Source organism: Rutidosis leptorrhynchoides, chromosome 2 (assembly GCF_046630445.1).
Source record: "Rutidosis leptorrhynchoides isolate AG116_Rl617_1_P2 chromosome 2, CSIRO_AGI_Rlap_v1, whole genome shotgun sequence".
In the NCBI taxonomy this organism is placed as follows: Eukaryota; Viridiplantae; Streptophyta; class Magnoliopsida; order Asterales; family Asteraceae; genus Rutidosis; species Rutidosis leptorrhynchoides.
The window spans coordinates 446,872,757-446,944,845 of record NC_092334.1 but is presented as its reverse complement, the minus strand read 5'-3'; the positions used below and the strand labels follow the sequence as shown (position 1 = coordinate 446,944,845).

General features: G+C 33.6%; 3 protein-coding genes across 3 annotated transcripts; 1 reads left to right on the top strand and 2 right to left on the bottom strand.

Moving 5' to 3' along the window:
* The first annotated feature begins 35,236 nt into the window (after positions 1–35,236).
* Positions 35,237–38,097, top strand: LOC139892466 (rac-like GTP-binding protein 3). Its single transcript, XM_071875567.1, has 8 exons — positions 35,237–35,495; positions 36,691–36,778; positions 36,889–36,998; positions 37,111–37,174; positions 37,296–37,360; positions 37,431–37,496; positions 37,586–37,680; positions 37,757–38,097. The coding sequence occupies exons 1-8, from the start codon at positions 35,391–35,393 to the stop codon at positions 37,794–37,796; spliced, it is 633 nt and encodes a 210-aa protein (XP_071731668.1). The 5' UTR covers positions 35,237–35,390; the 3' UTR covers positions 37,797–38,097.
* A 758-nt stretch (positions 38,098–38,855) lies between these two features.
* LOC139892465 (pentatricopeptide repeat-containing protein At2g20540-like) lies at positions 38,856–40,928 on the bottom strand. Its single transcript, XM_071875566.1, has one exon. The coding sequence runs from the start codon at positions 40,730–40,732 to the stop codon at positions 39,041–39,043; it is 1,692 nt and encodes a 563-aa protein (XP_071731667.1). The 5' UTR covers positions 40,733–40,928; the 3' UTR covers positions 38,856–39,040.
* Positions 40,929–41,832: 904 nt separating this feature from the next.
* On the bottom strand, positions 41,833–44,476 carry LOC139889265 (succinate dehydrogenase subunit 7A, mitochondrial-like). The gene is made up of 4 exons (XM_071872227.1): positions 44,417–44,476; positions 44,210–44,278; positions 42,429–42,531; positions 41,833–42,175 (listed from the first exon to the last, which is right to left on the bottom strand). The coding sequence occupies exons 1-4, from the start codon at positions 44,474–44,476 to the stop codon at positions 42,105–42,107; spliced, it is 303 nt and encodes a 100-aa protein (XP_071728328.1). The 3' UTR covers positions 41,833–42,104.
* Between the last annotated feature and the right edge of the window lie 27,613 nt (positions 44,477–72,089).

The window sequence follows — 72,089 nt, the reverse complement described above, 5'->3', positions numbered from 1 at the left end:
ACAAATGAAAGAGGTCTTTGGTGAAAGGGAACCCTAAGCCAATAAATCCAAGTTTGACGTGTTTGCTAAAAGAGAACTCTGGGTAAACCGACTCTGTAGTTGCATGTATTGATAAATTGAACTAGAGCTTAATAACAAATCATCCGACACTGCAAATAGGAGATCTAGGCGAACATTCTTTTATCTATTGAATTTAAATATCTTTACTTTACGTTGAGTCTGCATTTATTTCTTATAAACTTAAAAACACAAAAATATTGTCTTTTACTTTTAATCAATCTTTGATTTGGCTAATCGTTAAATAGCCACAAAACAAATTATCTCGTACTTTCGATTTTCATAGATTAACTTAGTTTATTTTATTAGTTGCAATCTTAATTCTCACGTTTAAAACAGTCCTTGGAATGATTTCGGAATTACCAACTTTATACTATTGCACGATCGGGTACACTGCCCGTTAGTGTGTAGTAATCTTTAAACCTGCATTTTTCAAGATAAATTATATACTAGATTTTACACATCACTAACAAACCTGGATAAATGATCACAAGGATGATAATAATCACTCCTTAAAGTCTAGTGATTCAATTTCTAGCTTAGATTCAATTAGGGTTTGTGAAGAGATGAAGTTTAGGTACGGTTTAGTTTTAAGAAATGTCTAGAAATGGGAAGAAAGAAGCAGATATTACACACTTATGTGGGTTATAAACCCATACCCTATAACACACGGGTATTTACCAGTTATCTAATATCTTTCGTACTTAATTTAGCAACCCTAACGGAGTCCAAATCTAACAAACGAACCATTTATGTGACCCTTGTCACAAACTGGTCTTAACCAAACAATCAGATAATCAAAACATACAACTATTAAAATTACTTTAAATAACACTTAAGGGCAAAATAGTCTATTTCAACTAGGCCCAAAACGCGGGTGTTACAAATCTACCCTCCTTAAAAGAGATTCCGTCCTCGGAATCAGGTCAACTATGGTCAACAAACCCAAAATTGTTACTCAAACCACCAAAACACACGGTTAACTTTATCGATCTTATCCCTGATACTAACCTTATCCACCACAATTTCATAGGGAAACGAGATTCTTGACGTCAATACACTTCCGATACAAAATAATTTGTCACAATTTTCATCGATCAACGTCCGTTAATCCACTTAAGCCCACAAATTACACGATCAAGTCAAATAATAAGAGTCAAATTCATGTTCCTACGCCATTCTGTATCATAAATTTATCGATCTGTCATCCAATTCAACTTTTTATACAGTTCACTTTTCACAATTATCCCAAGCTTAGGTAATTGAATTAGTCATCATGCTAAAATCTATACCTATGTCCACAAAATTGTCTCTTAAGTCAACAGAAATTCACAGGTTATTCGTCTCATGTCCAGTCACATCACAATCCAATATAGCACATGCCTCCTAATTTTCCTTCAGCTTTCCATAAATTCCGTATGATTTATCATAATATACTTCTGTTGGCCAGACACAAGCATATTATCCTAAATTATACCTTCATTCTGAGTTGCTCGAAACGGAAAAATTCTACTTGTTTCATTCACTAACTTATGTCCAATCAATCTCCTCAATAAGCATCGGTAATTAATTTAACTACTTTATGACTAATCAATCATAACATCTGTCCAATCACAGTTACTCAAACCTTGTCTATCAATCATCCAAATATAATCTATCAACCAGATCATACATCCAACAAGCATAGGAAATATGTGGTCAATATAGTTCACTACCGTCATAACAATCATACTCATGCCACTATCCAACAACTTCATGTCGTCCAAAAGTCCACTATATAAATATACTCAAAGCATCTCTATCCAAGTCACGGTTCTCAATCTCAAAAAGTCAACCTAAAGGTCACCCTTACCCCACAAAGCATACAAGGGTCGCAACCAATATATAAACAACATAATGCAACAAATAAATCTAACACTACTATCAAGATCTGCCAATCTAACACATACACACACACACACACACACACACACACACACACATATATATATATATATATATATATATATATATATATATATATATATATATATATATATATATATATATATATATATATATATATATAACTAAACAGTATGAGGATTTTTAAACATACCTGTATTCACATCATATTCAACATCTGCATCTGTAACTATCTGATAAGCTCTTGCTATTGCCGTAGGTGGATTCTTTATTTTCTGCCCAACTGGAGAACCAGAAGATCCACCTACTGATCTCGACTGCGCTCCTGGCCCCACCCCAGAACCTGATCCTCTTACATACGGACACTGAGCTGACCTATGCCCCACTTGATGACATTTCCAACATACATCCTCTTAAAACAAACACATCCGAATCTCGTGCCCCACAATACTACATCTCAAATATCTTTTGGTTGAATCTGAACAAGGAACACTATGAGATGATCTTCAACTATAACACCAAGAATTCTGACTTGATGCTGTCCCAATCTGTTCTGACCCACTTTTCTGTTTCAGCTTAACAGACTTCTTTGACCTAGAGTCCGAATGACTCATCACCTGATATTGTTGTGGTACCACATAACCTACCATTCTATTTCTTGCTGCTTTAACGTCATCTTCTACCATCTTGGCCATAACAAACACTTGCAATAGCGTCATCCCCATCCTAACCATTGTTCTGTACTCTGGTAAAATTATATTAACAAAATGTTGAATTCTGGACTGTTCGTCTGGTACCTACTGTTGCACGAACCTTATTTTATCCATATACTATTCAATCACCTCATCTATCATCATCTGAGGTGTCATTTTCATTGCCAGAAATTCAGTCTTAATTCGATTGAGGTCATAGGACGAACAATACTACTCACAAACTTTACTTTAAAATTGATCCCAAGTAATCATGTTCAGTTGCTCTTTCGATATACTAGAAATTACTGTATCCCACCAAACCATTGTCCTATTTTTCAACATACGACTAGCATAAATAACCTGTAATTCTGGTTCGCACTGACATGCCTCAAAAACCCTTTCTATCTCTCTTAACCAGTTAAGGGTTACCGTTGGGTCAGAACTTCCTGAGTACTCTGGTGGATTACAATTCAGAAACTATTTGAAGGTACATTTCTTTGGTCGTTGAAACGTCAACATCTGATACGGACCCCACATCTGATTTAGGAACTGTTGATTAAACTGAGGTGGCATCTGATATTGTTGAGGAAACTGATACTGAGGTGGTAACCATTGGTGTTGTTGGAAAGCACCTCCAGTTTGCTGATACATATTTGATTGCACCGGATACCCACTAAACATCTTATTCGGTACACTACCACTTGGATTCACTGTTACCTAACTTTGTTCTAATTCTCTTATTCGATCATTTGCTTCCTTTAATCGACTTTCCAAATCTAGAATTTGTTATTGCGGATTTTATTCTGACACATACCCGTCTTCATCTGGGGCTCTGAATGTTCCGGGGGCTGACGGACCAGTTGCGTTTCCTGTATTATCTGCCATATCTGCACTACCACAACATCTCACACAAACGCTTAGTGGAAAACAGGTTAGTACTATCAACTAACGCATGTAATCCCTACATTCACTTAACCCGTCCCCTCAGATATGTTTGACACAACACAAGGTTTGGGAACATGACATTCAACACAATGTACATGCGGCCAAACCTATGCTCTGATACCAAGTTGTAACACCCTGATATTTTTTTTTAAATCACAGCGGAAGACTTAATTTACATAAATACCCTTAGTAAATTACAAACATGATTACCACAAATCATTACTTAATTACTTAATTACAAATCATCGGTTTTACGTTAAGCGACTAGTTATATATTTACCAAAGTTAAGACACTAGAGTTCATCTTGTCAAACATATCTTCAACCCGACTCTCGTTCCTACCTGCACTAAGATCCAAAACCTGCAAGGGAGGAGGTGAGGGGGTTAGCACAAGGCTAAGTGAATGGAATCATCTAACAGATCTAGCATACAGTACCAACTTGTACAACTACATCAGCTACATCAATCAATAACAGGCAACCGGCAACTAACAACTAACAACTAATCATCTGGCAACTAACAACTAGCAACTATCAACTGGCAACTGGCATCTAGCAACTAGAAACTATGCTCCAACTAGAGACTCGACGGCTTGTACGGGCACACGATCACTAGCTGATCAGTCTAGCGTCTACCGAAAGTCCTTACTACTGAACAACAATCAGTAGCCAACTGGACCCAACCTCAACTAGGTTGACCTCTCTGAGCTGAGCCTAACAACTATAGGTCCCAACTGGCAACTACAACTTGTGCACACAACTGTTAAGCAACTACCACTATGGACAACTGTCTCTACGACTAGCATGGAAACTCTACAGTGATCATTATTACAACATATCTACTAAACATAGTAACTATAACAGTATAACATAGTAGCACAACTTGCTACTCTATACTACACCCAGAGATAATCCCACTCACCGATTACCAGCAACAAAAGGAACTAGAATTCTAATCTTACTTAGCCTTCTCTTCGTCTTTATCACCTGAGAATAGACATAACACAGTCATTAATCATGTCTTGATAACAACCCGACAACAAGACAACAACACCAATACCAACACTTAATCACTTTACAACTGGTCTGCCAACCGTACGAGTAACACTATTACACGCATATTTTATAACACTCAACCGTGTGGTTGACAACTCACTCGTACGTTTGGTCTATGACCAAACATCCTACAGTGACTCACCTGATCCGTACGGTTCATCACACGAGTGACCTGTGACTCGTACGAGTCACGTCTCAACCGTACGTATCATTACAATCAAAACAATAGTTCTCTTTAACCACTCATTCGCACGGTTGAACACACGGTTGAGTACCTCAACCGTACGAGTGAATGCTCACTCGTGCAAGTGATGAAGAACAGTAGCAACAACTATTTAGACGGGTTTTGACCCAATATGAACAACATAAAACATCAATTCATATACTAAATCAACACATACAAACATGTAATCACTATATGATAAGTCTACATTATAATTTCAATCAATAACGTCACTCAAATGCGTGCAAAACAAGACACACACGCCAAAACCCCTTTTTGACCAAAATAAAGTTTGATCTAGCTTTTTAAAAGTTTACCATTGAAAATTACTCTTCAATACGATTCCAACGATATTTGATTCATCAAAAACGGAGTTACGGTTTGAAAGTTATGCCCTTTTCAATTTTACCAAAAGTTGACCAGTGCTCACTCGCGTGGATGAGACCTCACTCGTGCGAGTCAGTCCTCAACTGCATGGTTGAGCCTCAAATGTGTGGTCACTCGTATGAGTGACCTGTCACTCGTGTGGGAGCTGAAGAACAGCTCCTGCACGCTGATTTTTGCCATTTTGGCCCAAAAACTCGATTTTTGCAAGTTCTAACACCAAAACCACTTCAAAAACATCATATAAACTATATAACAACTATTTATAACATCAATTAACACATACAAACACATAATATGAAGATTCAAGCTCAAAATTCATCAAAACTCATTTACACCCAAAACCCAATTTCTATGAATTAAAGCACGAATTCAAGCTAACAAACCTGAATAAATGATCACAAGGATGATAATAATCACTCCTTAAAGTCTCTTGATCCAATTTCTAGCTTAGATTCAACTAGGGTTTGTGAAGAGATGAAGTTTAGGTATGGTTTAGTTTTGAGAAATGTCTAGAAATGGGAAGAAAGAAGCAGATATTACACACTTATGTGGGTTATAAACCCATACCCCATAACACACGGATATTTACCAGTTATCTAATATCTTTCGTACTTAATTTAGCAACCCTAACAGAGTCCAAATCTAACAAACGAACCTGATGTCAAAGCAGAGGGGTATAAAATACTATTAAATTTTTGCAGGAAATACTATTAAATATGATACAATTTTACACAAGATATTTATTTATTTATAGAATGGATATACTTAAACCTTTCTACAACACTTATAGGCAGTGTACCTAATCGTACAGTAGTGTAGTTTTTAGTAAGTCCGGTTCGTTCCACAGGGAAATCTTTAAACAAAGCTCAACGCTATATTAGTTTACTTTTATAAAAATACAAATATATATTTAAGTAATATTATTATTATAAAGGGGGGTTTTTACCGTTTAATGACCGGTTTGTCGATTTTAAAACTTTAGTCGCAGTTAAAACCTAATGTAAAATATAAAATAAATACAAGACTTAAATTAAAGCGTAAAGTAAATAACGATAATGAAATTTCGAATAATAAAAGTGCGATAAAATAAAATTGTGATAATTAAAAAAGTACGATAATTAAAAGTGCGATTAAATAACAATAAATAAAAGTGCGATAATTAGAAGTGCAATTAAATATAAAATAAAGGAAATTAAATATGAAATAAAAGAATTATGCTTATTTAAACTTCCGTAATCATGATGTTTGACGTGTTGATTTTAGTTTTATGCCCATGGGTTAATTGTCCTTTGTCCTGGATTATTTAATATGTCCGTCTGGTTTTTGTCCATAACAGTCCATCAGTCATAAATATAAATTGCAAGTGTCCTTGTCAAATTATTATTATACCCGAAGATAAATATTCCAACTAATTGGGGATTCGAATTGTAACAAGGTTTTAATACTTTGTTTAATGAATACACCAGGTTATCGACTGCGTGTAAACCAAGGTTTTACTACTTTGTTAACAATTACACCAATTACCCTTGAATGTAATTTCACCCCTGTTTTAATTATTCTAGTGGCTATTAATCCATTCCCGTGTCCGGTTAAATGAACGATTATTCGTACATATAAATACCCCGCCCATCGTGTCCGATCGAGTGTATATGGTAATTTATAGGGACGCCCAATTGTAAATCTTTATATTAACATTAACAAACTTTCATTTAGTTAAACAAATATAAAGCCCATTAATAGCCCATAGTCTAATTTCCACAAGTGTCGTTCTTTTATCCAAACCCCAATTATGGTACAAAGCCCAATTACCCAATTTTAGTAATTAGCCCAACATCATGATTACTTCGTTTTAAATAAGCATAATAATAACTTAGTTACGAGACATTAATGTAAAAAGGTTGAACATAACTTACAATGATTAAAAATAGCGTAGCGTTACACGGACAGAATTTCGACTTACACCCTTACAACATTCGCTAACATACCCTTATTATTAGGATTTAAAATTAAAATTAAAATTAAAATATAAATTATATATATATTACGTATATATTGAGAGAGAGATTGAAAAATGAATATGAAATTTGATCAGAATTCGGTTTGCTTTATAGCCAGAGTAGAATTTTGGGGCTCCGCGACTCGCGGCAAAAACCCCTTCAAACTCCACGAGTCGCGGAGGATGTATTTACAGCTCACACCCTTGGAGTTTCTCTGTCGACGGTTTTATATATATAAATATAATATATATATAATTAATATAATTAATTATATATTATATTATATTTATATACATAGTTAACTTGTAATTTTTAGTCCGTTGCGTCGAGCGTTAAGAGTTGACTCTGGTCCCGGTTCCAGATTTTCGAACGTCCTTGCGTACAATTTTATATTTTGTACTTTGCGTTTTGAATCTTATACTCTTGTAATTTCGAGACGTTTCTTATCAATAATTGGAACCTTTTTGATTGTCTTTTGTACTTTTGAGCTTTTTGGTCGTTTGCGTCTTCAATTCGTCGAATCTGTCTTTTGTCTTCACCTTTTATTATTTAAACGAATATCACTTGTAAATAGAACAATTGCAACTAAAAGCTTGTCTTTCTTGAGGAATAATGCTATGAAATATATGTTCGTTTTTAGCATTATCAAATATTCCCACACTTGAGCGTTGCTTGTCCTCAAGCAATATCGTCTTGAAATACTAGAATCACTTCTTTATTCTTCACACTTTGTACATCAGTGATTTCTATACGGCAGTATAAACAATGGTAGTAACGATATGGTTTACAGTCCCACATGACTTTAAAAATTTAGATCCATTAAGGAAATTGGATCTTTATGAAAACATTTGATCTTTTGAAATCTAGTTTTTACCCTAGATAAGTTTTCCGGAATAACCCTTTACCGGTGTTTGCAAAATATTTTTGTGGGTTTGGTGGGTTTCAGATTTGAAAATTTTAGCTCAAAACTTGCGGTTTTGTGTCACCCACTTGCTAACCTTGTATTTGGAAAGCAACACGTCCAGTTTACTTGTCCCGTATATTACCTTTCGGTAAACTACCGTCCGGTTGTAAAGGAAAGCGTTGAACAAGCAACTGTTAAGGCAATGTCCCGTGACATGCTTTTGATTATGGTCTATAACGTGTCGGACGCAATTACTATCCTTGGTAGGAGCAATAGTAAAGCTCATCCTTATAATTTTTCGGTATGGCACAAGGTCCTGTCTTTGACCACTATGCAACCACCGTTCTTACGGTTGACACCCGATTTAGTTCAGGTGACCTAATGAATTCCAGGTGAATTCTTAGGATTTTACGTTCAATGGTAATGAACGCATTGAAAATAGGGTTTTCAGAAAACAAATCGGTTTATAATTTTGATCAAAATATTTTCTCGTTCAATCTCGAGTTTAGATATCATTGAATTCCATGAGTCTGTAATTCTCAATCTTTAAGGTCAATCTCTAGGATTGAGTAATATCAGTCTTAAAAGCTGATTTTTAATCTTTAAGGAGATTATCCTTTCTGGGGATCTGATTCATTAGTCTTATCAAGCTAATTTGCACGGTGCCTCCCCATTGTACGAGATAAATCCTTCTCATGGTTAGGATAAATCTGACCACTTGGCGACCCTGTTTAATGCTGAGGTCCGTGGATTTCCTGCTGATTTTAGTGATGACTTTTCTAGATTTTTCGTCAACCTACAGCTGGTCTGGACGACAACTTCATGACCTAAATCAAGAAGCGCGTTTCTTTTTCGGAAGACTTTACTTCCTTTTAATGATGGAATTGATTCATCATGTAGATCCATCTCTTCTTTTCTTTCATCGGGTAAAACAGTTTAGTTTAGTCCAAAGCAAAAGTATTTTCAGTTATTTGTTATAGATATATGTGACATATGTTTAAAATAATTTGGTAAATTTTCCCACACTTGGCTTTTTATTTTTCTTTTTATCGTCCTCTATTCCATTTTAAATGAATTTTAACATTTTAGTTTGTTTCTCAATTTATGTCCTTTCCGAGGTAACAATAATTTCGGTGTTAAAACCTAGTTTTATCGTTCATAAATATGTATAAACATGATTTTAAATTCATTTAATTGAAAAATTTTACTAGAATTGGGTAGTCAGTATATAAGACTAGGGCTGTTATTTTTTATCAGAGAGCACTAGATTCTAATACAACTACTGCTTTACTAGTATTTTTAATGGTAACCAAGTGTTTAATATAAAAATTTTAAAATCCGAAAGAATTTAACCCTTTCCCACACTTAAGATCTTGCAATGCCCTCATTTGCAAGAAATCAGTAACAATTTAAATTATTGAGGGTGATTTGTGTGAAAATGATTAAATTTTTACCAAAGTTTCCAAATATATTGGCGTTTGTTTGCTAAATGATAAATGGTGCACATCATTTGTTCATTCCGTCTTGTTGTTATTTCACATATATTTTGCATCTTGTCGTCAAAATTAGTTGCTTTTGCTGAACTTAATGCCAGTCTTTGAAAATGCGTTGTTTTACCCTGTTGTGTACATAAGATAAACTGCAAACATATATACATATTTTTGAAGTTTGGTATATTACCCCACGTTCAAAAATTATTAAAATCTAAGAATAAAAGTTAGATAATTATAAAAATGATTACAATATTAACAAAAATATTAAATGTATCAATAAATACAAATTACAAAATAATAAAAAAAATAATAAGTAAACTAAGGATGATATTGGTACCAATAGGGGTTCCAGGCATAACCATACGTGCTATAGAATGCTTCGGCAGGATCATACGTAGGATATGGTGGCTGCATCTCTATCGACCAAGGAGGGAAGACGGGTTTCGGTGTAGGAATATAGTTTCTACCTATATGTTGGCAATGCGCTATGATCTGGTTCTGATGAACTTGCCAATCTTCAAATGCTCTCTGTCTAGCATTTTCGTATTCCTGAGAAGCTATAAACCTATGCATTTCTTGCATCTCATTCCCCCCTCCTACATTACCTTGTTCCTGGTTTCTCTCCACCTGTGGATGTCTACCATGGTATCGTACTGCGGCGTTATTTCGCCGCTTCAAAACTTTTGCACCATGGTATACATTTAAACCTATAGTGTCGCGGGGTTCCGGCTCTTCTAGTAATAATCCCCCCCGACTTATATCCACACCGAGATATTCACCAATCAAAGTAATAAAAATACCACCTCCTATTATGCTATGTGGACGCATCCCCCGAACCATAGCTGATAAATAATAACCCACACAATATGGTATACTTACAGCGCTCTGTGGGTCTCGAATACACATATGGTAAAACAAATCTTGTTCATTTACCTTTTCTTTGTTCTTACCCCTTTGTGTAATCGAATTAGCTAAAAACCTATGTATCACTCTTAATTCGGCTCTATCTATATCCAAATAAGAGTAGTTTCCCCCTTTGAAACGGTGATGGCTTGTCATTTGACTCCACACACCGTGTGTATCAAAATTCTCATCTATCTTTCTACCGTTTAGTATCAATCCTCTACAATCGGCAGACGCTAACTCCTCAGGCGTATATATACGTAAAGCCTGAGCCAAGTCCAGTAAAGACATGTGGCGCATCGAACCGCCTAACAAAAATCTAATAAAAGAACGATCGGTTAAACTAGCTACCCGATCATTCAACTCTATACTACATAACAACTCTTCACACCATACTTTATATACAGGTCTGCGTATGGTGAATAAACATATCCAGTCATTAAAAGAAGAATTACCATACCTCTGTACAAGTAATTCCCTAATTGGCCCGGCCAATTCTACAGCTTCTAAGGGTCCCCATTCTATGACCCTCGGTACCTCAACAACCTTGGAATGAAGAGTATGCAAACCCCGTTGATATTTTGGATAATCTATCCAAAGTCTGTCAAATCTCAGGTTCGGGTGCAACTCTTCCAAATGCATATCGGAAAAGGTCATGACTGGATGAGGTACATCCTACTTGTAGTAGTTATCTACCTCCTGTTGTTCCAAATTCTCAGCAGGAGCATGGCGGGCTTGGGATGAAGATTCACCCCTTTCATTCTGCAAAACACATCAAACACAAATTTTGTGCATCCAAATATGCATTAGTGTCAGCAAAATCATCAATCAAAATAATTACAATGACATTATCAATTTATATCAAACTTAAGCTTATTTTCACATTTTTATCAAATCTACACTTTTTCAAATAAGCATATACGAAAATTTTCGCCAAGTTCATAAGCATTCAACTCAAATAACATGTCAAAATAATCATTACTAGCAATCAAACAAGTCTCAAATGGCATTATCTTTCGAAAATCAAGTTCATGAATTTTGGACTTGAAAAAGTCCACTTTAATTCTCAAAATCATGTTTAGGCTCAAAGTTTGGATCATTTAACTACCTAGACATGTTACACTACTTAATTTAGCAACAATTCATGACAAAAATCGGCCATAACCTGTTTATATCAAAAAGCCCCAAATTGCTCAAGAACACAAACCCTAGATTATTCAAAATTTGAAGTTTAAGGCTTCTAATCATGTTAAACAACATCAATCTAGGTTATACAAGCATAATACATAAACAATTTAAGTCTAATTACACTAAAAAGCATCAAAATCAAATTGGGGAAAAAATAGCTCAAGAACACTAAAATTCGAATTAAATGGTGTTTAGGTGTAGAAATTTACCGTTTTTCTTGAGAAATTCTTAGATAGCATCCTTCTTAACATGATTTTAGCAAAAAATTTGGTGATTAACGGTTAAAAATTGGGATTTTTGGGGGTGATTTTCGGGTTTTTTCGGGTTCTTTTTTTGCAGTATATTTCTGTTTTGTGTGTGGGTGAGTGAACTGATCGTTTGCAGCTCTTATTTTTTTTTCTGTAATCCGGTCTCTCCGCGAGTCGCGGGGATTTACCCTCCAAACTCCGCGACTCGCGGAGTTTGGTATTTTTTTTTTTTTTTTTTATATAATCTTTAACTTATTAAAACAAATTAGTAATTAATTTTAAAATTTTGTTTCCCTTGTTATTTAGGACGAGGTCGTTTCGGATCGATGTCCTAGTCCGTCCTTCGACAAAATTTTAAAATTTGTCTTTTTGTAGCGATTGTTTTAAAAGCTAAGATTTTTGGGTTTTTTCAATGTTTATGGCATACTTTAAATCAATAAGATTAAAAATAATGATAATAAAAGTTCTCGTCCCTCCCTCGGGTAAAGCAATTTCGGTTCAAAGACCTAGTCTTCAACTTACGACGAATTTTAAAAATCATATTCTTAACTTAATGAGATAAAGTAAATTTTTGTTTTTAAATTCACACAACATAAATATAAAATTCAAAATTAATATTAAAAATTCACACCAAACTCAAAATTTAAAATGCATAAAATTAAAAATTAATATTTTAAAAATTAAAAATTCACACCAAACTTAATTTAAAAATTTATAAATTCATATCAAACTTATATTAATTTTTCAAATATCTACAATTTTAAATATATTGTTTTTACAGAGTTTACAATATTAATTTAAGATTTAAATATTAATTTTAAAAATATGGTAAAAATAAAATTAAAAATCTTTTTGTCTTTTTATCCCACTTTAATCAATCAAATATTATCAAAAATATGCGCCCCTCTTTTCGGTAAAGTAATTTCGGTTCCAAGACCTAATTTAACTCATGACGAATTTTTGAAATATTTTGGGTTGATTGATTAAAGATATTTATACCTTAAGAATAAACGTTAAATTTCGCAGTGATGTAATAAATTTTTGAATGATATCAATAATTTCGGTCGCCAAACCTAATTTTATTCAATACCAATTTTAATACTTTTTAGCGAACAAATTAGCGTTTATTATCAAAAGGTTAAAAATAAAAGTAAAAACTGTACAGACATACCTGTGAAATAGATTTCTTAGTTATATGATCTATTCCATTCATAAGATAGTCGGTTTAATTGGTTTTCCATAGCTCCAAAGGCATAACCTCGAGCATTCAGTGTCTTTTCTTCTAAACATATGAACGGTCCGTCTCTGCATAAAGTAACAAATTCGGTATTTGAATAGGTTTGATTATTTGAACATTTACCTCCATGTGACCATTTTCCGCATTTGTGACATCGTTCTAGGTGTCGTGCTCTCCTTTTCGCTGCGGATTTTGATTTTCCTTTACCAAATTGTAACTTATTATCTTCGCATCTGGATCCTTTTCTAACTCCGTCCATTCTTTCTCTGATTACTGATACTAATTCACTCGGTAGTATGTCATTATTACGTTTAGTGATCAAAGCGTGTAGCATTAGACCATGGTTTAGTTCACAGGCAGTCTTCATTTTGTAAAAACCTAAAAAAAATAAAAATTCAGAATGGGGGGAGAAGACTAGTTCTTTAGGGTCTGCTAGGGAAAGACCATACGTGTTCCATTTTCGAGAACTACACGAAAACAGACAATCTAACTCTAACAGAAATACATATTATCCTTTAAAGACTTGATTCTCCCCACACTTAGTTAGCTGTGGCGTCGAAATTGTGATTAACTTCGTTGTCGACTTCCATCGGACCATGTATGTAATGTTTAACTCTGTGACCATTAACTTTAAATTCAATCCCATTTGAATTTATCAATTCTATCGTTCTGTATGGGAAAACTCTTTTGACTATGAATGGTCCAGACCATCTTGATTTCAATTTTCCAGGAAATAGCTTGAATCGTGAATTGAAAAGAAGAACTCTATCTCCTTCTTTAAATTCTTTTGAACTTCTGATTCTTTTATCATGCCATTTCTTCGTTCTTTCTTTATAGATTAACGAATTTTCGTATGCTTCATGTCTTAATTCTTCTAATTCGTTTAGTTGACTTAATCGTAGACGTCCAGCTTCATGTAAATCAAGATTACATGTCTTCAAAGCCCAAAATGCTTTGTGTTCAATTTCTACTGGAAGATGACATGCTTTTCCATAAACAAGTCTAAAAGGTGTGGTTCCAATTGGAGTTTTGTAGGCTGTTCTAAAAGCCCAGAGTGCATCTTCCAATTTAATGGACCATTCCTTCGGATTTGATCCTACGGTTTTCTCTAGAATACGTTTTAAAGCTCGGTTGGTATTTTCAACTTGTCCACTTGTTTGTGGATGATATGCGGTTGAGATTTTATGAGTTACTCCATATCTTTTAAGAACTTTCTCAAGTTGATTATTACAGAAATGAGTACCCCGATCACTTATTAAAGCTTTCGGTGTTCCAAACCTTGCAAAAAGACGTTTTAAAAAGTTGACTACAACTCGTGCATCGTTAGTTGGGAGAGCTTGTGCTTCCGCCCATTTAGATACATAATCAATGGCTACGAGTATATATAAATTATTATGAGATTTTGGAAATGGACCCATAAAGTCAATACCCCAAATGTCAAATACTTCACATACTTGGATGACATTTTGCGGCATTTCATCACGTTGACTTATTTTTCCGGCCCTTTGACATGCATCACAGGATTTGCAAAGAAGGTGTGCGTCTTTGTAAATTGTAGGCCAATAGAATCCAGCTTCATAAACTTTTCTTGCTGTTAGTTGAGGCCCATAATGCCCTCCTGTTGGTCCTGTGTGACAATGGTTTAAAATTTTACTAGCTTCATCTCCAAATACACATCGGCGTATTATTCCATCGGGACAACTTTTAAACAAATGTGGATCTTCCCAGAAATAGTGTTTTATATCACTGAAGAATTTCTTTCGTCTTTGGTACGATAATCCTTTTTCAAGGAATCCACAAACTAAGTAGTTTGCATAGTCTGCAAACCATGGGATTTCTTTATAATCTATCTTCAATAGATATTCATCAGGAAGGTTGTCTTGTATGGCTGATTCATTTAGAACTTCTAATTCGGGATTTTCAAGACGAGAAAGATGATCAGCGGCTAGATTTTCTGCTCCTCTTTTATCTCTGATTTCAATATCAAACTCTTGTAAGAGTAAGATCCAACGGATTAATCTTGGTTTAGCATCTTGTTTTGAAAATAGGTATCTAAGAGCAGAATGGTCGGTATAGACCACCGTTTTTGCTAGAACGAGATATGATCGAAATTTGTCAAAAGCAAAGACAATAGCAAGGAGTTCTTTTTCAGTAGTTGTATAGTTCGTTTGTGCTCCTTGTAATGTCTTACTATCATAATATATAGGTTGAAATCGTTTTTCAATCCTTTGTCCTAAAACGGCTCCCATTGCAAAATCACTTGCATCGCACATTAGTTCAAATGGTAGATTCCAATTTGGTGTTATCATGATCGGTGCATTAGTGAGTTTTTCTTTAAGAATATTAAAAGATTTGATACACTCATCTGAAAAGATGAATGGCGCATCCTTTTCTAGGAGTTTATTCATAGGAGTGGCAATTTTAGAAAAATCTTTTATGAAACGTCGGTAAAAACCGGCATGCCCTAGAAAACTCCTAACTCCTCTAACATTTGTGGGATGTGGAAGTTTAGCAATTACATCTACTTTAGCTCTATCCACTTCAATCCCTTCTTTTGAAATTTTATGTCCAAGAACGATGCCTTCTTTAACCATGAAATGGCATTTCTCCCAATTAAGTACTAGATTTGATTTTTCGCATCTAATTAGCATTCGTTCCAGATTAACTAGACATGATTTAAATGTATCACCGAAGACTGAAAAGTCATCCATGAAAACTTCCATGCATTCTTCTATCATGTCATGAAAAATCGCCATCATACACCTTTGAAAGGTTGCAGGGGCGTTACAAAGTCCAAATGGCATGCGTTTGTAAGCAAAAGTACCATAAGGGCACGTGAATGTGGTTTTCTCTTGATCCTCGGGTGCTATTGGAATTTGAAAATATCCGGAAAATCCATCTAGAAAACAATAGTAACTATATCCGGCTAATCTTTCCAACATTTGATCTATGAAAGGTAAGGGAAAGTGATCTTTTCTGGTGGCGTCATTTAATTTTCTATAATCAATACATACACGCCATCCTGTTACAGTCCTAGTAGGAATAAGCTCATTTTTCTCATTTGTAATGACAGTCATACCACCCTTCTTAGGCACGCATTGAACTGGGCTTACCCATGGACTATCAGAAATTGGATATATCAAACCTGCATCTAGCAGTTTAATAATCTCTTTTTTAACTACATCTTGCATATTAGGATTTAGTCTTCGTTGGCGTTGCACATACGTTTTATGACCTTCTTCCATAAGGATTTTATGTGTGCAATACGAAGGACTTATTCCTTTAATATCATGAATCTTCCATGCAATGGCTGGTTTATGAGCTTTCAACACAGAAATGAGTTGTGATTTCTCATTTTCAGTAAGAGAAGACGATATTATTACAGGTAATTCAGATTCACCATGTAAATAAGCGTATTCCAAATGGTTTGGAAGTGGCTTTAACTCTAATTTCGGAGGTTCTTCTATTGATGATTTATATCGATATCTGTCTTCTTCTTTTAGCATTTGAATTTCTTCTGTTGTTGGTTCATATCCATTAGCTATAAGTGTAGCTAACATTTCAGCTTCATCAATTGGTTCATTACCTTCTCCTAAAGAACATTCTCCTGTCCCTTGTAATTCTGGAAATTCTTCTAATAATTCTGCATGTGCATCTATAGTTTGAATATAATAACATGTATCATCTGCAGATTGTGGTTGTTGCATTGCTCTATCAACTGAAAAGGTAACACTCTCATCCTCTATACTTAGGGTCAGTTTCTTACCGAACACGTCTATCATTGCTTTAGCCGTGTTTAAGAATGGTCTTCCTAATATGACAGGAACTTGAGAATCTTCTTCCATGTCCAGAACAACAAAGTCTACTGGAAATACTAAAGTACCAACTTTAACTAGCATGTTCTCCATTATCCCTCTAGGATATTTTATTGATCTATCGGCTAGTTGTATGCTTATTCTGGTTGGTTTCAATTCTCCAAGGTCTAGTTTAGCGTATAGTGAATACGGCATTAGATTTATACTAGCACCTAAGTCTGCCAATGCTTCTATTGAACTAAGACTACCCAGAAAACATGGAATTGTGAAACTTCCTGGATCAGATAATTTTTCTGGTATCTTATTCAACAGCACTGCTGAACAATTAGCATTCATAGTAACAGCCGAGAGTTCTTCCATTTTCTTTCTATTCGTGATTAGATCTTTCAAGAATTTAGCATACCTTGGCATTCCTGAAATCACATCAATGAAAGGAAGATTTACATTTATCTGTTTAAACATATCCAAGAATTTGGATTGCTCGGCTTCAAGTTTTTCCTTCTTCATTTTACTCGGATAAGGAAGTGGTGGTTGGTATGGTTTAACATAAGGTTTATCCTTAACTGTGTTATCTTCATTAACCTTTTCAACTACCTGTTCTTTTTCCTTATCTTGATCAGGTTGTGGTTCTTGTGGAGTAGGAATAGTTTCATCAGAAGTTACAGGTATTTCAGGTGGTTTAAGTGTTGTACCACTTCTTGTGGTAATAGCTTTAGCTGTTTCATTCCGGGGGTTAGCATTTGTATCACTAGGTAGACTTCCCGGTTTTCTTTCACCTATTAACCTTGCTAGGTTACTTACTTCTTGTTCCAGATTTTGAATAGAAGCTTGTTGATTTCTAAATGCTTGAGCATTTTGTTCATTGGTTTGTTTTTGAGATGTGAAAAACTGCGTTTGAGTTTCAACTAGCTTCGTCATCATATCTTCTAAATTTGGCTTTTTATCATCGGTTTGTTGTGGTGGTTTGTTTTGAAAATTCGGTCTTTGCTGATTGTAAGTATTATTGGATACTTGTTGATTGCTAGGACCTTGTTGGTTATTGTATGGAATATTTCGGTTATAATTCTGGTTTTGATTGTAAATCGGTCTTGGCGGTTGATAATTATTCTGATAATTATTTCCAGGCCTTTGGTTTATGTATGAAATATTCTCTCTTTGTTCCATTGTTAATTCAATACTTAGACAATCTTTTGTCAAATGTGGTCCTCCACACTGCTCACAACTAATTCGTATTGAGTGAATATCTTTAGTCATCTTTTCCATTCGTCGTTCCACAGCATCTATCTTTGCGGAAATGGAATCTAAGTCATGGCTAGAATCGGCTCTAGCTGCTTTAGATGATCTAATGATATCTTTTTCTTGGTGCCACTCATGTGAGTGGGAAGCAGTGTTATCAATAATTTTGTAAGCATCAGTTTCGGTTTTCTTCATAATAGAACCACCGGCTGCTATATCTATATCTTTCCTTGTAGTGATGTCGCATCCTTGGTAGAATATTTGTACTATTTGACAGGTGTCTAAACCATGTTGCGGACATCCTCTTAATAACTTTCCATATCTTGTCCACGCCTCATATAGAGTTTCATTTGGCTTCTGTGTGAACGTAACAATTTCTGCTTGAAGTCTTACGGCTTTAGATGCAGGAAAGAATTGCTTAAGAAATTTGTCAATTAAAACATCCCATGTATCGATCGCCCCTTCAGGTAACGATTCCAACCAATCTTTGGCTTTTCCCTTTAAAGTCCAGGGAAATAACATGAGATATATCTGTTCATCCTCCACTTCTCGGATTTTAAATAGTGTGCAGATCCTATTAAAGGTACGTAGATGTTCATTTGGATCTTCCTTCGGCGCACCACTAAATTGGCATTGATTAGTCACCATGTGTAGAATTTGTCCTTTGATTTCATAATCTGGCGCATTAATGTCTGGATGAGTAATTGCGTGACCTTGGCCAGTGCGTTTAGCTCTCATTCGGTCTTCCATACTTAAAGGTTCCAGATTCTCCATAATTGAATTTGTCGAATCGGTATCACTAGATGCTTCAGATTTAATGGTTCGTTCCTCAACAATCTCTGTTTGAATGATTGGTGGTTCCGGAGGAAAGTTTAGTGGTTCAGGATCTATGAACCGTTCCTGAATATTTTCTGGATTCTCAATTGTGAGGTTGGGTTCAAAAAATGGATTATCGGAAATTTGAACTGAAGTACTTGGTTGACTGGATGATGATTCTAAAGAAAAATCAACGGCGGTTATATTTGTTAAACGATGTCTTGATCGAGTTACAGGTGGTGAACGTACAAAAGGTGATGAACGTCTTGCTCGGTGCATTCACTGAATATCCTATTAGTTTTAAAAAGGAAAGAAAAATTATAATAAGTTATCCAATCGATAGACTTTTCTGATTTTGCCCACGTTTCGAATAGCCAAAAGATGCAGCAGAGGGGCAGGATTCGTTTGGTCTCAATATAATTGAGGACTGTTTGGCTCCAATAACCCGGTCCACGTACAAATCCAACTATTACTACGAACCAGAAAATTTTGATGTCTATTAATTTAACCACTTAAAATAAATTTTCGTAATTTTAAGAAATTTAGATAAGAAGTAGAAAAAATTCTAAGTCCTAAAAACTAGAATGGCGAGAAATAAGAGAGAAAAAGATTGCGCGTCGAAAAAGGTAGAAAAAGAAGAAAAAAAAATGGTTGAAAAATAAAAGGTGACGGAAAAATAAAAGAAACTTATAAAAACTTAAAAATACTTTACTAATTTAACCTTATTACTACAACTAACTTAAAATTATAATCGCAAATTGAAATTACTAATTGGAATGATAATTGGTACATAGTAAAAGGTCTAAAAATATTAAAGCTTACAGGAGAAACTAAATCCCAAATGGAAATAACTTAAAAAGAAACTAAAACTTAAAAAGGCGTCGTAAAATTCTAAAGTATCTAAATCTTAGTCTAAAGAAAAAGCACTTAAGGAATTCTACGGCAAAGCCTAAAAATCTAGGAGTAAAAATAACTATAGCAAAAACTAAGTTTAAAATTAAATATGAGAGAAAAATTCAAATATTACGCTACAACGATTAAAAAGGTACAAAATATAAAAATATACAAAAAGTTGTAAAAAGTACAATTTTTATAAAAATATTATTTTTATATTATTTATTTAATAAAACTACTAATTTTACAATTTAATTAAAACTAATTAAGCAAAATACATAAATTAAATAAAAAGTAAAAATAAAACTAAAACTAATAATAATAATAATAATAATAATTAGGTTAAATAATAATTATAATTAATAATATCCCGTAATTAATGCAGTTTTAGGGTTTCTGTTCGTGTGTCAGAGTAGCTCCGCGAGTCGCGGCAATTAAAGAAGAAAACCCCGCGAGTCGCGGGGTTCAGAAATTCTGTTGACAGCTTTCAATTTTTTTTACGCGTTTTTCTTTATTTTTTATTTTTTTTATTTTATGTTTTCTGTTTTTTAAATAAATAAAAGATTTTAAAATAAAACTTATATTTTTATAAACTAAAATAGAAATAAAGAAACTTATAAAACTTAAATATTTAACAAAATCTTAAAAATGCTTATATTTTTGTTTTTTTTTTTTTTTTTTTTTATATTAGCGTTGCGCTTCCGGCTTTTAAGATAAGTTCCCCGGCAGCGGCGCCAAAAATACTTGATGTCAAAGCAGAGGGGTATAAAATACTATTAAATTTTTGCAGGAAATACTATTAAATATGATACAATTTTACACAAGATATTTATTTATTTATAGAATGGATATACTTAAACCTTGCTACAACACTTATAGGCAGTGTACCTAATCGTACAGTAGTGTAGTTTTTAGTAAGTCCGGTTCGTTCCACAGGGAAATCTTTAAACAAAGCTCAACGCTATATTAGTTTACTTTTATAAAAATACAAATATATATTTAAGTAATATTATTATTATAAAGGGGGGTTTTTACCGTTTAATGACCGGTTTGTCGATTTTAAAACTTTAGTCGCAGTTAAAATCTAATGTAAAATATAAAATAAATACAAGACTTAAATTAAAGCGTAAAGTAAATAACGATAATGAAATTTCGAATAATAAAAGTGCGATAAAATAAAATTGTGATAATTAAAAAAGTACGATAATTAAAAGTGCGATTAAATAACAATAAATAAAAGTGCGATAATTAGAAGTGCAATTAAATATAAAATAAAGGAAATTAAATATGAAATAAAAGAATTATGCTTATTTAAACTTCCGTAATCATGATGTTTGACGTGTTGATTTTAGTTTTATGCCCATGGGTTAATTGTCCTTTGTCCTGGATTATTTAATATGTCCGTCTGGTTTTTGTCCATAACAGTCCATCAGTCATAAATATAAATTGCAAGTGTCCTTGTCAAATTATTATTATACCCGAAGATAAATATTCCAACTAATTGGGGATTCGAATTGTAACAAGGTTTTAATACTTTGTTTAATGAATACACCAGGTTATCGACTGCGTGTAAACCAAGGTTTTACTACTTTGTTAACAATTACACCAATTACCCTTGAATGTAATTTCACCCCTGTTTTAATTATTCTAGTGGCTATTAATCCATTCCCGTGTCCGGTTAAATGAACGATTATTCGTACATATAAATACCCCGCCCATCGTGTCCGATCGAGTGTATATGGTAATTTATAGGGACGCCCAATTGTAAATCTTTATATTAACATTAACAAACTTTCATTTAGTTAAACAAATATAAAGCCCATTAATAGCCCATAGTCTAATTTCCACAAGTGTCGTTCTTTTATCCAAACCCCAATTATGGTACAAAGCCCAATTACCCAATTTTAGTAATTAGCCCAACATCATGATTACTTCGTTTTAAATAAGCATAATAATAACTTAGTTACGAGACATTAATGTAAAAAGGTTGAACATAACTTACAATGATTAAAAATAGCGTAGCGTTACACGGACAGAATTTCGACTTACACCCTTACAACATTCGCTAACATACCCTTATTATTAGGATTTAAAATTAAAATTAAAATTAAAATATAAATTATATATATATTACGTATATATTGAGAGAGAGATTGAAAAATGAATATGAAATTTGATCAGAATTCGGTTTGCTTTATAGCCAGAGTAGAATTTTGGGGCTCCGCGACTCGCGGCAAAAACCCCTTCAAACTCCGCGAGTCGCGGAGGATGTATTTACAGCTCACACCCTTGGAGTTTCTCTGTCGACGGTTTTATATATATAAATATAATATATATATATAATTAATATAATTAATTATATATTATATTATATTTATATACATAGTTAACTTGTAATTTTTAGTCCGTTGCGTCGAGCGTTAAGAGTTGACTCTGGTCCCGGTTCCGGATTTTCGAACGTCCTTGCGTACAATTTTATATTTTGTACTTTGCGTTTTGAATCTTATACTCTTGTAATTTCGAGACGTTTCTTATCAATAATTGGAACCTTTTTTATTGTCTTTTGTACTTTTGAGCTTTTTGGTCGTTTGCGTCTTCAATTCGTCGAATCTGTCTTTTGTCTTCACCTTTTATTATTTAAACGAATATCACTTGTAAATAGAACAATTGCAACTAAAAGCTTGTCTTTCTTGAGGAATAATGCTATGAAATATATGTTCGTTTTTAGCATTATCAGAACCATTTCTGTGACCCTTGTCATAAACTGGTCTTAACCAAACAATCAGATAATCAAAACATACAACTATTAAAATTACTTTAAATAACACTTAAGGGAAAAATAGTCTATTTCAACTAGGCCCAAAATGCGGGTGTTACATCTTCTATCCGAACTGTTAACTGAAGAACAACTTCCCTCCGTAAGAGTGTTACAATTCTTCAACCCCAAGAGACATACCAGACTCCAAGTATTGATGAAATCTCAAACCAGAGTCAGTTAGGCTTGTTGAATTGACTCATCCTCTAGTATAGACATACCTCTTCCTTAGCATTTAAGATACTTAACTACCTAGCCCAAACACAGATCACTATCATAGCATCCATGCCCCCAATCGAAACATACCTCGCGATACCTTCGCCCTATTTACTTTTATGCATTTTACTTTATTAGTGTTAGAATACCAAATTAACCTTCACTATTAAACCCATCTAATTAACCAAATATTTCTAAGTTGTCTGATTTCATATTCGCCGGTTTTTAAAGAACGACATTAGTGAATGAAAGGACCCGTTCATATACATTATAAATGATTCACAATAGTTGATTACATCACGAGGTATTTGACCTCTATATGATACATTTTACAAACATTGCATTCGTTTTTAAAAGACAAACTTTCTTTACAACGAAAATTGACGGTATGCACACCATTTCATAATACATCCAACTATAATTGACTTAATAATAATCTTGATGAACTCAATGACTTGAATGCAACGTCTTTCAAAATATGTCATGAATGACTCCAAGTAATATCCTTAAAATGAGCTAATGCACAGCGGAAAAAATGAGCTAATGCACAGCGGAAGATTTCTTTAATACCTGAGAATAAACATGCTTTAAAGTGTCAACCAAAAGGTTGGTGAGTTCATAGGTTTATCATAACAATCATTTCAATATATTAATAGACCACAAGATTTCCGTTTATAAATATATGTACACTCGCAAGTGTATAAAAGTATTCTATAAGTTGTAGGCACCCGGTAACAAGCCTTAACGTTCATGTTTTACCCTCTGAAGTACACTAGATCATGTGTGTTTAAAATAACCTCGAAGTACTAAAGCATCCCATAGTCAGGATGGGGTTTGTCAGGCCCAATAGATCTATCTTTAGGATTCGCGCCTACCGTACATAGACAAGTAGTTTAATGTTACCAAGCTAAGGGAATATTTCTGGTTTAAACCCACGTAGAATTAGTTTTAGTACTTGTGCCTATTTCGTAAAACATTTATAAAAACAGCGCATGTATTCTTAGTCCCAAAAATATATATAAAAGGGAGCAAATGAAACTCACAATACTGTATTTTGTAGTAAAAATACATATGACGTCATTGTACAAGTGCAATGTTGGCCTTGAATTCACAAACGTATCAATATTGAGATTCAATATTGCAGGAAAAGTACGTAGACGCAACGGAGATGATAAACACTAGTTTGACTCACGAGCAATACTCCCGAACCATACCCATAACCTCCATAGCTTTAACCCATAATTTCCTTAGCTCTATCCCGCTCGAAAAACAATTTCGAAATCACTCGGACAGCACTCCGTCGTAATATTTTATGTATACTGATAATATCTTGAAATAATACGGAGTAAATATATATATGTAAATCGATTGAGAGAGTTTAGAGAAAATATTTTCAAGTTTCTATCAAATAATGAAACCTATTAAATTCTATTTATAATAGATTTTTGAATTATTAAAGTGAATTATTAAAGTATGAATTATTAAAGTGAATTATTAAAGTATGAATTATTAAAATATGAATTATTAAAGTGAATTATTAAAGTATGAATTATTAAAGTGAATTATTAAAGTATGAATTATTAAAGTAAATTATTAAAGTATGAATTATTAAAGTTAAGGTAAAGTAAAAATAAAGTAAAGGTAAAGTTTAAGTATAGTAAAAGTATAAAACTATGTACGTATAATACGCGTATAAATATATATAATATTAATTTAAATCGTTATATATATTTAATAAAATAAAATATAAATATCGTTATCTTTATCATACTGGTTACGTAATGAGTTGTTAAAAGTGGTTCTAGATATTTATAAAAGTTATATACGTTTTAATAATAAAGTTCTTTTTAAACTGAAAACGTTTTTGTACGTTTGAAACTAAATCAAATAAATATGATAATTTTGTTTTCCAAAACTAAATATATTTAAGAAGCATTTTGTTTAAAGGTTAAAATAATGGAAATCGTTATATCATAAAACGTTTTAGAAAAGTAAAATCATATATTTTCATAATAGGTTTCAAGTTTTTAAATTACAGTCTGTTGGTGAAGCATGCGATAAAGTTCAAAGGTTAAATAAACGTATGAAATAATCTTAATGAAAAATGTCGAGTTACTTAACTTGTCGATATCCAACATCTAAGTTATTTACACTCCACGTTATTACTTATAAATCACTTTACCATTTTCCGAATGTCGTCAAAAAGAATAGATTTCTTAAATCACAGTGGACCTTATAACATAGACCCGTAATCATATCACAATGTATCTGATAAATCAATCATTTGATATTATCTTCTAATTCCATCGATAAACATATTGAAACAAATACGTTCATGTAAAGTATTATACGTTTAATACTTTATTAATATTTTTAAGTTATAATATATATATATATATATATATATATATACATATTTATTTATATATAATGGTTCGTAAATCGTCGGAATTTGGTCGAGGTTATAATGAATGTATGAACACAATTTAAAATTCTTGAGATTTAACTTAACAAACTTTGCTTATCGTGTCGGAATAATATAAAGATAAAGTTTAAATTTGGTCGGAAATTTCCGGATCGTCACAGTACCTACCCGTTAAAGAAATTTCGTCCCGAAATTTGAGTAAGGTCGTCATGGTTAACCATAAAACTGTTTCATGACGAATATGAGTTGATAAATAGAGTTTCATCATTACTGAGTAATGTAGATAAAATGATTCGATTATGTGAAGCGTACGAGGGTAGCTGTCACAACAGTTTGAGATAGAAATTTAACTTTTGACGTAGTCACGGTGGATTTCTGGAATTCAAGGGATTTAAAGAAATCTTTAAAATCTGAATAAAATTTGATTCCTCGGAGATTAAGGAATATGATCTTCTTTGGTTAAATGCGATAATCTGTTTTTATTGCTCTGTCGGATATTTCATTATAAATCCACCCTCTTTATTTCCTTTATATTTTGGAGTTCCATCCTTTTGTTTTCTCTTCTCGACTTTAAGTCAGCGAATAATGGTTCAGAATTCGTAAGTATGGAGTTTCGAATGAACATGACTAATGTTCTAAGGAAGAAATTGTAATAGCACGATCTTGATTGGTTAAATTACCAGAATTCAAGAGAAAAGACAGAATTATCAAGAAATTATGTTCTTGATATGTTTAGAGATTAGATAGAATGTAAGAGTCGCGTAACATGGCACATGATGACGTTATGGTCTGTGAATCATCATGTTTCATTAGAAACTCGGCATGACTTACTGTAATATAATCACGTTGATCAAGTATCATTATATTATACTAACTCATGCTTCAGTTCCCAACACTACTTCAAAAACATTCATACTTCAAACTCGAAGATTTCAGATTTTAGAAACTAAACAGTTTTCTTTATGATATAACACTGATATCGCGAAGAGATAAATGATTTCGGACAAGAATACTTATGAAAATATCCTCGGAAATATCGAATATATTTATGATGATATTTTTGGAATTTCTAAGATCGAAGGTTGATGAAGAAAGATTTTCCGCAAGATTTTAACATGACTTCGAAGCAGGATATTCTCTAAAGATTTCATCGGATCCAGAATTACCTGGATTCTTTGAATATAGGGTTTGGTCCTTGTATTTGTCCTTGGTCTCCTTCATGGTTAGCTCAATCTGTTTTTCAGTACCAAATTTTCTATCGAGCGTTCCCAACATTTCATTCTTTATTATCAAACTTTTGGCCGTTTAGACCCTCTACGATTTTGCTGTTTCCTCTGCATTTAATGCTACCATATCTGGGTCATTGGTTATCAATCCGAGGTGGTTTCAAGAGAATTGTGTTTTTAGATGATTAAACGTTGATGGTAATATGGTGGAATATAAAAGGTTCCCCGGTAACAATAAAGAGCACGCATATATATCAAAATTATGATATGGTTGTTTCGAATGAAACGTCGAAGTTGATTTGCTGGAGCTATGACAAAATTTGCTACTTTGAAAAGAAATTGCAAAGTGATTTTCAGTAATAACAACGCCCAGGGAGCTAGCACAGATACGTGTTAAACGTTTACTCAGGTTCCGAGTGTTTTCAGGTGCATAACTATATGCATCGATCTTTTCTTCCGTAGATGAAGTGCGGTTGGTTTATCCTCTCGATTGAGGTATTTTCAAGAATCATGAAAGATTTGAATGCAGATTGTAATCTTCAAGATACAAATGAAGTTTAAGATGAAATCAAGTGACAAACTTGAAGAATTGTTTAGTTTCATATGTTATAATCAATTTTTTAATTCATTTTAATTGTCCAATGTTATTAGTCCACAGTCGATAGTCCACAATTAACAGTCCAATAATTCAAATATAGTTTAATATATAATATTCGAATTAATTAATACGTATCGTGACCCGTATACATGTCTCAGACTCGATCACAACTCAAAGTATATATATTATTGTAGAATCAACCTCAACCCTGTATAGCTAACTCCAGCATTACTTCATATAGAGTGTCTATGGTTATTCCAAATAATATATATATATGCGTCGATATGATATGTCAAAACCATGTATACGTGTCTCGATATTTAAAGTGCGTAAAAATAAATAACAGAAATTAAATGACGATAAATAAAATTGCAAGAATATAAATTGCGATAAATAAATTGCGATAAATAAAATGCAATCAGTTAGCTAGGAACAGTTAGCTAGGAACAGTTAGCGTGGATTCTTAACAAAATTTCTCATTGTTAATTTGTTTGTTTCTAACAAATGTTATTTTGTCCAATGTTTTCTTTATTATGCCACTTGTTGGATTCTGATAGGTCAAAATCCAAATATAAAATTGAATGAAAATTATTATTCCGCGGTGAACGGATACGTATATCGGTGGTTGTAAGTAGGATAGTAAATGACTGTTGAATCAGATTCGAAGAATGTACAATGTAACTTATTAATGTGAAATCTAAATATTCCTCAGGTATTACCTACCCGTTAAAATATTTTCACCATTAACAGTTTGTACGAAAGAATTTTTAATTACAATCTTTATGAAAAAAATATATATATACCTATATATTTTCTTCGGATGTAATCATGGATTTAATGAGTCAATATGATATTAAACTCATTTGATTTACCGTTAGAACAAGAATATATAATCTCTAAAACATTAGAGATTACATAATCGCTATGTCGAATGAAAATAAATGATGTAGAACGTCATGTAGAACGATGATTATACTCGAGGTACAGAATGAGATGTCGAAGCTGGTGACGCGGATGTTGTTGTTGGTGGTACTAGTGCTGTTGGTGTTGAGGCTGGTGATGTTACTGGTGTTGGTGATACTGCAGGTGCTTTCAAATTGTGTACCGTGCTCTCTAAAGTTAACACTCGAGCTCCGAGTTCTTTAACTTCTTCTACTAACCCTGGTTGGTTATCGGTGTGAGGTAAAGGTCGGATATCTTCTCTAGTTCCATTAATAGTAGTCTCAAGACGAAAAATTCTTGCAAAAAGGGTATAAACGGTGTTGCGAACGAGTTCGCCGGTTAGCGGGTCAAGTACTCCAAGGTTAGGTGGTAGATTTGGTTCATGATATGGAGTACCTTCTTCCCTTCTCCATAGGGTGAGTATGTCGTGAACTCACCCCCATTTTCTCCAGTAATCACGGTAGTTGATTGGTTGGTGTGCTCCTATCACGCTGTCTTCGGAGTCAGAGGAACTTGGTCGATTCGTAGAGGCCATCTTAAGCGATCACAGAAAAGATTTTTGGTATGAAGAGTTTAGTGACAGAAATTGATAGTTGGATGGTATTCTCAATGCATAATGTGCATAGATATATATAGTACCAGGATCCCTTAAATTACGGAGAAATTTACGAGAGATATCAGGCAAGGTCTACAGTAACAGATATGCTAAGATATGAATTTTGTCTGTACACTTATTCATGCAATCAATGCAGTAAAAGGTGTCTAGACAAAGAATAATGAGCATGTAATTTCCTAAAGATGATAAGCAGATGATTTCCGACAAAAATGATAAGCGAAACTTTTGACATGCAGACACGGTCGAAGTCCAGACTCACTAATGCATCCTAACGACTATCAGTTAGACACACTAATGCAGACCTGGTTCGCTAAGACCACCGCTCTGATACCAACTGAAAGGACCCGTTCATATACATTATAAATGATTCACAATAGTTGATTACATCGCGAGGTATTTGACCTCTATATGATACATTTTACAAACATTGCATTCGTTTTTAAAAGACAAACTTTCTTTACAACAAAAATTGACGGTATGCACACCATTTCATAATACATCCAACTATAATTGACTTAATAATAATCTTAATGAACTCAATGACTTGAATGCAACGTCTTTCAAAATATGTCATGAATGACTCCAAGTAATATCCTTAAAATGAGCTAATGCACAGCGGAAGATTTCTTTAATACCTGAGAATAAACATGCTTTAAAGTGTCAACCAAAAGGTTGGTGAGTTCATAGGTTTATCATAACAATCATTTCAATATATTAATAGACCACAAGATTTCCGTTTATTAATATATGTACACTCACAAGTGTATAAAAGTATTCTATAAGTTGTAGGCACCCGGTAACAAGCCTTAACGTTCATGTTTTACCCTCTGAAGTACACTAGATCAGGTGTGTTTAAAATAACCTCGAAGTACTAAAGCATCCCATAGTCAGGATGGGGTTTGTCAGGCCCAATATATCTATCTTTAGGATTCACGCCTACCGTACATAGACAAGTAGTTTAATGTTACCAAGCTAAGGGAATATTTCTGGTTTAAACCCACGTAGAATTAGTTTTAGTACTTGTGCCTATTTCGTAAAACATTTATAAAAACAGCGCATGTATTCTCAGTCCCAAAAATATATATAAAAGGGAGCAAATGAAACTTACAATACTGTATTTTGTAGTAAAAATACATATGACGTCATTGTACAAGTGCAATGTTGGCCTTGGATTCACGAACGTATCAATATTGAGATTCAATATTGCAGGAAAAGTACGTAGACGCAACGGAGATGATAAACACTAGTTTGACTCACGAGCAATACTCCCGAACCATACCCATAACCTCCATAGCTTTAACCCATAATTTCCTTAGCTCTATCCCGCTCGAAAAACAATTTCGAAATCACTCGGACAGCACTCCGTCGTAATATTTTATGTATACTGATAATATCTTGAAATAATACGGAGTAAATATATATATGTAAATCGATTGAGAGAGTTTAGAGAAAATATTTTCAAGTTTCTATCAAATAATGAAACCTATTGAATTCTATTTATAATAGATTTTTGAATTATTAAAGTGAATTATTAAAGTATGAATTATTAAAGTGAATTATTAAAGTATGAATTATTAAAATATGAATTATTAAAGTGAATTATTAAAGTATGAATTATTAAAGTGAATTATTAAAGTATGAATTATTAAAGTGAATTATTAAAGTATGAATTATTAAAGTTAAGGTAAAGTAAAAATAAAGTAAAGGTAAAGTTTAAGTATAGTAAAAGTATAAAACTATGTACGTATAATACGCGTATAAATATATATAATATTAATTTAAATCGTTATATATATTTAATAAAATAAAATATAAATATCGTTATCTTTATCATACTGGTTAAGTAATGAGTTGTTAAAAGTGGTTCTAGATATTTATAAAAGTTATATACGTTTTAATAATAAAGTTCTTTTTAAACTGAAAACGTTTTTGTACGTTTGAAACTAAATCAAATAAATATGATAATTTTGTTTTCCAAAACTAAATATATTTAAGAAGCATTTTGTTTAAAGGTTAAAATAATGGAAATCGTTATATCATAAAACGTTTTAGAAAAGTAAAATCATATATTTTCATAATAGGTTTCAAGTTTTTAAATTACAGTCTGTTGGTGAAGCATGCGATAAAGTTCAAAGGTTAAATAAACGTATGAAATAATCTTAATGAAAAATGTCGAGTTACTTAACTTGTCGATATCCAATATCTAAGTTATTTACACTCCACGTTCTTACTTATAAATCACTTTACCATTTTCCGATTGTCGTCAAAAATAATAGATTTCTTAAATCACAGTGGACCTTATAACATAGACCCGTAATCATATCACAATGTATCTGATAAATCAATCATTTGATATTATCTTCTAATTCCATCGATAAACATATTGAAACAAATACGTTCAAGTAAAGTATTATACGTTTAATACTTTATTAATATTTTTAAGTTATAATATATATATATATATATATATATATATATATATATATATACATATTTATTTATATATAACGGTTCGTGAATCGTCGGAATTTGGTCGAGGTTATAATGAATGTATGAACACAATTTAAAATTCTTGAGATTTAACTTAACAAACTTTGCTTATCGTGTCGGAATAATATAAAGATAAAGTTTAAATTTGGTCAGAAATTTCCGAATCGTCACAGTGACGAGGTACTTTTAATTGAGAATAAGATAGGAGCTTACCTTGTGAACTTGTCATTTGGGAATTTTCACTCATGTCCATATACTAGTTATTGTCGGGTGGGTTGTGATTCATGGTGTACATTGCTGATTCAATGTGAGTAGGAGTGGACGACAGCTGAGCATAAGCATGTTGCTGTTGAAGATGTGAACGTGGGCCTAAAATTTCCTGTTGGGGATTATTGTTGAAGTTGGGCCTGGTCCACGATTTGGTGGGATATGGACATGGTGGCGGGCTCTAGTTTTTGGGTTGTCCGTCCGAAGATGCATAGGGCCATTAGATTGGTTGTTGTGTAGAATAGTAAGTAGGGTTGTTTCTGCCACGACCTCTTTAGGATGAGTTTCTGCCCTGATTATTACCTTGATAGAACCACGTCCTGAACCACGATACGATTAACCAGTGTTGCGATTATTGGATTGTGGTTGTGCTAGTGGTGCGAGATTAGTGACTAGTGTCGTTTCTGTTGAAGATGAAGGGGAGGCGATTGGAGAAGCTTGCTAAGATTTTCCATTTTCTTTTAAAACTAGGGGATAACGAGCAGCATAAAAAGTGGGAAGAGGTGTAGTGTACGACAGTTGAGAAGTAACTGTGTAAAATTATCATTTAAACATGCAATAAGCTGTAAAACTATGCAGTCTTTTTCTATAGCGGGACAACATTTGCAAGTTGATCAGCGATGAGTTTTACCTCGTTACAATAGGCAGAAATAGTAAATTGGTCGAGACGAATATTGGAGAACTTATGATGTAGATGAACTGCCCGATAGTTATGATTATACTAAAAAATAGATTTGGGGCGTGTGCATGCCTCTTCAGCAGTTGTGTCAAGTTTGTGTATAGCATTCAGGAATTCATTTGAAATCGTCCCATAAATCCATTGTAGGATAATGGAATAGAGTTGATTCCATGCTTCAGTTGGTGTGGTGGTGTTGGAAACTGTGAAAGAAGAGTCGGGCGTTTCAATTGAAGGTGTATTTTGGATGATGTGATCGATTACGTTGTAAGCACGACAATGAATCTTGAAGAGTTCCACCCACGATACGTATTTGCTGTTATCCATAGCGAGTGTGATTGGGATAAAATTCTTTATGTCGTTAACTGTTATGGCCGGATGGAATTTGCTAGTATCTGTCATTGTTTAAGGGGCTTTGGGAAGAAGAAAGTAGATTTGGAGAAGTTGATAGAAATCGTGAGAGTGGGGGGAGAGGATCGATTATTCGGATACCATGATAGAGTTTAATCTCTGTCTTTGTCATTCAATAATCGTGATTATATATACAGAATTGATATGACTCATATGCTAATCTGAGGTAACAACCTTACCTTTATTTTTGGCTAAGGATTCTACGAGATATATACCCTATTAACTCTAAATTTAGTTACACATATTACTTGTCAATAAGTCTATTACTCCCAGAAACACACCAATTTTCAAATTAAGTGACAAAAAATGTCAATTTTAATTGCTTAAATAAGGGACGTACAATGACAGATCATTAAAAGTGAAAAATAAACGAACCCTATATCTCCCATCCCCTCAACGCGTTACCAGCCCTACATGCTCGTTAAATATCAAATATAATAGCCAAAAGAAGCTTGATAAATTATTTTGAACCATCACTGTATTTGGGTTTTTATTTCTAACTAGAAAAGAAGTAGTGGTTAAGAGCATTCTCAACGGGCTCCGTGCTCGAGACTTCTTGACACAAGCCCTCGAGGGCGCCGATGGCATTCAAGCCTTCCTCGGCCGCCCTCAACTCTCTTTCTTCGATCCGTGCTCGATTAAATCATACGTATAACATTTCGAGGGCGGTGTGTCATGGGTTGGATTTAAACAGAAGTAGCCGTTGCTACCCAACGGCATTATTCATTTAATTTTTTTTTTTACTTTTATTTTTTATTTTTAACAACACTATATAAACACCCACTATATTTTAACAAATAAACATACAAACACTCTTTTACTTCCAACTAAAACACTTATTCTTTCAACATTACTCATCTCAAACCCATTTCCAACTAAAAAAAAAATGCCTAAAAAATCATCCAAATCATCCAAGAAAAATCAAAATTTAACGTCCGAGCCAATCTACACACAACAAAGTAATGATTTTTTCCAAACGTTACTTGAATCGCAAATGTATAACTAACCTTTCGGGTCGTCTTCTAACCCGAATCAAGGATTGGGGTTCGCATCTTATGCTTCACGTTCACCCGCTTTTGTTTCTACACCTCAATATTCCAACTACCGTCCTCAACAACAAAAGACTCATTTTGGGGGACGATCCAAAGAGTTTCGGAAAATGGGCTTTTGGAAACGGTGTGGATGCAAGTTTCGAAAAATATGGTAGTGGGAACTAATCAAACAAAAGACTCATTTTAGGGGGACGATCCAAAGAGTTTACAATGAGCAAGTTCGGGAACAACGTCGAATGGATCAAATTACGGGGAAATGGACCAAAATGTCCAAAGATGTCAAGTTATATATCGGAATTTACTCGAAGCTTGAAATTTTTTGGCAAAGTGGGCAAAACGAAGCCGATATCATGTCACATGCTAGACGTGCGTTTAAGGATCAAGTGGGTCGTAACTTCTTATACGAGGATGCGTGGAAAGTTCTCAAAGAATGTCCGAAATTTTTAACATACGAAGGAGTCGTGAACAAAAAAAATACTCCGATGGAGTTACCGAGTGATGGAGCCGCGAATGAAAGTGGTCCGAGTGGTGGAGCCGCGGGTCCGAGTGGTGAAGCCGGGAATCAAAGTGCTCCGAATTTCCATGAAGAACCTTTACGTCGTCCGCCGGGTCGTGCAAGTTCCAAGACTCATAGGAGTTCGGGTTCATCCGATGCGGCCTCACGTTTGTCGTCCGAGGAAGCCCGCCAAACGTTAATCGAAACCGCAAATGCTACAAGGTTGACCATGGAAAAAATATACATTGAAACCGAGAGGCGTACCATGTTGGATAGTTTAACGTTTCTTACACAACCTTGTGCACCCGACATGACTCCCGAACAACACGCGTTGGTGATGAGAGCCAAAAATAAGATCCAAAAAATTTATCAAAACGCGTTTCAATCCGACGACGAAGACGACGAGTAGTGTTTTATTTGTTTAATTATATGTTCTTGTATTGTATTTTAATTTATGTCTTTTTAATTTAAAAAAATGTAACCGTAACTTTTTAATATAATAAAATGTGTTGTTCAAAAAAATATAATTGACATAAAAATAATATATTAATAATAATAATAATAGTAATAAATATTAATAAAAAAAATGTGGGGTCATGTGATGGGGAGGAAGGATGTAATGGTTGGTAGTGGTGTGTGATAGAGAGGAAGTGAAAAATAAATGGAGAGAAAAAGCTGATGTGGCGCTGATGTGACGGTGTGTCCCGGAGAGAAAGTACGTCATGGTTGGGAGTGGTCCAATGCAAAGGAGTGTAGACATGTGACCCTCTTTAGTTTCTCAACTTTCGTCTTTGTTTAACGGGAAATGATATTTCTAAATTGTATTTTAATAGATCCACTCATATTTACTAACTTACCTTTAATGAACCCTTTGCACAAATCTCTTGCTAGTATCTACTGAAGGGTATTATTGAAACATTGCACACAATTGTAGTAGATCTATCAAAATAAGACCTCCCTTCTTTAACAATACCAAAAATATAAAATAAAAACACATATATACACACACAAACAAACCACCATTAAAGTATAACATAAATCCCTCCTTTATTTCCATCTGTAAATTAATTAATTTCTTTATTTATTTATTCTTCTCTCACAGGATTCTTGTTTTTATATATAAGTTACAAACAAATATTTGTGTTCTTTTATTGATTCATGTTCAATGGCTGCAAGTGCTTCAAGGTTCATCAAATGTGTTACTGTTGGTGATGGTGCTGTTGGCAAAACTTGTATGCTTATTTGCTATACAAGTAACAAATTCCCCACTGTAAGTATTATTAAATCATCATTCTTTATATGATTTGCATCTGGGTTTGGGTAAATTTTGCAGCTTTTGGTTTTTTTTTTGTAAATTTTGCAGCTTTTTTTCCGGGTTTTTATGTATTAGTGCATATCTGTCTTTCTGTCATGATTTCTTGCTTCTTTTGCTTTGGTTTCATCTTTCTTGACTTTGGAGTTTTGTAAATTGGTCTTTATTGTTATCTGGGTATCTTTTTTTGTTTACAAAGAATCAGAAAAAGGTTAACTTTTGACATTATTGTATATTTTTTGTATTAAAAAATCAAGATTTGAACCAAGATAAATAGGCTAATATATGGCTACTGAATCTTAACTGATTAATTAATCAGACATATATAGTTATCTAGAAGTCCACTCTGTTAGTTTACTACTTTACTTCACACACACTCCTATAACTAACAACCTCTGTGATGGTTTTTTTATTTGAGAGTTGCTAAATTCAAAAAATGTAGCATATATTTTGGGATCAAACCTTTTTCTATTTACTTGCTATCCTTTTAAATCTTAGGAAACATTTCATACCCAAAGAATCCTAAGGGGTGTTTGTAACTGAGTTTTGAAAGTGGTTATTGCCATGTTCAAGAATCAAAATTTGGTAATGAATTGCAACAAAGTGATTGCATGTAAAACTAATTTTTGCAAATTGTGGTAATAATACTCACATCCAAACTATTAATCTTTTTGCTTAAGTAGAAACAAACACTGTAGTTATTGGTCAATACTATCATAAAGTGTGGTGTAGATGTAGATTGTTGTCTTCATTAAATTATGCCAATTGTAGTGTCACTTTGCTGTTTTTTCAAGAATGGTATTGATAGCAAACAAAATATACTAATTACAATGGTCCAAAATCATAGTATTTGCTTCTTATACAATCAATGTTCATTATAGTGGCAAAAGGAAAGGAAAAATTTCCATTAGTAATCATCAAGCAAAGTTTTTTTTTTTCTATCTTTTATTTTAATTTTTTTTTTCATTTTTTTTGGGTTGCTTGTATTGTCTTTCTCAAATTCGTTGTCCGAAAATAAAGTAAGGTGAAGTACGGAGTACTAATTAAGACACCTACCAAAGTATTCATTAGTAATAATTCCATTTTTTAAGGATGTTGCTTTTACATTTGTGTGTTTCTGATGATGTAGTCCTAATAATTTGACTAAAACCAGGACTATGTACCAACTGTATTTGATAACTTCAATGCAAATGTTGTAGTTGAAAGTACCACTGTCAATTTAGGCCTCTGGGACACTGCTGGTAAGATTTTCTCCACAATGACAGATCGAAAACTTCCATTTTTAGCATCATCCACGATAATGACACCTCACTATGTTTCTAATTTGGGTAATGTTTTATCAACTGATTAGGACAAGAAGATTACAACAGGTTGAGACCCTTGAGTTATCGAGGAGCTGACGTGTTTGTTCTAGCATTTTCATTGGTCAGTCGAGCCAGCTACGAAAACATCCTTAAAAAGGTAAAAAAAAAATAAATAATAATAATAATAATAAATAGAAATTAGTAATTTTCAGTTTGTTAGGCTTTCAGTAGTGTTTTTAGTTATATCTAATAGTCGATTATTCGAGCAGTGGATCCCTGAGCTTCAGCATTTTGCACCTGGAGTCCCCGTTGTTCTGGCTGGAACCAAACTAGGTATAATGCTATCAAAACGAATTTTAGAATGATTGGTTTTGACCCAAACCCTGTTGACCCGTTACCCGACCCGTCCATTTAGCTACTTGTAACTTCACTGTATGATTTATCATTTATACAGATCTTCGTGAGGATAAACGTTACCTAGCTGATCATCCTGGACTAGTACCTGTGACAACTGCACAGGTACATATTTATTCTATTTTAATCTGTGATTAGTATTCAGTTTATGAAGTTTAGTTAACAATGTAATTAGGGAGAGGAGCTTCGTAAGCAAATGGGTGCAGCATATTACATTGAATGCAGCTCTAAGACTCAGCAGGTACGAATGGTTCTGATAACTTTCGTTATCCCAGATGTCATTTGCCTGATTGGTTTGTTTTTTGATTCTTTTTTTCTTCTTGAAAACAGAACGTAAAAGCGGTTTTTGATGCTGCAATACGGGTAGTTATCAAGCCACAACAAGCACCAAAGGAAAAGAAAAAACCACGCCCCGGATGTTTTGTGTGAGTTTTCACTTTTCAAGTACGATTTTAGGCAATTCATTTGTCCCAGATCATAAACTCGGATCATAAATTGCAGGAACATGGTTTGCACAAGGAAACTTGCTTGCCTGGGATAAAACAGAATCAAGATTTATACGCGATGAACTCCATTGTAACTTAACGTTCCAGCACGCTAGAGTTGGTTGCCACTGATAGTAAATACGCAAGCAGAAAGTATATTTGTTGGATATATCCATATCAATTTATGTGTGTAATGTTTTCACTTTAACCATTTTGTAAAAAAAAAAACCAAAAAAAAAAAAAAAAAAAAAAAAAAAACACTACTGAATATAGGTACTTGTAATTCAGTGTCTAGATGTATTCTTGTTTTCAAATAAGTAAAAGTTTACCAAAAAAACCTTGGGCATGATTGTATTAAGACACAATGTTTCTTTAGATGGTATACATTCATATTGTTTGTGTTTAAGTTACAACTTGTCATAAAACAGTGAAGCAACATGTTAATTGAGAACCAAACAGAACCAAACCAGGACCTAACTATGGCTGGACCACAAAGCCGTAACCCAATCATGCCACAAAAGAACATAATCCGAGACGAAATGAAATTATGACACTATTACAAAGAATAGTCACATTCGGTGTTGACTTTCAACCAAGTTGACCCATCTCCCTTTGAGCTACAATCTTGATTTTGTCCCAACTGACCCATTTAAGAAACACAACCCAAAAATTGACCAAATTATAAGTGAAGGGGTTTAAACTGTCACCTTTAGGAGTGTACTGATAGGACTATAATCATTGCCTGTTTGATAATTGTCCAAGCATGTACAAAAATCACATACCACATCAGTGGATAAATCCAAATTCTTTACATTATTGTCTCTGCACCATGTGCGATGCTAGCAACCTTCATTAAAAAAATTATACTCTCATTTCGTTTACGTTAGCCATTGTTGATAGAGCGATTAGATCCTTCAGAATCAAAAGATATGTGATTGCAAAAGTAAGTTACAAATATGCATACCAACATAGTAAGTAAATACTGTGTTGGACTAATATAAATCAGGATATAGTAATGAACATTAGAGTATATATAGGTCATTTAATTTGACGATCATAGAATAAAGATAGTATTCTCACGCAGAAGCTGAATATTGAAACTACATTACGTCTAGTCGTCTAGCCAGTCCCTATAACTTGAATAATTTACAAAAGAGTCCCTATGATATAGCTTATAGTACCGATTCAGTCTCTTAATTGAATGTTGTGCATATTCAGTACCTTGACTCGGTACTTATTTACAATTTACAATAAAACAACTGAGAGGGTATATCATTTTAATTATTTTTTAATTTTCACTTCAAAACAACGTAATCTCTTTCATTGTTAGTCTTTTCAATACATCATTTAGCATCCCAATCTGTGGATGCAACTGATCATCAACACGAAACTCGTGAACAACACCATTAACTTCAATCCAACTACATCCAATGTTTGATTTCGATCCTGATATCGATTTGTTCTTTTGATTACTCATTACTTTTCGTACTTCATCAACTCCTTCCCATTTGCTTAAAGAAGCATATAAATTCGACATAAGCACTTTAGTTCCGCTAATATGACCAAGATACGTGTCTCTAATGTATGCAACAATCTTGTCTGCAAGACTTGCATCGTTGTAAATCCTACAACCACTTAACAACGCCCTCCATATAACTATATCCGACTCTAGAGGCATTTTAATTGCAATAACTAAGGCTGTTTTCAAGCAGCCAGCACGACCTAATAAATCGACTACACATCCATAGTGTTCTACTTTCGGTTCAATATTCCATACATTGTTCATTTTGTACCAAATTGAAGAACCCTCTTTTACTAAACCTGAATGACTACATCCTTTTAGGACACCAATAAGTGTTATCTCATTAGGAGTTACATTTTCTGTTAACATCTTATGAAAAACTTGAAGGGCGTTGTTACCTAGTCCATGAGACGAGAACCCTGAAATCATGCTTGTGTAGTTGCAAACATCTGGTCGAATAATACAGTTAAAAACTTGATATGCAGAGTCTATGATCCCACATTTTGCATACATGTCGATAAGGGAAGTTGAGATGTTAGACTTTTTGGTGAAACCGTTCTTGTTTATGTACGCGTGAATCTGCTTTCCTTGATCTAATGCACCAAGGTTAGCACTAGCAGATAAAGCACAAACAAGAACTGCTTCGTTAGGCTTCAACGAATCATCTGATTCCTTTAGCATATTATGGAAATGTACAAGGGTATCGATGTACATACAACAATCAAGAAAACCTGAAATTAAAACAGTCCAAGATACTATGTTGCGTGTTGGCATCATAGAAAAGATTTCAGAGGCTTTTGCCATTTCTCCCTGCTTGATATGCCCACCTAGGAGACTAGTCCATGAAAACACGTCTCTTTCAGACATTTCGTCGAATACCTTGCACGCATTGTCTAGTCTAGAAAACACAGCATATAAATTTAACAAAGAATTAGCGACATATAGATTACTCATGTACCCATTCTTTATTACTATCCCATGCACAATCATGCCTTGTAACTCTGAGGTTTGGTGTGCGCATGATGTGATTAAGAAAGTGAACGTGAACTTGTCTGCAACAACCTGTGAACCAACTTCTAATACATTCAGTCGTTGAAAAAGAATGATGGGTTCGGGAGAACTTTGGAGTTTGGAATAAGATCTGATCACTAGATTCCATAGCAAAATAGGAGGAGGATAAATCGGGTACTGATCAAACAGTGTTCTTGCAAACTTAAGGCTATTTGCTGATAAATAACAATGGATTAAAGAGTCGATAAGAATGGAGGATGATGATAGTGATTGAGTGATGATTTGGGCATGCACTTGCTTGACTTGCAACAATGGTGGTCGCTGATTAAGTAGACTGTTAAGAATTTTTGGAGTTAAGCTAATGGGAGTATTAATGCTTGATGAACTAAAGCAATGGTAGGCTGTAAGTCTGGAAAACTGTTTAAGAGTTGCAACTTTAAATTTCAAAATTACACGCATTTCTGTGGCAGCTTTGAACTAAAGCTAGTGTAGGTGATCCCGTCTCATTGAGGCATTTCATCAAACACCTTGAGAGCACAACTATTTCTTCCACATAGCAACCATGTACTTATATGAAAATGGGCAAACAAACGTCATAAAGTTAACTTATCAATCTTCCGCTGGGCAGCTGGCCATAATGAGTGATAATAATGATTCGACTAAGTGATATCCGTAGAGCTGGTAGTATGGTTCAAGTTTTAGTGGAGACTTAAAAACTGTGACATGCATCTACCTAAGATTCAAAAAAAGATATGGGACTTTAGGTTCTTAACTCGACTCAAATATTTATGTCCGTTTTAGCAACGTATAAAGAGAAAAGATCATTGGCTGGATCATTGTTTGTTTTGTTTAAGGTGTTTTAAAATGGGTCAGGCAGGTGCTCTCAATCTCTCATTCAATAAGTACGGAACCAATCATGAAATGAAAATTGTACATAAAAACGAAAAAATGGACATGAAAACGATGATTTTGCTTTTTGAAATTAGGTGCGGTATACATTCCCAAATTACTCTAGTTAACAAGGAGCCACGCAATTAGTAATTAGGCGAGATATTCGTGAGCTACTTGTGCTCGACTCATTAAAAATTTGATTTTAGTCGAGTTTAAATGAGACCCAATTCGAGTTCGAGCCCAGGCATGAGCTTCTTATGTAAATCTTTGTACAATCTCCCCACATAAATGAGTCAAACTTGAGCTTGACGATCAGATTCTTGTGACCCAATGGCCGATTGTGGGTTAATCCACTCCAAGTTAAAATCAAATCTGGAAGGAAATTAAAGGAAAGAACCCATTTCCAGCACGAGCCAACTCTATGAGCTTCGAACGAGCCAGTCTAGATTTACACCCCTAAAATAATTAATATATGATCAACTATCAAGTCAACTTGCCTCCTGGCTTGTAAACAAATACTGGAACAGACTAAATCTCAATGCGTGACAGAAAAGTTATAGACAACGATTTATGTTGCTGCAACTCTATTCATAATCTTTAATCCATCATGCATTCTAATGTGTCTTTTTGCATTTAAATAAAAGACGATTAGTTTGCAAGAAGGCTAGTTATCTATCTTAAGCAGATACCAATGTATCCATTTATTGCGGCAAAAAAGGCCACTGCAAAGAAAAAAAAACAGCAACGAATACAAGTTTCAGTAATCAGGCTAATGCTTGAGAATCTATATCCATAACACCATCTCAAACCCACTCATTTTTATGCATAAAACGAAAATTATTCTTCTTAAACATCAACTAAGCTGCCACTCCATAAATTATTGACAATCTTTTTCAAGCATAAAGATATTATAATCACCGTCAACAACTGTTTGAGGCTGCTAATTTGACTTGAGAGCTTTACGAGCTTCTTCTCGTGTGACAGCTCGGACATAAATCTCATAGCAACATCCTGCAACCAATTTAAAACAGCATATGAGCGATGTCAGAAGCAGATGCAATTTCGCAATATATAATGCATGGATATCTTGTTAAGTGCACAACTAGCCCTAAAACAACACATGGGTCATACCTAAATTTAGGAGGAGAAATTTTCAAAGTTAAGTGTAACAAAATGAGAAACGGAATCCGTTATAATAAGGTTCAGCGGTTCATATGTGGGATGATTAGCGTCTTGCTTAGTGGGTATCTAAAAAATGGCATACCAGCTACGACAACGATAGTGAGGTAATCTCCAATTCTTCTTATGTTTGAGGCACTTTTTCTGTATGATTTGAAGCGCTCTAGTGCTGGGTCTTTAGCCAAAAGCTGCACGGATAAAAGATTCTTAATGAGTACACAAAACATACAAAGTTAAAAGTACTCCATCCCAAACATGAGGACAGTCCACTATTTAATGTCATATGGGTACCTTTTCAGCTTCATAAACTAGAATTGTTCTAATTGTAAATTCAAGCCATGACTATATTAGCTATAACAATGTGTTGTTATAAAAAATAGACTTTGAAGCTGAAAAGTTAAAAGTGTCGAATACATATTTGATTATGAAAAATACAAAGATTAGATGTTTGTTTCAAGAAAATATTTTATTTCGATGGATAGAGTATCAGATATGGAAGACAATGTAAACGCAGTACGGCTCTATTGAGTCGACATCAATCGTTGATTTGTTGGCGACTTGACTGACTTTTAGAGCCTAAATTAAATTCGAGGCAGGATTTACCCATGGAAATTTGATTCTACCATTTTCATGGCGTCTATTATTATTTTTATTTTTTAAAAAAAAAAAAAAAAACTTTTTCCTACTTAAAGGCCTGAGGTCCTCTCGGAAGCAATCTCTTTATCCGTCGAATAAAGAGAGGGATGACTTTCTCTACTCTTGAGATTGTTATACTCTGGGTGGAGAAATGACTTGTCTTTATTCTCGGATAGGAGAAGGATTGTCTACATATCACCTCCCCCATACACCACTCATGTGGTATTGGATTTTGTTGTTGTTGTTGTTGTTGTTGTAATGTAAATGCAGTTCTGACAAATTCCAAAACTAATAGGAGTATAGGTTAACTAGAGTAACATGGATTATTAAAGATCATATCATGAAACTAAAGTTAATAGAGTGTACAATTAGACAGAGGCTCCAACCATTTCTTATTAACTGTTTTCACGTTGAAGATGACGTCACCCTATCGTTAGTATCAAAGTTGAACATGATGTTAATATATAAAAAATGTAATTGTCCAGAGAGTTGATGCCATCTTCTGTAAGAGCTTCACTAAACCTCACAAGTCTTAATAAGAATCTATGATCTAAAGCAACAAACGGTTATGATTTGCAACACATTTCAAAACACATTTGAGTTTCGATGAAATTAGCTTCATAAACCTACGTAATAAAATTGTGTCATAAATTAATTGCTCGAAGTGGTTTACATAAAAAGTCATTCAGATTAAAAAGATAAGTCACAATATATATGCATAAAAGAAGCCACTTGTGGCATGGAGTTTGCCATAACGTACGTCATTAAGGACACATAGTACCCTCCAATCCTCCATAAACTTCAATATATTTAATGGTTGAATCAACTACAATTTATTTATCAAATATCTGCCATGAAAGGCTGTAAGGTTATTATTGTTATCTACAAACATGATCATATTTACTCTACCATTTTTGTTAGCTAGGTTATTACAAGTCAGTTTTCGTGACTACATGATGCAAGTCTCACATGAATAACATTCTAAAGGGAAATTGATTCTATTTAGAGAAAAAACTCGATGATAACAACGAACAGTCGAGCATGCAAATTGCAAAATAATCAAACAAACAGATATATCAAGTCATAAACTAAATTAGGGTTCCATATTTCTATGACATAAGAAATTGAAATCCATAAGAAAATTAACCACATGAAGTATAATTCAAAATATCATCGCGTTAATCAATAGATACAAATCGAACAATGGATTTAAATCAAATAATTACTCACAGCTTTCTCACGAGCGCCAGGTTCAACATTAATATTTCGCCTAAATTGCAAAGGTAAACCTTCCACCGCCTGAATCAAAATCCAACCGATTGCAAACGAACATCAATTAAACAATCAAACAAATGCATCGGACATATTGATAAGAGAAATTAAAGCTAACAACATATAAGTATATATAATTATAGAGTGATAGAGAGAGATCGAAACCTGAGGATGATGATGAGAACGAAGGATAGAAAAGGTGTTACGCTTGAGTATGGAAGCCATTGATGCTGGTTGCTGAGCTCAAGGGTTACGGAGGTCAATACGAAATTTGATTCGACGATGGATCTTGCTAGTTGAAGAAAAAACTGCAAGTATAAAATTGTTCAATAATCGTCCCCCTACTTTGTTTATTTATAATTTAGACCCCTAATAACAAAAATTAAAAACTGCCGAATTACATCTAGCTAAAAATTTCTATTTACTGTGGCACTTACTATTAGACTGTTTCTACCCCTGCATGTGACATCACAGACAGATTTTTACTTTTTTGCTCAAAAAGTGCATCTGCATGTAACATGGCAGTGTCAAATTTTGACCCCCCAATAACCCCAAATGTCAAATGCCAGTGTCAAATTCAATAGGGTCCACCAGTTTTTATTTTTATTTTATTTTTTCAAATAATTTAAAATGGTAAATAAATACAACAAAATAAAATAAATTACATTAAAATGGTAAATAAATACAACAAAATAAAATAAATAACATTAATAAAAAATACATAATTAATTTTTGATAAGAATTTAAAAGTACATAGATTGACGATTACATAGATAAAAAAAACTAACTCGCATTGCGAAAAGTCGGTGGAAGGTTCCAAATATGCTCGACTAAATCCTCGGTGAGTTGGTTGTGCATATCTCGATCCGCAAATCTTCGGAGTCAGAATTAGTCCCCCGTAACCTCGAACCCATTTATAAACTAATAAAATTTTGTAAAAAAAATAAAAAGTAGAAAGAAATAGAGTAAGTAAGAATGAATTGTGTGAAAAATGATATGATTGTTGGGGTTTAAATAGGAGTAAAATGGAGTAAAAATTGAGCTTTTTAAAAAAAAAACCAAAAAATGGGTATATATCCGTTGGGTAACGGATATATTACCCCACCCAATCATTTGCTGCCACCACACCATTTGAAGCCCGTTTTTTTTAGTCAAAATGCCGACTGACGCCCCTCAGCTTCTAAAACTGACGCCCCGTTAATGGCGTCTGGGGCGTCAGTTTATGCCAACTCGTCTGACGTTGGCCCATCTGACGTCGCGTTAGATTCAGTCTTAAAGGGTTTAAAAAATAACATTAACGATAAATTCATCGTTCATTTGTTAAAACCACAACAAATATGCATTAACATATTAATATATTATGTTTTACTCCACTGTGTTCTTGAAATTTTTAAGTGAAATAAATAGAAAGGGAAGGGAATGGAATGGTTAAAAGCAAATTCGTGTTCTTGTTATACCTATAGATTATTAATATAGGGAATTGAACTTATATTATTTTATATTATTATTGTAAATATAGTTATTTTATATTATTATTGTAAATATAGTTAAGAGTAAAATAGGTAATTAAGTGTAGATTGATCAAAATATGTAAGACCCAAATATTTCACCGTACATATGCGTAAATATGATCTTTGAAGTGTGGGTGTTCGTTTCATAATTTAAAAAGAAGGCAGAATCTGGTCTGGGCGTTTGGCGCGCCGCGCGGCCATTTGGCGCGCCGCGCCGTTTGTCTGTGACAGATTCCTTCTTTCTTTTAAATTAGATATTTTGAGGGCAATTTGGTAAATTCACAAAAGGGCCGACTTTAAGGCCTTAGATCAGTTTATGGAGCCTCATTAACTCCATTTCCATCTACTTCAACCTCATCCATTCAATTCTAGAGAGAGAGAGTGATAACCTAGTGAGAGAAAACTCATTTTGGAGAAGAAGAAGGAGGATTCTTGCTTAAGCTCAAGTTCTAAAGTTGTTCATCTACTTCCTAGCTACGTTTTGGTGGTAGAGGTATGCTTTAATCTTGATTTCTTGATTCAATTTTGTGTAAGGGTTAGAGTTAGGGTTTATGGTGAACTTAAAACCCACTTTGTTAGTAAATTGGGTGTTTTGGGTGAATTTGGGTTATGTTGACTCAAAGAGGACTAACTACGGTTTTTCAAGTATTAATTGTTGTTAATGAACCTTAAGTAGTTAGTAAATTGCTAGCACACCTATATATATGTAAGTGGGCGTTGTGTGGGTTAATGGGTGACCCGAAATGGGTGTGTTGACCTTAAATTGGTCAAACGGGTCAAAATGGACCTAGGTTGGTTAATGTTTGTGATTAATGCTTAAACTTAGTGTTAAAAGGTGTTTTAAGACCTAACTTGGCTAATGTTAGGGTTTTGGCGAAAGATGACCCAATTTTAGGGTTAAGTGTTCAAATGGGTCAAAATGACCTAGTAGTGGTGAGTGTTGTGGGTTTGACCAACTTGGATGGTTGATTGATTATATGTACTTTGTAATAGGTGCGTTACCTTGAAGATTCAAGCTTGGTTTATTGATTCACCAAAGGCGTAAGGTGAGTGGAATAAGTATACATGTACGTATATGATGTGTTTACTTGTAGAAATGGATATGTGTTGTCCAAGTTAGTGATATATACGTTGTACGCTAACGGTTTTAAGAACGGATATATGTTGTCCAATTTAGTGTTATATGTGTTGTACACTAATGATTTATGAATGGATATGTGTTGTCCGATTTAGTGTTATATGTGTTGTACACTAACGATTTTATAAACGGATATGTGTTGTCCAAGGGTTAGTGATATATGTGTTGTGCACTAACGGTTGTTATGAACACCAATGGGAAATTAGAGTACCATTCCTTTTACGATTGGTTAACCATGGTTGTATGAATTGTGCATTAGCATACTTGATTATGAACTATACGCGTTTGTTATTGCTAGCTCAATGTGAATTGCGGTTATTGGTATATGCATAATGTTTTGCATGGTTGTCGAATTGCTAGCTTGTGTACGGTATTGTGTAAGTGTTTGCAAGTAGATATATTATATATGTGTATGTATAATTATTGCATTCACTAAGCTTTGCTTACCCTCTCGTTGTTTACCTTTTTATAGGTTCGGTTGTGGACAAGGATAAGGGCATTATTTTGGAGTAGAGTTCCTGCTTGTTGATAGGGGATGCCTTTTGAAAGTGTTAGCTTTTGGAGTTTGACCGAGGCTTGGGTAGTTTAACCCCAAACACCATGCTCGTAATGTCGTTTGGTATTTAAACTTAATGTGGTCGAAACTCAAACTTTTGTATGAAACTCGTAAAACGGCCGATGTGGGCCCCGCTTTGTAAAACTTATTTTATGTTTGAATCGTGTTAGTTTTACATATTGGAACTTGTTGTTAAAAGCGTTTCGTCTAAAGATGTCGGGAAGTGGCCAATCTTTTTCACGTTTAAAGACTTTTTGGACAGACCAGTTTGGCGCCCCGCGCGGCCATATGGCGCGCCGCGCCATTTGCTGAACAGAGAAATAAATTTTTTTTTTTGATGTTTCGAGCGGGTTTGTTCGTGGTTTGGTTTGGGTTGTTACAAGTGGTATCAGAGCATGGTCTAAGGGATTTAGGCGACTTGAGATAGGTGCCTAGACTTAGACTTTATTGTCTGTACGCTTTATGCGGGACTTGTGTAGTGACCCGAACTTTTCCATGTTTATATATATTAAATGAAATTGATATTTACATGATTAAGTGTTTCCAACATGTTAAGCAATCAAACTTATTAAGACTTGATTAATTGGAATAGGTTTCATATAGACAAATGACCACCCAAGTGGACCAGTGATTCACGAACGTTAAAACTTGTAAAAACTATACGATGACATATATATGGTTATATATATAGTTAACATGATTTTATTATAAGTATGTATCTCATTAGGTATTTTAACAATGAGTTATATACATAAAAATGAGACTATTAAATTAAGAAACTCGAAAACGATATATATAACGATTATCGTTATAACGTCTTACTAGGTACATATGAATCATATTAAGATATTGATACGCTTGGTTAATTATGTTAAATGATAAGTAAATATATCATTAAGTGTATTAACAATGGACTACATATGTAAAAATAAGACTACTAACTTAATGATTTTGAAACGAGACATATATGTAACGATTATCGTTGTAACGACATTTAATGTATATAGATCATATTAAGAGATATTCGTACATCATAATATCATGATAATATAATAATTTAAAATCTCATTTGATATTATAAACATTGGGTTAACAACATTTAACAAGATCGTTAACCTAAAGGTTTCAAAACAACATTTACATGTAACGACTAACGATGACTTAACGACTCAGTTAAAATGTATATACATGTAGTGTTTTAATATGTATTCATACACTTTTGAAAGACTTCAAAACACTTATCAAAATACTTCTACTTAACGAAAATGCTTACAATTACATCCTCGTTCAGTTTCATCAACAAATCTACTCGTATGCACCCGTATTCGTACTCGTACAATACACAGCTTTTAGATGTATGTACTATTGGTATATACACTCCAATGATCAGCTCTTAGCAGCCCATGTGAGTCACCTAACACATGTGGGAACCATCATTTGGCAACTAGCATGAAATATCTCATAAAATTACAAAAATATGAGTAATCATTCATGACTTATTTACATGAAAACAAAATTACATATCCTTTATTTCTAATCCATACACCAACGACCAAAAACACCTACAAACACTTTCATTCTTCAATTTTCTTCATCTAATTGATCTCTCTCAAGTTCTATCTTCAAGTTCTAAGTGTTCTTCATAAATTCCAAAAGTTCTAGTTTCATAAAATCAAGAATACTTCCAAGATTGCAAGTTTACTTCCAAGTTTTCTAAATCCATTCCAATTAATCATCCAAGATCAAGAAACATTTGTTACTTACAGTAGGTTATCTTTCTAATACAAGGTAATAATCATATTCAAACTTTAATTCAATTTCTATAACTATAACAATCTTATTTCGAGTGGAAATCTTACTTGAAATTGTTTTCGTGTCATGATTCTGCTTCAAGAACTTTCAAGCCATCCAAGGATCCTTTGAAGCTAGATCCATTTTTCTCATTTCTAGTAGGTTTATCCAAGGAACTTGAGGTAGTAATGATGTTCATAACATCATTCGATTCATACATAAAAAGCTGTCTTATTCAACGTTATAAACTTGTAATCACTAGAACATAGTTTAGTTAATTCTAAATTTGTTCGCAAATAAAGTTAATCCTTCTAACTAGACTTTTAAAATCAACTAAACACATGTTCTATATCTATATGATATGCTAACTTAATGATTTAAAACCCGGAAACACGATAAACACCATAAAACTAGATATACGCCGTCGTAGTAAAACCGGGGGCTGTTTTGGTTGGGATAATTAAAAGCTAAGAAGAACTTTGATTTAAAAGCTATACTTCTGGAAAAATGATTTTTCTTATGAACATGAAACTATATCCAAAAATCATGGTTAAACTCAAAGTGAACGTATGTTTTTCAAAATGGTCATCAAGATGTCGTTCTTTCGACGGAAATGACTACCTCCTTCAAAAACGACTTGTAACTTGTATTTCCGATTATAAACTTATACTTTTTCTATTTAGATTCATAAAGTTAAGTTCAATACGAAACCGTGGCCACTGGAATCACTCAAAACGGATTAAAAACGAAGAAATGGCGAGTAAAACAAGATTGATAAAAACTACTCCTTTTACCTACGTGAAAGTTAGTAATAAATCTATTCCAACCATAACCTAATCAACTTATATTGTATATTATGTAATCTTGAGATACCATAGACACGTATACAATGTTTCGACCTATCATGTCGACCCATCTATATATATATATTGCGGAACAACCATAGACACTCTATATGTGAATGTTGGAGTTAGCTATACAGGGTTGAGGTTGATTCCAAAATATATATATAGTTTGAGTTGTGATCAATACTGAGATACGTATACACTGGGTCGTGGATTGATTCAAGATAATATTTATCGATTTATTTCTGTACATCTAACTGTGGACAACTAGTTGTAGGTTACTAACGAGGACAGCTGACGTAATAAACTTAAAACATCAAAATGTATTAAAAGTATTGTAAATATATTTTGAACATACTTTGATATATATGTATATATTGTTATAGGTTCGTGAATCAACCAGTGGCCAAGTCTTACTTCCCGACGAAGTAAAAATCTGTGAAAGTGAGTTATAGTCTCACTTTTAAAATCTAATATTTTTGGGATGAGAATACATGCAGGTTTTATAAATGATTTACAAAATAGACACAAGTACGTGAAACTACATTCTATGGTTGAATTATCGAAATCGAATATGCCCCTTTTTATTAAGTCTGGTAATCTAAGAATTAGGGAACAGACACCCTAATTGACGCGAATCCTAAAGATAGATCTATTGGGCCTAACAAACCCCATCCAAAGTACCGGATGCTTTAGTACTTCAAAATTTATATCATATCCGAAGGGTGTCCCGGAATGATGGGGATATTCTTATACATGCATCTTGTTAATGACGGTTACCAGGTGTTCATCATATGAATGATTTTTATCTCTATGTATGGGATGTGTATTGAAATATGAAATCTTGTGGTCTATTGTTACGATTTGATATATATAGGTTAAACCTATAACTCACCAACATTTTTGTTGACGTTTAAAGCATGTTTATTCTCAGGTGAATACTAAGAGCTTCCGCTGTTGCATACTAAAATAAGGACAAGATTTGGAGTCCATGTTTGTATGATATTGTGTAAAAACTGCATTCAAGAAACTGATTTCGATGTAACATATTTGTATTGTAAACCATTATGTAATGGTCGTGTGTAAACAGGATATTTTAGATTATCATTATTTGATAATCTACGTAAAGCTTTTTAAACCTTTATTTATGAAATAAAGGTTATGGTTTGTTTTAAAAATGAATGCTGTCTTTGAAAAAACATCTCATATAGAGGTCAAAACCTCGCAACGAAATCAATTAATATGGAACGTTTTTAATCAATAAGAACGGGATATTTCAGTTGGTATCCGAGCGTTGGTCTTAGAGAACCAGAATTTTGCATTAGTGTGTCTTATCGAGTTTGTTAGGATGCATTAGTGAGTCTGTACTTCAACCGTGTTTACTTGAAAAATGATTGCTTAACAAATTTTGTTGGAAACTATATATTTTTAACATGTGAATATTATGTGATATATTAATCTCTTAACATGTTTGATATTGTGTGATAGATGTCTACCTCTTGCACAAATCCCATTGACTCACCTAATAATAACGAAGAGTCGAATATATATTGGACTGATTCACAAGTTCCCGAAGAAGAACCGGAAGAAGAATCAGAACCGGAAGAAGAATCAGAACCGGAAGAGGAGGAACCGGAGGAGGAAATAGAACCGGTGGGGGAAATAATAAAACGGTTAAGTAAAAGAAAATCCTCAACCAACCGACCAAGGTTAATTATGGTCAATGGTGTTTCTGCCAAGGAAGCAAAATATTGGGAGGATTACCAATTCTCCGATGAATCGGATTCCGACGAGAATTCCGATGATGTTATAGAAATTACCCCAACTGAATTTAAAAATGCAAAAGAAAATAATAAGGGAAAGGGCATAAAAATAGAGAAATCTAATTCCAACCCCGATGAACTTTATATGTATCGTCAACCCCCGAAGCCCTTAAATTGTAATAATGACCCGGGAATCTCTAAACCACCAGGTTTTTCTAAACCGTTGTGGAAAACGACAGCTCGTATTAGGGGAACATCATATATCCCCAGAAACTTGGCAAAACGAACCAAAACCGAAGAAAAAGAAACGAGCGAGTCAGAATAAGATAGTTGTATTCGTGTGGTGTAATATATGTAATATAGTGTGCTTATGCTTTATGATATATGTAAAAATTGCTTGTATTAATAAGTATTTTTTTTATGAATCTAACTCTTGTCTATTTTACAGTATAAAAACACAAAATGGATAGACAACCCAATATTTTAAGAGACCTACCCGGAGACATGATTGATGAAATCTTGTCTAGAGTCGGTCAGAATTCTTCGGCACAACTATTTACGGCGAAATCAGTTTGTAAGACATTCGAAGAACGTTCCAAGAATGTCTTAGTTTATAAGAGACTTTCGTTTGAAAGATGGGGGATATCACATTGGGAAACCCATAAGTTACGATGTGTTTACTTTGACGCATATATTGCGGGGAACCCATAAGTTACGATGTGTTTACTTTGACGCATATATTGGGGTAAGAAATGAGGTTTTTAGGTTATTACGAGATTGTTGGTCATTACGTAACCCTCGTCCCTTTGACAACGTTACAACACGCTGTCTTATCAACGGCCATAACGGTTATGTTCCACAAGACCAAGGATGGGAAGTAGTCCTAGTAAAACTAGAATGCATGACTTGTTTCTGGACGTATGAATTACGTGTCTTTATTGCCTTTGCTGAACGACTTGTGTACTAGCTAGAATTATCTTCACAACTATCTTGTATCAAAGTTATTGTGTGCTATATTTCATGCTTTAAGTAAAATAAGCGGTATTGTAATTTTATAAAATATTGTATAAAAGTTTGAACGCGAAATATTATTATAATCAGTTTTTCATATAGAATTGTAGTAGTTGAATTGTATATTAGCTACTAAGTATGAACTTAACGGGTAGGTACTACCCGAATTTAAACTTATAAAACTCTAATATGAAGAAAAAGCTTTTATAAATGAGTTCATATTATGCTACGAAATACTATTAACTACTCTTAATATTCTGTATGATTAACTTGTTCCATTTGACTATTTTGAAGGAAATGGCACCGACTACTCGACACACCGTGAATATGAATGAAGAGGAATTCCGTACTTTTCTAGCTTCAAACATAGCCGCAGTACAGGCTGCGCTACATACCAACAATAACCTTGGATCTAGCAGTACAGGAAATCGTGTAGGATGCACCTACAAAGAATTCACTGCCTGCAAACCTTTGGAATTTGATGGAACCGAAGGACCGATCGGATTGAAACGGTGGACCGAGAAGGTCGAATTAGTGTTTGCCATAAGTAAGTGTACTGAAGAGGACAAAGTAAAGTACGCTACGCATACCTTCACAGGTTCTGCATTAACATGGTGGAATACCTATCTAGAGCAAGTGGGACAAGATGATGCGTACGCACTACCGTGGTCAGCATTCAAGCACTTGATGAACGAGAAGTACCGTCCCAGAACCGAGGTCAATAAGCTCAAGACAGAACTTAGAGGGTTACGAACCCAAGGATTTGATATTACCACGTACGAAAGACGATTCACATAATTGTGCCTATTGTGTCCGGGAGTGTTCGAAGATGAGGAAGAGAAGATCGACGCGTTTGTGAAAGGATTACCGGAAAGAATCCAAGAAGATATAAGTTTACATGAGCCCGCCTCCATAAAACAGGCATGTAGAATGGCTCACAAACTAGTGAACCAGATTGAGGAAAGAATTAAAGAACAGACGGCTGAAGAGGCCAATGTGAAGCAAGTCAAAAGAAAGTGGGAGGAAAACGGTGATAAGAATCACCAATACAACAACAACAGCAATTACAATAATAATCGCAACGATTATCCCAACAATCGCAACATCAATCGCAACTACAACAAATGGCCCAACAACAACAACAACAACAACAACAACAACAACAACAACAATAACAACAGCAACTACAATAATCATCCCAACAACAATAACAACCGCAACAACAACAACAATCAGAAGCAGCTATGCCAAAGGTGTGAAAAGTATCACTCGGGGTTCTGCACCAAATTTTGCAACAAGTGTAAAAGAAATGGTCATAGCGCGGCGAAGTGTGAGGTCTACAGACCAGGGGTTAACAGAACGAAAGGAACAAATGGTGTCAGAACGAGTAATGGCGGAGCAAGTAGTGTCAGAGCAAGTTATGCCAATGTAGTTTGTTATAAATGTGGAAAACCGGGCCACATTATTAGAAATTGCCCGAACCAGGAGAACACGAATGGACAAGGCCGCGGAAGAGTTTTCAATATTAATGCGGCAGAGGCACAGGAAGACTCGGAGCTTGTTACGGGTACGTTTCTTATTGACAATAAATCTGCTTACGTTTTATTTGATTCGGGTGCGGATAGAAGCTATATGAGTAGAGATTTTTGTGCTAAATTAAGTTGTCCATTGACGCCGTTGGATAGTAAATTTTTACTCGAATTAGCAAACGGTAAATTAATTTCAGCAGATAATATATGCCGGAATCGAGAAATTAAACTGGGTAGCGAAATATTTAAGATTGATTTGATACCAGTAGAGTTAGGGAGTTTTGATGTGATAATCGGTATGGAATGGTTGAAAGAAGTGAAAGCATAGATCGTTTGTTACAAAAATGCAATTCGCATTATACGAGAAAAAGGAAAACCCTTAATGGTGTACGGAGAAAAGGGCAACACGAAGCTACATCTTATTAGTAATTTGAAGGCACAAAAACTAATAAGAAAAGGTTGCTATGCTGTTCTAGCACACGTCGAGAAAGTACAAACTGAAGAAAAGAGCATCAATGATGTTCCCGTCGCAAAAGAATTTCCCGATGTATTTTCGAAAGAATTACCGGGATTACCCCCACATCGATCCGTTGAATTTCAAATAGATCTTGTACCAGGAGCTGCACCAATAGCTCGTGCTCCTTACAAACTCACACCCAGCGAAATGAAAGAACTGCAAAGCCAATTACAAGAACTTTTAGAGCGTGGTTTCATTCGACCAAGCACATCACCGTGGGGAGCTCCTGTTTTGTTTGTCAAGAAGAAAGATGGTACATTCAGGTTGTGTATCGACTACCGAGAGTTGAACAAACTTACCATCAAGAACTGCTGCCCACTACCGAGAATCGACGACTTATTTGATCAACTACAAGGCTCGTCTGTTTATTCAAAGATTGACTTACGTTCCGGGTATCATCAAATGCGGGTGAAAGAAGATGATATTCCAAAGACTGCTTTCAGAACACGTTACGGTCATTACGAGTTTATGGTCATGCCGTTTGGTTTAACTAATGCACCAGCTGTGTTCATGGACCTTATGAACCGAGTGTGTGGACTATACCTTGACAAGTTTGTCATTGTTTTCATTGATGACATACTTATTTACTCAAAGAATGACCAAGAACACGGTGAACATTTGAGAAAGGTGTTAGAAGTATTAAGGAAGGAAGAATTGTACGCTTAATTTTCAAAGTGTGCATTTTGGTTGGAAGAAGTTCAATTCCTCGGTCACATAGTAAACAAAGAAGGTATTAAGGTGGATCCGGCAAAGATAGAAACTGTTGAAAAGTGGGAAACCCCGAAAACTCCGAAACACATACACCAGTTTTTAGGACTAGCTGGTTACTACAGAAGGTTCATCCAAGACTTTTCCAGAATAGCAAAACCCTTGACTGCATTAACGCATAAAGGGCAGAAATTTGAATGGAAGGATGAACAAGAAAAAGCGTTTCAGTTATTGAAGAAAAAGCTAACTACGGCACCTATATTGTCATTGCCTGAAGGGAATGATGATTTTGTGATTTATTGCGACGCATCAAAGCAAGGTCTCGGTTGTGTATTAATGCAACGAACGAAGGTGATTGCTTATGCGTCTAGAGAATTGAAGATTCACGAACAAAATTATACGACGCATGATTTGGAATTAGGTGCGGTTGTTTTTACATTAAAGACTTGGAGGCACTACTTATATGGGGTCAAAAGTATTATATATACCGACCACAAAAGTCTTCAACACATATTTAATCAAAAATAACTGAATATGAGGCAGCGTAGGTGGATTGAATTGTTGAATGATTACGACTTTGAGATTCGTTACCACCCGGGGAAGGCAAATGTGGTAGCCGACGCCTTGAGCAGGAAGGACAGAGAACCCATTAAAGTAAAATCTATGAATATAATGATTCACAATAACCTTACTACTCAAATAAAGGAGGCGCAACAAGGAGTTTTTAAAGAGGGAAATTTAAAGGATGAAATATCCAAAGGATCGGAGAAGCATCTTAATATTCGGGAAGACGGAACCCGGTATAGGGCTGAAAGGATTTGGGTACCAAAATTTGGAGATATGAGAGAAATGGTACTTAGAGAAGCTCATAAAACCAGATACTCAATACATCCTGGAACGGGGAAGATGTACAAGGATCTCAAGAAACATTTTTGGTGGTCGGGTATGAAAGCCGATGTTGCTAAATACGTAGGAGAATGTTTGACGTGTTGTAAGGTCAAAGCTGAGCATCAGAAACTATCAAGTCTACTTCAACAACCCGAAATCCCGAAATAGAAATGGGAAAACATTACCATGGATTTCATCACTAAATTGCCAAGGACTGCAATTGGTTTTGATACTATTTGGGTAATAGTTGATCGTCTCACTAAATCAGCACACTTCCTGCCAATAAGAGAAGATGACAAGATAGATAAGTTAGCACGACTGTATTTGAAGGAAGTCGTCTCCAGACATGGAATACCAATCTCTATTATCTCTGATAGGGATGGCAGATTTATTTCAAGATTCTGGCAGACATTACAGTAAGCATTAGGAACTCGTCTAGACATGAGTACTGCCTATCATCCACAAACTGATGGGCAGAGCGAAAGGACGATACAAACGCTTGAAGACATGCTACGAGCATGTGTTATTGATTTCGGAAACAGTTGGGATCGAGACCTACCGTTAGCAGAATTTTCCTACAACAACAGTTATCACTCTAGTATTGAGATGGCGCCGTTTAAGGCACTTTATGGTAGAAAGTGCAGGTCTCCGATTTGTTGGAATGAAGTGGGGGATAGACAGATTACGGGTCCGGATATAATACAAGAAACTACCGAGAAAATCATCCAAATTCAACAAAGATTGAAAACCGCCCAGAGTTGACAAAAGAGCTACGCGGACAGTAAAAGAAAAGATATAGAGTTTGAAATTGGAGAAATGGTCATGCTTAAGGTTTCACCTTGGAAAGGCGTTGTTCGATTTGGTAAACGGGGGAAACTAAATCCAAGGTACATTGGACCATTCAAGATTATAGATCGTGTCGGACCAGTAGCTTACCAACTGGAGCTACCTCAACAACTCGCGGCTGTACATAACACTTTCCACGTCTCAAATTTGAAGAAATGTTTTGCTAAAGAAGATCTCACTATTCCGTTAGATGAAATCGAAATCAACGAAAAACTTTAATTCATCGAAGAACCCATCGAAATAATGGATCGTGAGGTTAAAAGACTTAAACAAAACAAGATGCCAATTGTTAAGGTTCGATGGAATGCTCGTAGAGGACCCGAGTTCACCTGGGAATGAGAAGATCAGATGAAGAAGAAATACCCGCACTTATTTACAGAAGATACGTCAACACCTCCAACTGCTTAAAATTTCGGGACGAAATTTATTTAACGGGTAGGTACTGTAGTGACCCGAACTTTTCCATGTTTATATATATTAAATGAAATTGATATTTACATGATTAAGTGTTTCAAACATGTTAAGCAATCAAACTTATTAAGACTTGATTAATTGGAATAGGTTTCATATAGACAAATGACCACCCAAGTTGACCGGTGATTCACGAACGTTAAAACTTGTAAAAACTATACGATGACATATATATGGTTATATATATAGTTAACATGATTTTATTATAAGTATGTATCTCATTAGGTATTTTAACAATGAGTTATATACATAAAAATGAGACTATTAAATTAAGAAACTCGAAAACGATATATATAACGATTATCGTTATAACGTCTTACTAGGTACATATGAATCATATTAAGATATTGATACGCTTGGTTAATTATGTTAAATGATAAGTAAATATATCATTAAGTGTATTAACAATGGACTACATATGTAAAAATAAGACTACTAACTTAATGATTTTGAAACGAGACATATATGTAACGATTATCGTTGTAACGACATTTAATGTATATAGATCATATTAAGAGATATTCGTACATCATAATATCATGATAATATAATAATTTAAAATCTCATTTGATATTATAAACATTGGGTTAACAACATTTAACAAGATCGTTAACCTAAAGGTTTCAAAACAACATTTACATGTAACGACTAACGATGACTTAACGACTCAGTTAAAATGTATATACATGTAGTGTTTTAATATGTATTCATACACTTTTGAAAGACTTCAAAACACTTATCAAAATACTTCTACTTAACAAAAATGCTTACAATTACATCCTCGTTCAGTTTCATCAACAAATCTACTCGTATGCACCCGTATTCGTACTCGTACAATACACAGCTTTTAGATGTATGTACTATTGGTATATACACTCCAATGATCAGCTCTTAGCAGCCCATGTGAGTCACCTAACACATGTGGGAACCATCATTTGGCAACTAGCATGAAATATCTCATAAAATTACAAAAATATGAGTAATCATTCATGACTTATTTACATGAAAACAAAATTACATATCCTTTATTTCTAATCCATACACCAACGACCAAAAACACCTACAAACACTTTCATTCTTCAATTTTCTTCATCTAATTGATCTCTCTCAAGTTCTATCTTCAAGTTCTAAGTGTTCTTCATAAATTCCAAAAGTTCTAGTTTCATAAAATCAAGAATACTTCCAAGATTGCAAGTTTACTTCCAAGTTTTCTAAATCCATTCCAATTAATCATCCAAGATCAAGAAACCTTTGTTACTTACAGTAGGTTATCTTTCTAATACAAGGTAATAATCATATTCAAACTTTAATTCAATTTCTATAACTATAACAATCTTATTTCGAGTGGAAATCTTACTTGAAATTGTTTTCGTGTCATGATTCTGCTTCAAGAACTTTCAAGCCATCCAAGGATCCTTTAAAGCTAGATCCATTTTTCTCATTTCCAGTAGGTTTATCCAAGGAACTTGAGGTAGTAATGATGTTCATAACATCATTCGATTCATACATAAAAAGCTGTCTTATTCAACGTTATAAACTTGTAATCACTAGAATATAGTTTAGTTAATTCTAAACTTGTTCGCAAATAAAGTTAATCCTTCTAGCTAGACTTTTAAAATCAACTAAACACATGTTCTATATCTATATGATATGCTAACTTAATGATTTAAAACCCGGAAACACGATAAACACCATAAAACTGGATATACGCCGTCGTAGTAAAACCGGGGGCTGTTTTGGTTGGGATAATTAAAAGCTAAGAAGAACTTTGATTTAAAAGCTATACTTCTGGAAAAATGGTTTTTCTTATGAACATGAAACTATATCCAAAAATCATGGTTAAACTCAAAGTGAAAGTATGTTTTTCAAAATGGTCATCAAGATGTCGTTCTTTCGACAGAAATGACTACCTCTTTCAAAAACGACTTGTAACTTGTATTTCCGACTATAAACTTATACTTTTTCTATTTAGATTCATAAAGTTAAGTTCAATACGAAACCGTGGCCACTGGAATCACTCAAAACGGATTAAAAACGAAGAAATGGCGAGTAAAACAAGATTGATAAAAACTACTCATTTTACCTACGTGAAAGTTAGTAATAAATCTATTCCAACCATAACCTAATCAACTTATATTGTATATTATGTAATCTTGAGATACCATAGACACGTATACAATGTTTCGACCTATCATGTCGACCCATCTATATATATATATTGCGGAACAACCATAGACACTCTATATGTGAATGTTGGAGTTAGCTATACAGGGTTGAGGTTGATTCCAAAATATATATATAGTTTGAGTTGTGATCAATACTGAGATACGTATACAGTGGGTCGTGGATTGATTCAAGATAATATTTATCGATTTATTTATGTACATCAAACTGTGGACAACTAGTTGTAGGTTACTAACGAGAACATCTGACTTAATAAACTTAAAACATCAAAATGTATTAAAAGTATTGTAAATATATTTTGAACATACTTTGATATATATATGTATATATTGTTATAGGTTCGTGAATCAACCAGTGGCCAAGTCTTACTTCCCGACGAAGTAAAAATCTGTGAAAGTGAGTTATAGTCCCACTTTTAAAATCTAATATTTTTGGGATGAGAATACATGCAGGTTTTATAAATGATTTACAAAATAGACACAAGTACGTGAAACTACATTCTATGGTTGAATTATCGAAATCGAATATGCCCCTTTTTATTAAGTCTGGTAATCTAAGAATTAGGGAACAGACACCCTAATTGACGTGAATCCTAAAGATAGATCTATTGGGCCTAACAAACCCCATCCAAAGTACCGGATGCTTTAGTACTTCAAAATTTATATCATATCCGAAGGGTGTCCCGGAATGATGGGGATATTCTTATATATGCATCTTGTTAATGTCGGTTACCAGGTGTTCACCATATGAATGATTTTTATCTCTATGTATGGGATGTGTATTGAAATATGAAATCTTGTGGTCTATTGTTACAATTTGATATATATAGGTTAAACCTATAACTCACCAATATTTTTGTTGACGTTTAAAGCATGTTTATTCTCAGGTGAATACTAAGAGCTTCCGCTGTTGCATACTAAAATAAGGACAATATTTGGAGTATATATTTGTATGATATTGTGTAAAAACTGCATTCAAGAAACTGATTTCGATGTAACATATTTGTATTGTAAACCATTATGTAATGGTCGTGTGTAAACATGATATTTTAGATTATCATTATTTGATAATCTACGTAAAGCTTTTTAAACCTTTATTTATGAAATAAAGGTTATGGTTTGTTTTAAAAATGAATGCAGTCTTTGAAAAAACATCTCATATAGAGGTCAAAACCTCGCAACGAAATTAATTAATATGCAACGTTTTTAATCAATAAGAACGGGACATTTCAACTTGTAGGACTTTGGGTCTAATCGGGAATTGTTAGTACTTTGGTTTATGTGAACTAACCTTGTTCTAATGGTTTTGTGTTGTGTTTAGCAATCATCAAGCGAGATGGGTGTGGTACTAGCAAGTTAATGCGACGTGCTAGCGTAACAATGATTAGCTACCGTTGTTACGGGTGAAAATCGTGTCAAACAAGTAATGTACGACGATTGTCGAGGAAGATGGAGTAGTGTGGTGTATATGTATATACATATGTGTTAAGTCCTTTCGTTTCGTTGTTTAAATCTTTTCTGTTTTATAGAATGAAGATGAGAAATGGACACTGAAAGGACCCGTTCATATACATTATAAACGATTCATAATAGTTGATTACATTGCGAGGTATTTGACCTCTATATGATACATTTTACAAACATTGCATTCGTTTTTAAAAGACAATCTTTCTTTACATCGAAAATTGACAGGCATGCATACCATTTCATAATATCCACTCTCCAACTATAAATTGATTTAATAATAATCTTTGATGAACTCAATGACTCGAATGCAATGTTCTTCGAAATATGCTATGAAAGACTCCAAGTAATATCTTTAAAATGAGCAAATGCACAGCGGAAGATTTCTTTAACACCTGAGAATAAACATGCTTTAAAGTGTCAACCAAAAGGTTGGTGAGTTCATTAGTTTATCATAATCATTTATTTCCATCATTTTAATAGACCACAAGAATTTCATTTTCAGTTCTCATAAATATACGTCCCATGCATAGAGACAAAAATAATCATTCATATGGTGAACACCTGGTAACCGACATTAACTAGATACATATAAGAATATCCCCTATCATTCCGGGATCCTCCTTCGAACATGATATAAATTTCGAAGTACTAAAGCATCCGGTACTTTGGATGGGGTTTGTTAGGCCCAATAGATCTATCTTTACGATTCGCATCAATTTGGGTGTCTGTTCCCTAATTCTTAGATTACCAGACTTTAATAAAAAGGGGCATATTCGATTTCGATAATTCAACCATAGAATGAAGTTTCAATTACTTGTGTCTATTTCGTCAAACATTTATAAAAGCGCATGTATTCTCAGTCCCAAAAATATAAAGGGTAAAAAGGCAAATGAAACTCACCATACTGTATTTCGTAGTAAAAATACATATAACGTCATTGAACAAGTGCAAGGTTGGCTTCGGATTCACGAACCTAAATTAATTATATATATTTATGTGTTGGTCAATATTTGTCTAACAAATTAGGTCAAGTCATAGTGTACCACAATCCTAATGCTCGAGACTAATATGCAAAAGTCAACAAAAGTAAATTTGACTCAAAATAATTTCCAAAAATCTATACATGATTAATATATAGTTTAAATATCATCGTTTTATATTTTTAAATATTTTTAAAAGATTTATTAGAGTAAATAATATAATTTATTTATTAATAAATAAAATTTTATATTAAATTTATATAATAAAATATACTTTTATATATATTAAGTAATAAAATTTATAGGGTTCATTTAATATCATAAAGATAATATGATAGGTATTATTAAAGTAAGTTATTACACGTAGTAAAATATGTTTGTATCACATATTTATTTGATAAAATAATATCTATAATGATAGTAAGTAAAAGTTGTATTATTTTGTAATAATAATTATTATTATAAAAATATCAATATTTATAATTACTAAGATGACATTATGATAAAACGATAATTCTAATTATGATAACTTTAATATTTACGATAATTTTTAATATTATCTTTAAAATAATAATTCTATTTAAAATAATAATAATAATGATATTTTATAGTAACAATGACATTTCTATTAAAATGATAATTTTTGTTAAAATGATAGTTTTACTACTAACGATACTTTTAATAATAATAGTAATGATAAAAATAATAAGAACGATAATTTTATCTAAATCAATATCTTATAATATTTTAATTTCATCATGATACTCTTACCCATTATTTCCTAATCGTTTCGTTTAATAGCTTTTAATCGTCTTTTATATCGTGTTCATAATAATGATAATAATAGTAATCAAAATAATTAGGTGTTACAAATATTTGTTTTAATTACACTAATATTAATAATGATAGTTACTATAACATTATTATCGATAATACTAATAATTATCTTAATGATAATATAGTAATAATAATAATAACAATAACAATAACCATTTTTAAATAATGATATATATATTAATAATGATAATAATAATAATAATAATACCAATAATAATAATAATAATAATAATAATAATAATAATAATAATAATAATAATAATAATAATAATAATAATAATTGGATAATAATAATAATACTAATTATAACTTTAATGATAATAACGATAGTAATAATAAAAAAAATAACAATTTTTAATGATAAATCCATTTTATTGATAAAGATAATAATAATGATAATAATAAGATAAAACTAGAAAGACGATAAAAACGACGATAATAATAATCATTTTTAATAAAAATATCGAAAATTCAATTGATTATAACTTCTAATCCGTTCATCGAAACCATTCGATATCTAAAGGAAAAGTTCTTAATTTTTCGCTAGCTTTCCAAGGACATGCATATCTTATACCTTATCTCAACCGCAAGTGTAACTAATTCAAGATTCAACCTAACCTGTCTAAGGGCAATATCAAAAGTACAAGCATGCATAATCTTAAATACTCGAGCACTAGTCAGGGATACACTATTAGTATGTAAAAGTTAAATTATGAGTACTCACGTATCAATATTGAGATTCAATATTGCAGGAAAGGTACGTAGACGCAACGGAAATGATAAACACTATATTGACCTCACGAGCATACCCATGAACCATACTCAATCACCTCCATAGCTATAACCCATAATTTCCTTAATCCTATCCCACTCGAAAAATAATTTCGAAATCACTCGGACAGCACTCCGTCGTAATATTTTATGTATACTAATAATATCTTGAAATAATACGGAGTAAATATATATATATGTAAATCGATTGAGAGAGTTTAGAGAAAAATATTTTCAAGTTTCTATGAAATAATGAAACCTATTGAATTCTATTTATAATAGATTTTTGAATTATTAAAGTGAATTATTAAAGTATAAATTATTAAAGTGAATTATTAAAGTATGAATTATTAAAGTGAATTATTAAAGTATGAATTATTAAAGTAAATTATTAAAACATGAATTATTAAAGTGAATTATTAAAGTTAAAGTAAAGTAAAAATAAAGTAAAGGTAAAGTTTAAGTATAACAAAAGTATAAAACTATGTACGTATAATATGCGTATAAATATATATAATATTAATTTAAATCGTTATATATATTTAACAAAATAAAATATAAATATCGTCATACTAGTTAAGTAATGAGTTATCAAAAGTGGTTCTAGATATTTATAAAAGTTATATACGTTTTAATAATAAAGTTCTTTTTAAACTGAAAACGTTTTTGTACGTTTGAAACTAAATAGATCAATCGAGTCTTTATGAGATTCACTCTTTCCACTATCCTTTGTCTAGTTCTCAATGATTGACAATTTGTTCTTATTTATAAATCACTTTACCATTTTTCGAATATTGTTAAAATGTAAAGATTTCTCAAATCAACGTGGGCCTTTCAACAGAGACTTGTAATCATAATTCAATATATCCGATAATTCAATTATTTGATCTTATCTTCTAATTCCATTGATAAACATTTTGAAACAGATACAATCATATAAAGTATTTAATCTAATATTTTGTTTACGTTTCAAGTTATAATATATATACACATATACATATATAATCATATTCGTTTAATGGTTCGTGAATCGTTAGAACTTGGTCAAGGTTGAATGAATGTATGAACATAGTTTAAAATTCTTGAAATTTAACTTAACAAATATTGCTTATCGTGTCGGAAACATATAAAGATTAAAGTTTAAATTTGGTTGGAAATTTCCGGGTTGTCACAGTGACACCAATGATGGAAGTACGAGTGAGGACGTTGAGTTCACGGCCAAAGATGAGGCCATCTTTAAACGTCAAAAGGCGGAGTTCCTCGAGGATGTTAAGAAAATGTTTCTAGATACGATTGACGAGCAATTAGTCAATGTAGTCAAGGAGCAAGTGAAGGCCGCTCTTCAAGAGGATAATGTGGGGAGACGGGACTTCTTCTATAAGAATTTCAAGGACTCTCAACCTCCCACCTTCGATGGTGAACGGGACCCACTTAAGAGTGCCCGTTGGATCTCCAATATGAAGGGGGCTTTTCGTACGTGTGAATGCCCTCTTGATAAAAAGACGAGATATGGTTGTAGCATGTTAAGAGGTGATGCTAAATTGTGTTGGGACGCGAAGATCCGACTTTATGGCGAAAAACAATGCATGGAGTTCACATGGGATGAATTCAAGGCAGAGTTTTTCAATGAATACCGAACTTCGGCCGATCTTACAAGGCTTAAGGATGAACTACGTTCCTTGAGGCAAGGGTCGATGGATTTGAACACTCTCAAATCCGTGTTTTTGTCCAAGACCCAATTTTTCCCGGAGTATGTCGGGAATGATAAAATGTTGAAAGAAGATTTCTATCGAATCTTGAATAATAACTATCAAGAGAAAATTAGTGTGAACGTGGTGAAGAGCTTTGATGAATTGTTCAATATGGCGAAGGGTTTTGAAGCGCTTGTGTTGAAAAAGAGTAGTTTTACTTTTGGAAAGAGGAAGTTCGAGAATTCGAGTCAATCGAGCTTTTCCAACAAAAAGAACAAGAAGGGCTCCGAAAGTGTTAATAGTGTGAAGAAAGGTGGCTCCGGTGGTCATGTACCCACTTGCTATACTTGTGGACAAAAAGGTCACATCTCTCGTGATTGCCCCAACTCACCTTCCACACCCAAATTTACTTGTTTCAATTGTGGTAAAGAAGGGCACAAAAGGCCCGAGTGTCCCGAGTTGTGCAATGATAATGTTAAGTGGTTATAGAAGGCGGCGGGTACGGCGAGGGGTCGCAACTATTTGATGACCAATGATGAAGCCAAACAATCGAACGAAGTTGTCTCAGGTACTTTCATGGTCAATTCTAATCCGGCAAGGATTCTTTTCGATAGCGGTGCAAATTTGTCGTTTGTGTCTCCTAAATTTGTGCCTAAACTTAATAGACCGTTAGCTAAGTTAAGTCATCCGGTAGAAGTCGAAATAGTGGACGGCAAGATGGTGCTAGTGGTCTACGTGTGTAAAAATTGTGATGTTGTGTTTGGTGCCGAAAACTTTAAGATAGATCTCATTCCGATGACCTTGGGCGATTTCGATATTGTTGTGGGTATGGATTGGCTCGATCATAATAGAGCCGATATTACATGCCATGAAAAATTTATTCGTGTGAAGACCCCAAGTGGGGGAGAGTTAATTATTCATGGTGATAAGCGAAGAAGACTTGTGCCGATATGTTCTTTTGCACGGGCACGTCGTTTCCTTGTTAGTGGTGGCATGGCCTTTCTTGCCCATGTTGTTGATACTCGTGATGAGTCACCACCCATTCATGAAATTCCGGTGGTAAGTGAATTTGAAGACGTTTTTTCGGATGAGTTACCGGGTGTTCTGGCGGAAAGACAAGTTGAATTTCGCATTGAGTTGGTTCCGGGGGCTACTCCCATTGCTAAAACTCCTTATCATTTAGCACCAACGGAAATGCAAGAGTTGTTAAATTAAACCCAAGAGGTGCTTGAAAAGATTTTTATTCGACCGAGTGCTTCACCATGGGGCGCTCCGGTTTTATTCATGAAAAAGAAGGATGGTAGTATGCGGATGTGCATCGATTACCGGGAGTTGAATAAAGTGACGATCAAGAATTGTTATCCTTTACCTAGGATTGACGATTTGTTTGACCAACTCCAAGGTGCAACGTATTTCTCTAAAATTGACCTATGAACCGGCTATCACCAAATGCGGGTCCGTGAGGAAGATATCGAGAAAATGGCTTTTTGAACGCGTTATGGGCATTTTGAGTTTGTGGTTATGCCTTTTGGTCTTACGAATGCACCGGCGGCATTCATGGACCTTATGAACCGAGTGTGCCAACCTATGTTGGACAAGTAGGTAATTATGTTCATCGACGATATACTTGTTTATTCGAAGAGTATGAACGAACATTAACGTCATTTGCGCGAAGTATTGAAGACGTTACGAAAGGAGAAGTTGTATGCTAAGTTCTCCAAATGTGAATTTTGGCTAAGGGAGGTTCAATTCCTTGGCCACATTGTGAACAAAGACTGTATTCAAGTAGATCCGGGGAAGATAGAAATGGTGAAGAGTTGGAGACAATCGACTACGCCTACGGAAGTCCGAAGTTTCCTCGGATTGGCCGGTTATTATCGTCGGTTTATCCAAGACTTTTCTAAGATCGCTTCTTCATTGACAAAATTGACAAGGAAGAACGCGAGGTTTAATTGGGAGAACAAACAAGAAATTGCTTTTCAAGTGTTAAAAGAGAAGTTGTGTCAAGCTCCGGTGTTAGTGTTGCCGGAAGGAGTGGAAGACATTGTAGTGACCTGAACTTTTCCATGTTTATATATATTAAATGAAATTGATATTTACATGATTAAGTGTTTCCAACATGTTAAGCAATCAAACTTGTTAAGACTTGATTAATTGAAATAGATTTCATATAGACAATTGACCACCCAAGTTGACCAGTGATTCACGAACGTTAAAACTTGTAAAAACTATATGATGACATATATATGATTATATATATAGTTTACATGATATTATGATAAGTAAGTATCTCATTAGGTATTTTAACAATGAGTTATATACATAAAAATGAGACTATTGAATTTAAGAAACTCGAAAACGTTATATATAACGATTATCGTTATATCAACGTCTTACTAAGTACATATGAATCATATTAAGATATTGATACACTTGGTTAATTATGTTAAATGATAAGTAAATATATCATTAAGTGTATTAACAATGAACTACATATGTAAAAATAAGACTACTAACTTAATGATTTTGACACGAGACATATATGTAACGATTATCGATGTAATGACATTTAACTGTATATATATCATACTAAGATATATTATGTATCATAATATCATGATAATGTAACAATTTGACATCTCTTTAGATATAATAAACATTGGGTTAACAACATTTAACATGATCGTTAACTTAAAGGTTTCAAATCAACATTTACATGTAACGACTAACGATGACTTAACGACTCAGTTAAAATGTATATACATGTAGTGTTTTAATATGTATTCTTACACTTTTGAAATACTTCAAGACACTTATCAAAATACTTCTACTTAACAAAAATGCTTACAATTACATCCTCGTTCAGTTTCATCAACAATTCTACTCGTATGCTCCCGTATTCGTACTCGTACAATACACAGCTTTTAGACGTATGTACTATTGGTATACACACTCTAATGATCAGCTCTTAGCAGCCCATGTGAGTCACCTAACACATGTGGGAACCATCATTTGGCAACTAGCATGAAATATCTCATAAAATTACAAAAATATGAGTAATCATTCATGACTTATTTACATGAAAACAAAATTACACATCCTTTATATCTAATCCATATACCAATGACCAAAAACACCTAAAAACACTTTCATTCTTCAATTTTCTTCATCTAAGTGATCTCTCTCAAGTTCTATCTTCAAGTTCTAAGTGTTCTTCATAAATTCTATAAGTTCTAGTTTCATAAAATCAAGAATATTTCCAAGTTTGCTAGCTTACTTCCAATCTTGTAAAGTGATCATCCAACCTCAAGAAATATTTCTTATTTACAGTAAGATATCTTTCCAATACAAGGAAATACTCATATTCAAACTTTGGTTCAATTTCTATAACTATAACAATCTTATTTCGAGTGATGATCTTACTTGAATTTATTTTCGTGTCATGATTCTGCTTCAAGAACTTTCAAGCCATCCAAAGATCCTTTGAAGCTAGATCCATTTGTCTCTTTTCTAGTAGGTTTATCCACAAAACTTGAGGTAGTAATGATGTTCTTAACATCATTCGATTCATACATATAAAGCTATCTTATTCGAAGGTTTAAACTTGAAATCACTAGAACATAGTTTAGTTAATTCTAAACTTGTTCGCAAACAAAAGTTAATCCTTCTAACTTGACTTTTAAAATCAACTAAACACATGTTCTATATCTATATGATATGCTAACTTAATGATTTAAAACCAGAAAACACGAAAAATACCGTAAAATCGGATATACGCCGTTGTAGTAACACCGTGGGCTGTTTTGGGTTAGTTAATTAAAAACTATGATAAATTTTGATTTAAAAGTTGTTCTTCTGGGAAAATGATTTTTCTTATGAACATGAAACTATATCCAAAAATCATGGTTAAACTCAAAGTGGAAGTATGTTTTCCAAAATGGTCATCTAGACGTCGTTCTTTCGACTGAAATGACTACCTTTACAAAAACGACTTGTAACCTGTAATTCCGACTATAAACTTATACTTTTTCTTTATAGATTCATAAACTTAAGTTCAATATGAAACCATAGCAATTGGATTCACTCAAAACGGATTTAAAACGAAGAAGTTATGGGTAAAACAAGATTGGTTATTTTTGCTTGTTGTAGCTACGTGAAAATTGGTAACAAATCTATATTAATCATATCCTAGCTAACTTATATTGTATTATACATGTATTCTAATATATTATGTAATCTTGGGATACCATAGACACGTATGCAAATGTTTTGACATATCATATCGACCCATCTATATATATTATTTGGAACAACCATAGACACTCTATATGCAGTAATGTTGGAGTTAGCTATACAGGGTTGAGGTTGATTCCAAAAATATATATAGTTTGAGTTGTGATCTAGCCTGAGACGTGTATACACTGGGTCGTGGATTGATTCAAGATAATATATATCGATTTATTTCTGTACATCTAATTATGGACAACTAGTTGTAGGTTACTAACGAGGACAGCTGACTTAATACACTCAAATCTTTAAAACATAATAAAAATGGTTGTAATTATATTTTGATCATACTTTGATATATATGTACATATTTGTATAGGTTCGTGAATCGATCCGTGGCCAAGTCTTATTTCCGAGGAAGGAAATATCTGTGAAAGTGAGTTATAGTCCCACTTTTAAAATCTAATATTTTTGGGATGAGAATACATGCAGGTTTTTATAAATGATTTACAAAATAGACACAAGTACAGGAAACTACATTCTATGGTTGAATTATCGAAATCGAATATGCCCCTTTTTATTAATTCTGGTAATCTAAGAATTAGAGAACAGACACCCTAATTGACGCGAATCCTAAAGATAGATCTATTGGGCCTAACAAACCCCATCCAAAGTACCGGATGCTTTAGTACTTCGAAATTTATATCATATTCGAAGGGTGTCCCGGAATGATGGGTATATTCTTATATATGCATCTTGTTAATGTCGGTTACCAGGTATTCACCATATGAATGATTTTTATCTCTATGTATGGGATGTGTATTGAAATATGAAATCTTGTGGTCTATTGTTACGATTTGATATATATAGGTTAAACCTATAACTCACCAACATTTTTGTTGACGTTTAAAGCATGTTTATTCTCAGGTGAATATTAAGAGCTTCCGCTATTGCATACTAAAATAAGGACAAGATTTGGAGTCCATGTTTGTATGATATTGTGTAAAAACTGCATTCAAGAAACATATGTCAATGTAATATATTTCTATTGTAAACCATTATGTAATGGTCGTGTATAAACAGTATATTTTAGATTATCATTATTTGATAATCTACGTAATATTTTTAAAACCTTTATTGATAAAATAAAGGTTATGGTTGTTTTAAAAATGAATGCAGTCTTTGAAAAACGTCTCATATAGAGGTCAAAACCTCACAACGAAATCAATTAATATGGAACGTTTATAATCAATATAAACGGGACATTTTAGTTGGTATCCGAGCATTGGTCTTAGAGAACCAGAAAATTGCATTAGTGTGTCTTACCGAGTTTGTTAGGATGCATTAGTGAGTCTGGACTTCGACCGTGTTTTTCTTTAAAAACGATTGCTTAACATTTTTTGTTGGAAACTATATATTAGTAACATGTAAATATTATGTGATATATTAATCTCTTAACGTGTTTGATATTGTGTGATAGATGTCTACCTCTAGTACAAATCCCATTGATTCACCTAATAATAATGAAGAGTCGAATATATTTTGGGAAGATTCACAAATTCCCGAAGAGGAACCGGAAGAAGAAGAACCGAAAGAAGAGGAACCGGAAGAAGAGGAACCAGAAGAGGAGGAATCGGAAGAGGAGGAATCGGAAGAGGAGGAACCAGAAGAAGAGGTTCCAGAGGAAGAAATATTGATACCTATAGTAAATCAATTAAATAAAAGAAAATCCTCAACCAACAGACCAAAGTTAATAATGGTCAATGGTGTTTCCGTCGAGGAAGCAAAATATTGGGAAGATTACCAATTTTTCGATGAATCGGATCCCGATGAGGATTCCGATGATGTTATAGAAATTACCTCGACCCAATTTAATAAAGCGAAAGAAAATAATAAGGAAAAAGGTATAAAAATAGAGAAACCCGATTCCAACCCCGATGAACTTTATATGTATCGACAACATCCGTATTTCCTAAAATGTAACAATGACCCGGGAACCTCTAAACCACCAGGTTTTTCTAAACCATTGTGGAAAACGACGGCTCGTATTAGAGGAACACCATATATTCCTAGAAAATTAGGAAAACGAACCAAGTCCGAAGAAGAAG

Excerpts from the sequence above, each read along its gene's own strand:
- LOC139889265 (XM_071872227.1), bottom strand. The coding sequence starts at position 44,476 with ATGGCTTCCATACTCAAGCGTAACACCTTTTCTATCCTTCGTTCTCAT. Across the intron at positions 44,279-44,416 it reads GTTCTCATCATCATCCTCAG|GCGGTGGAAGGTTTACCTTT; the intron begins GTTTCGATCTCT and ends ATTTTGATTCAG. Across the intron at positions 42,532-44,209 it reads CTGGCGCTCGTGAGAAAGCT|CTTTTGGCTAAAGACCCAGC; the intron begins GTGAGTAATTAT and ends TTATCCGTGCAG.
- LOC139892466 (XM_071875567.1), top strand. The coding sequence starts at position 35,391 with ATGGCTGCAAGTGCTTCAAGGTTCATCAAATGTGTTACTGTTGGTGAT. Across the intron at positions 36,999-37,110 it reads ACGAAAACATCCTTAAAAAG|TGGATCCCTGAGCTTCAGCA; the intron begins GTAAAAAAAAAA and ends TTATTCGAGCAG. Across the intron at positions 37,175-37,295 it reads TCTGGCTGGAACCAAACTAG|ATCTTCGTGAGGATAAACGT; the intron begins GTATAATGCTAT and ends TCATTTATACAG.
- LOC139892465 (XM_071875566.1), bottom strand. The coding sequence starts at position 40,732 with ATGCGTGTAATTTTGAAATTTAAAGTTGCAACTCTTAAACAGTTTTCC.